The 72,089-nt window shown below is 42.5% G+C and overlaps 1 protein-coding gene and 1 long non-coding RNA gene across 2 annotated transcripts; one reads left to right on the forward strand and one right to left on the reverse strand.

The window, feature by feature from the left end:
* Nucleotides 1–11,921: 11,921 nt before the first annotated feature.
* LY86 (lymphocyte antigen 86) lies at nt 11,922–44,501 on the reverse strand. Its single transcript, XM_048839786.2, has 5 exons — nt 44,333–44,501; nt 23,832–23,918; nt 22,877–23,005; nt 16,440–16,492; nt 11,922–13,447 (listed from the first exon to the last, which is right to left on the reverse strand). The coding sequence occupies exons 1-5, from the start codon at nt 44,499–44,501 to the stop codon at nt 13,364–13,366; spliced, it is 522 nt and encodes a 173-aa protein (XP_048695743.1). The 3' UTR covers nt 11,922–13,363.
* LOC142071083 (uncharacterized) lies at nt 31,902–44,513 on the forward strand. Its single transcript, XR_012667037.1, has 4 exons — nt 31,902–32,194; nt 43,763–43,996; nt 44,160–44,273; nt 44,374–44,513. It is a non-coding gene; the product is annotated as an uncharacterized LOC142071083 (long non-coding RNA).
* The last annotated feature ends 27,576 nt before the right edge of the window (nt 44,514–72,089 follow it).

Here is a 72,089-nt window from a genome sequence, read left to right on the forward strand (position 1 = left end):
CGCTGACGTCGCCTCCTCGCCCGGTATCGCTTTGCCAGGTTCTGGTGCTGCATATACTGCTGGATAATGCGTGTGGTGTTTAATGTGCTCCTAATTGCCAAAGTGAGCTGAGCGGCCTCCATGCTTGCCTTGGTATGGCGTCCGCACAGAAAAAAGGCGCGGAACGATTGTCTGCCGTTGCTCTGACGGAGGGAGGGGCGACTGACGACACGGCTTACAGGGTTGGCTTCAGGGAGCTAAAATCAACAAAGGGGGTGCCTGTACATCAAGGAGTATTTCAGGCAGGACTTCACGGAGGGTTCCAATAAGAAATGGTGCACCTAAGTTACCGTTCTTATTGGAACAAGGAGGTTAGCCTGGCCTCTGATTGATACATGGCTAGATTTACCTCGCTGCACCTTCTCTGTGAGTGACTGCAGTGTGACCTAGAGGAATGAGTCCCCTAGACAGGGGAGGAGGCAAATGAGTACAAAACAAATCTGGTCTATTTCTTGTTTTGACCCACTCCATCTATCTTTTACATCTTTGGCTGGCAGCAGATGGTGCAGAAGGACTGCATGCCATCCACATCTCATGGCTGCTCGGCAGAAGATGGTACAATACGACTACTAGCAATCCTCATCTCTTGCCTGCCTGGCAGAAGATGGTACAGTACGACTGCTAGCAGTCCGTATCGCCTGCCCGCTCACCATAAGACGGTTCAATAGGACTGACTGCAGGACTAAAGAGAATGACCTGATCAAGTCACTCCAAATTTAGTCCCTGCGCCCATGTCTGCCCAGGCGCTCCCAGCCGACGTGGCCAGGAGCACCTCGGACACGACGAGGACGACTACCAGTCGTATTGCACCGTCTGCTGCCAGAAGGCAATGGGTTGCTGCTACTGTGCAGCAAAGCTGTACCGCGTCTGCCAGCACCCAGGAGACATAGGGTGACGGTTACCTGAGCGGGCTCCATGCTTGCCGTGGTATGGCGTCTGCACAGGTAACTCAGGAAAAAAGGCGCGAAATGATTGTCTGCCCTTGCTTTCACGGAGGGAGGGAGGGAACGGGGGCCTGACGATACGTACCCAGAACCACCCGCGACAATGTTTTAGCCCCATCAGAGTGCTCCATTGTGACTGCTCTGGACAGCACTCTCAGATGCCCGATTGTTTGCCGTTGCTCTGACGCCGGGAGGGGCGACTGAGGACACGGCTTACAGGGTTGGCTTCAGGGAGCTAAAATCAACAAAGGGGGTGCCTGTACATCAAGGAGTATTTCAGGCAGGACTTCACGGAGGGTTCCAATAAGAAATGGTGCACCTAAGTTATTGTCCTTATTGGAACAAGAAGGTTAGCCTGGCCTCTGATTGATACATGGCTAGATTTACCTCGCTGCACCTTCTCTGTGAGTGACTGCAGTGTGATCTAGAAGAATGAGTCCCCTAGACAGGAGAGGAGGGGAAGCAAATGAGTACAAAACAAATCTGGTCTATTTCTTGTTTTGATACACTCCATCTATCTTTTACATCTTTGGCTGGCAGCAGACGGTGCAGAAAGACTGCATGCCATCCACATCTCATGGCTGCTCGGCAGAAGATGGTACAGTACGACTGCTGGCAGTCCGTATCGCCTGCCCGCTCACCATAAGACGGTTCAATAGGACTGACTGCAGGACTAAAGAGAATGACCTGGTCAAGTCACTCCAAATTTAGTCCCTGCGCCCATGTCTGCCCAGGCGCTCCCAGCCGACGTGGCCAGGAGCACCTCGGACATGACGATGACGGCTACCAGTCGTACTGTACCGTCTGCTGCCACAAGGCAAGGGGTTGCTGCTACTGTGTAGCAATGCCGTACCGTGTCTGCCAGCACCCAGGAGACATAGGGTGATGGTTACCTGAGCGGGCTCCATGCTTGCAGTGGTATGGCGTCTGCACAGGTAACTCAGGAAAAAAGGCGCGAAACGATTGTCTGCCCTTGCTTTCACGGAGGGAGGGAGGGAACGGGGGCCTGACGATATGTACCCAGAACCACCCGCGACAATGTTTTAGCCCCATCAGGCATTGGGATCTCAACCCAGAATTCCAATGGGCAGCGGAGACTGCGGGAACTGTGGGATAGCTACCCACAGTGCAACGCTCCGGAAGTCGACTCTTGCCTCGGTACTGTGGAAGCGCTCCGCCGAGTTAATGCACTTAATGCACTTAGAGCATTTTCTGTGGGGGGACACACACTCGAATATATAAAACCGATTTCTAAAAAACCGACTTCTATAAATTCGACCTTATTTCGTAGTGTAGACATACCCTGTGGAAGGTAATGGATGTATAGGGATTGTTTCATCCACTCCTGAAGTGCAGTCATTCTAGGGAAGCATACAGCACCCGTTAAACAGTGGACAACACCATGTAACATCAGGTTAGGCCAAGGAGGAAATGTGACTTGGATACAGCTCCTATTGAAGTCAATGAGAGAGTTTTCTATTGATTTCAATGAGCGTTGGATCAGGCCCAAATAGTGTATTGAAATGAAACTGCAGATGGTATTGTAAATAAGCAGAATATAATTACCATCCTTGACTTGGATTTTGGCCAGAACACCAGGGACAACCCCTCTTCTTTACCAGCTTGAAAATGTCTTAATGCTATGTGCATTGCTGAGATTTGAAGTAATTAATGCCTTAATAGTAAATATCTCCCAGCACATTATATTCCTATGAGTCTCTGATAGTCAGGATGATCTTTTAATTGGAACACTTCTGATATCACCAGGGACTGTACTGCACTGGTAAACTACAGCAAGTAGGCTGCAATTCCTCAGACTGGTAGTTTCTGTTGCTGTGGTAGGAAAGAGGACGTCGTGGAGGAAGAGGCCAGGTTTCAGGGAGAGTGACTGACTATGGGGACTTTTAAATAAATACAAGAAAATTTAGGCATTGCAATCTTTGCTGGGATTTGTATAATATCTGGGTCACTGGGTGAAATGGGCAGGCTGACTAATTGCTGAAACATTTACAACATTCCCACTTAACTGAAAAAATTGACACATTAGTGTCATTTGTAGGCTTATGCTCGAATAAATTTGTTAGTCTCTAAGGTGCCACAAGTACTCCTGTTCTTTTTGCAGATAGAGACTAACACGGCTGCTACTCTGAAACCGTTTGTAGAATTGTTCAAGCACTGGAAAACAGAATTAGTGTAGGCAGGGGATTCCCATTCTGTGATCCGGACTGTTGGTTGTCCACAGTGCATTTGCTGGTGGTCTCTCAGGAGAGCTAGCAAGTCACATGGTGCTAGCTCCTTCCTCCCATTGTTTCTAGCTACTAAATTGCGTACACAAGAAGCTAAAAATACATTAAATGTGTTCCCAATATCACTACTTTGTAGCAGCAATAACTACAAGGATACTTTTTATTTGCAAGTGGGATGGGAAGTGATCTGTGCAATTGCAAATGGGAGGTGGTCCCTGGAATGGTGAGCGAGAGAGGAGGTGGTCCACGCAATGCTGAATGGGGGATGATCCCCAGGATGGTGAATGAAATGGGGATTTGGTCCCCGTGATGCTCAGTGGAATGGCAGGGGCATGATTGTGAGTGTGAGAGGAAGTGGTCCACAAGACTGTCTAGTGAGGTTTGGGCTACATTATGAAAATGTAGGTGTAAGGGGATTTCAAGACCACTTTTGCTATTTTTTCACAGCACATTTTTTATACACTGACTCTGTGTGAGTTTGGGATACAGTGAAATAAAAGACCTTTTTGCTCATAAAGCCGGAAACTTGTAACTATGCCATGTTGTCGTGATACCTAATGGAGAATGTAAGATGCTTTGCTACATGGAACATGCAATCACCCTTTCACCAGGCATCCACTTAAGAAGAGAGGACCTTTTATGTATTGTGTTTGGGTGCAGTGAGTATGTGGTTACAAACAGAACGCTGGGAAGGCTGGCTCCAGATATCAAAGGGTTAAAAACAAAACAAAAGTTTTTAGAATCACTTTGGGTCGAGAAATGAGTGTAATAATATATAACATTTAATAAAACATCTCTCATTCTCAATTAGGAAGCCTTTAAAACATTAGTGCAAGAGACAGAGTTTAACACTAAGGCCATGATAAAACCACTGTGCAGTTAAAAACTTCTTATTTCTTATTTGTATTTTTAAAACTGTGAATCCCTTTCAAAATCTCCAAGTCAGGTATCCAGGAAGAATCTTGCAAATCAAAAAATATACATAGTGACTCTTAGGTTAACACTGCCACCTACTGGAATAGTGTATAAGATAAGGACGTAGATGTTACCAGATTGGAATACGAAATGTACATTATTACATAGCATAAGATGTAGAATCCTATAAGTTACTTAAAAGTCTTCCACACCCAGGTACTGGATCTTGAATGGTATGTAGCTGTAAAGAGGAGGAAAAGGTGTCTAGTACTAGTCGGAAGAACAACCAGAAAAAGTCTTTTGTGTACTGAGTTGAGTAGAGCTGGGCAGGAATCAGATTTTCCATTTTGTGGGAAATTCCATGAATTAATTTTTTTTCTGTTCCTGAGTGGAATGGAAACAAAAATTGTGAAATTACCTGCAGAATGAAATTCTGATTTTTGTTCTGGTTAATTGAAACGTTTTGCTAAAATCAAAACATTTTGTTCCAGTTTCAGTATTTTAATTTTTTTAAATTTTAATTATAAAATAAATTTCAAACCAAAAATCATTGAGAAATGAAAAATTGAAACATTCCATTCTGAAAACTCATCAAAATCACACTTGTTTCTGGCAAACTTTGCTCTTGAGGAATCAACATTTTCTGATGAAAAAAACATTGTTAGAAAATTTGTGACCCACTGTAGATGTTAGGTTAGCTAAGTGCTGGGAAAAGTCCAGAGTTCTCTTCTCTCATTATGAGGCCCCCTGCCCTGCTCAGAACAGTTACGGTCACTCACCTTCTCATCCCTTCCTATCCCTGAGTCCCACTGGATAGTGAGGGGACACCTGAGTTCTGGGACTAAGAAGTCTGGTGATTTGTACACCAGAGTGAAAAAAAGGCTCTGTCAGTGGAAGTTAGCAGGATATGGGCCTCATTTTCTTGAGTAAAAAGAAAAGGAGTACTTGTGGCACCTTAGAGACTAACAAATTTATTTGAGCATAAGCTTTGTAGCTCACGAAAGCTTATGCTCAAATAAATTTGTTAGTCTCTAAGGTGCCACAAGTCCTCCTTTTCTTTTTGCGAATACAGACTAACACGGCTGCTATTCTGAAACCTGTCATTTTCTTGAGTGTAGCTATGTGTTAGCTACAGCTGGAGTTCAGAGGGGAAGTTGCACTTCCTTCCTCAAAGGTTCTAGCTGGGGCTGGAAAGAGCTGTTTTGCTAGAGAGGATTCTGCTATAAAAGTATGGTCCTGTCATCTAAACATTACATAAAGTTCTGCTTGAATCCAAGGTAAGCTCCAGTGGTACAAATGGTTGCTTGCCTTGTCTGCACTTGGAGTTTACACCAGTGCAGCTGCTGGTTGCTGGCTATTGAGAGCTGGAATCAGGGCAAATCCACAATATAGACAAGGCTGTATGGCAGCTATGGATAAACAGGAAGACATGACTCTTGGAGATAATGAGATATTGATGTTCCAGAGGAATTTGGCAATATAGGGAATGATCAGGCATTCCACTGCCACATTCCATCATTACTGCACAGAAGTTCCATTTAGGACCTGCAGCAAAGTGGCTAACCACCTTTCTTTTTAAACATTACGTACAAGATACATATTTGTTTTTAAATGGATCTGGATTTATTTTCTCCAGTTCTGCAGTTATATTTATGGGTGTTAACAAAATAATTAGAGATGGAAAAGAAACACCTGTTTGTGATCTGGATCCAAACTTCCCTAAAGTTTAGGGATGATTGAATTGGATGTCCCTTTTCTATTTATTAGAGAACAGCCCAAGCTGTGAAGAAGAAATACAAGCTTCATGACAAGATTTTTTTTCACATTCATAGAATCAGTAATAAAACTTTGGTAGTAATTTATCTGTCCTCTGCAAAGCAATAGAAAATCTATGTTGTAACTAGGGAGCTACTGGCAGCCCCCTCATCTTTCACAACACCCCTATTAATGGGTAAATTGGTTCTGCTTTGATTTTTAATTGGCTACAAACAATAGTGTCTCTAGCTAATTGATTCAAGCCTGAACTTTTTATCCAACATTAAGATCAGTTTGGACGGCTACATTTTTTAATACTTACTTTTTCAGTTGACTTTGCTTTCTGGCTTTCAGAATGGGAAATAGCTGGGGTTTAACTTCAATAAATGGAGATGAAAGAGTATAGGGAACTTGTGTGCACTGTTTCCCAGCCTGAAATAACAAGGACTGCAACAGCCACTGCTGTTTCCATTTCAGGGATGGACAGAGGGAGGAGGGAGGGAGACAGAGGGAGGAAAGTTATTGGCATCATGTGGTTGATGTGGGGACAAAGGACCTGATTCTGCACATATGCACATGCTTAACTTTAAGGATATGAATAGTCCCACTGAAGGCAAAGTTAAGCATTTATGTTTTTGCAGGACTGGGATCTAGCTCAGTAGTGAGAGGACAGAAGAATCCTTAATATGAGTCAGACAGAGCCAGCAGCATTGTGACTAAAGCATATCAAGCATAAAATAATTAAACCCTATATATCGGTGGTTTTCAACCTTTTTTCATTGCAGGCACCTAACAAATTTTGAATGGAGGTGCAGACCCCTTTGGAAATCTTTGACATAGTCTGCGGACCCCCAGGGATCCATGGACCACAGGTTGAAAACCACTGCTATGTGTGGACCATTCCCCACCACTTCTCCTTCCCCCAAAAGATCCCAGAATTCTTCAGGCTGACAGCTCTCAGCATGATAAAGGGAGGGCAAACAAGTGACAATCTAGTCTTGGAAGGGACAGAGAACATTCAATATTAAATACAAATTTTTCAATACTAAATAAGGGAGAAACCATCAGCGCATTGAGAAGCAATAGGCACACCTTGTCACTTTACTAACTCTAGCTGTAAAATTTACTGTAAGAAATCTAGTAAATGGGAGCCATGCAAGCAAACAAAAGACACAGGGTTACTGGTAAATATTTGTTTTGGCTCTCAGCAGTGCCATTCTCATGATCAAACCCTCAGGAAGTTGAGCCCCTTTCTGGTTGTTTCACACTCAGCGTCATGCTGTCCTGTGGTAAGATTGATGGTGGCAAGGCAGAGTGAGGAGAGTGGGAAGAGGAGGAAAAAAGAAAAGCCCATGGGTGGCTACTCAGCGTGTGAGTCAGTGAATTTCTGAAACCAGCCACTACCATCTCACTCTAAAATAGCCTTGGGATTATTATATAACCAGATAGTGGATACATTATGACAATACCAAAGGATGTTTTACCATCTTGTATACTCATGAGTGGCCCACCAAATAGCAGTTGGGCCCTTAGGAACAGAATACCCTCCTTTGAAACAGTGGTGGCATTTGTCTCATGGTGAGCCCATGAAGAGCTCAATTCTTGGGCCCCTACAAGTGTTGACACTCATCACGCTGAGTGGACTTGCATCCTTGTGTTGTCATGCTGGGCTGGGCCTGTGTTTCATTTGTAACTCAGTTGCTATGTCAGGGGGCTGCCTCAGGGCCTCCAATGATTGCATGGGTTGCAGGTGCCTAATGCTGCCACTATACTAGAAATCCATCTAAGCAAGAGCCTGGTCTCTTTTAGTGTGTCTTGTATGTCTGATCTCTTTGTTCAGGCTTTTTGGAGATGTTTGAAATCACCCTGGCAATTTTCTGCTGGCTGATGCTGATTGCTTGTCTCCGATCCTTTCAAGCTAGTTAGTTTTGCGTGTGGGAGGCCCTCAACTGGTGAAAATGTTATTTTCTCTTGATCTCAACAGTTGTCTAGTACCTTGATGACATTTCCTATAAAACCAAATTTTTCCAAAACCTTTTTTTCCCCCTGAATTTCCATTTTGTGGGAAATTTTGTTTTTGGTCTAATTCGGAATGTCAAAATTTTCTGCGAGACAGTAATGCTGAGTGTTGACCAGCTCTGCTTACAAATTAAAGAAGACAAAACAGACAGATGGAGGGTTTGAGGAAATGGAACAAACAATAGCTAAGATGGCCAAGTGGTGATGGTACAATGAGTCACATCTAGATAGTATAAAATCTTGACACAATGTTTCGTTTTTTAAACGATATGTATATAGAGATGGCCCCAAATTGCCCAACAGCCATGCTGTGATATTAATTATAAGCCTCATTGTAGCGCGGGGTCTTCAGGAAGTTGAGACAAATTTGTAACCCTTGCAAAACAATTAATGTGGGCCCCTATCAGCACAACCCAGCACAACAGTGTATAACCTCCTCCAGCCAGCTCGGTCATGCCATACAGGGGAAGGTTTTGCATCTGTAGCATTGGGGGCAAGTAGTATTTAATTATTTATTTTTGCAAAATAGATGAAAATCAACTGTGATGGAAAGGGCACCCCAAGTCCTCTGCACCACTTACTTCCTGCACAGGTAACTGTTGGTGTAGCAGTAGTGGAGCCCTTTACACAAATCCAGTGGCCCCAATACCCTATACAGTTGACACATAGGGGTGGTGACTGCTCTTCCACCCTTTCCCCTACTCCTGTTTCAAATGGCAGTAGGTCAAAGTGCACCAAGGAACTTCTGGTGTGTGGTAGCAGGGTCCACACAGCCAGTTAGTGTGTGAAGGCTAGTACGCTAAAGATATACTCCCCAGTTTGCCATGCACTAACTTGCCATCTAGACAAGCCCTTGGTGTCCTTTAGTCCTTAGCTTTGTCTGCTGGGATATTCTTCGAAGTGCAGACACACTCTCTGAAGTCCTTCTGTTGCTTTGGGGCTCCCGACTGGAATGTGCTTTATAACATTGGAGGCATGGAGATCCCACATCCACATCATCCAGTCATTTTATGCATTTGTAATGTGCCCATCACAGTGTCAGCCAGACCCCAGTCCTGCAGGAGCTCATGTGGTTGGACCTTTGTGTTACATGGAGCCCCTTTCAGTTCAGTGAGGCTCTGCACAGGTACGGGTTTGCTCCCACGGAGTTCCTTAAAAACTGGGGCCTAGGTGCCACATGGATCCTTCATCAGGTATATGGGTGTGCTATTCTGTTGCAATGAGAGCTGGGTGGTGTATAGGACTAGGACAAAGATAACTTCATGTTTTAATTTTCCATTGCCTTGAGTGAGGCAAAGACAAAACGACTGCTGATTCAGACCCTTCTGAGGTCTCCCCCACCTCTGTGTCCCAGAGAACCAATGAAAGCATAAAATGGAGCAGCCAGAGCCTTCTTTAGTGACACACTCAAGAGTCTAAAAAGGATCCTTAAAAATACATGCACTCATTTTGAGAAAAGAATAGCATCTTTGAAGACAACAGAAGACTACACAAATCCCCAAAGTTGTTTCCAACCCACACAGTTCCTTCAGGGAAGTCTTTGAGCACAGAATCTAGCCATCAGTTTCATTTCTGCCTCCTTCTCCTCCTGGCTTCAAGGAGAACTGATGGGAAGTTCACAGGTTCTTGTTTCTGTGAAAGCATCCTTCCTCCTCTCTGGAGCTGTGAATCAGTGGAGAATGTGCTCTCACACTCACACAGCCCAGCTACAATCAGAACTTGTTTGTTGCTATGGTAGCTTTATTTAGCTTTTTAAGGCTATTTTGGAAAGACAAATGCTGTAATTGCTAAATCTGTTCTAATTCAGGCATCACAGTGTGGCTGTGCTCCAAACCTTCTTGGGACATGAAGGGGTTAACACGCTATACTGGGACCAGAGAAGACAAAAATCCCTGTCCTGCAAAAACTGCCCAAACTGCCAAGCCTGGAAGGGCCCAGCTGAGGCTGATTATGAACAGGAAATAAAAGGAGAAGCTGGGTTAAGCCAAGTGGCTTTTCAGGATGAAGGAACTGAGCCACTTTTTAATCTGGAAACAGATGAAGCTATGGACTGCTAAGCTCTGGAGCAGGGGTGGCGAGGGAAGCCACTTAGTTCTTAGGTAACAAATAACTGAGCAAAGGGTTCAAGAACACCCCCAGGAATAAAATGGGTTTCCAGTTTTATTTGGGGAGTAAGGACTTGGGTTTATTTTTAGTCATTTACCTAATTCTCTCTGACAGCAAGAGACAAGCAGTGTTTGTGCTAGGAAACTAAAGACTGTTCAGCTGATCTTCATGTGATGTATGGGCTTAATGTGTGTGTATTTGTGCGAGATCCTCTAGTAGCTGGTCCGTCAAGAGGCTAAGGGTATATATACACAACAATTAAATACCCCCAGCTGGCCCGAGTGGGGCTGTAAAATTGTGGTGTAGACATTTGGCTCGGGCTGGACTTGAACTCTGGAGACTGCAAGGGGGAAGGTCCCAGAGCCCAGGCTCCAGCCGAAGCCTGAACATCTACACTACAACTGTATAGCCCCGCAGCCTGAGCCCTGTGAGCACAAGTCAGCTGACATGGACCAGCCGTGCCTGGTGTTTTATTGCGGTGTAAACATATCCTAAGGGACCTGCTACAGTTAACACCAAAGGGAGATCTACTTCGGCTCAGGCGATAGAAGTCTGATTTCTGGAGATGCAGTTTTGTTGCTCGGTTGTGTAGTTGATTGTCCACAGCACACAGGTAGTACCACACCTTAAGTAAGAGATCACCAATTTATTTATTTCTCTGGTAATGGAAATTTTTGGAGGTATGCTCCTGGATTGAAGAATTTGGTAGACAGGGCAATGTCTAGGTTGTAGGGGACGCCTATTTTAGTTGGAAGTGTTTCAACTAGTGAAGGCCCTTGGGATTATTTTTCGTCTGGTATGGTTGGTTGGTTGGTTGAAGGCAAGTGCATTCAATATGAGTTTAGTAGCAAGGTTTGTCATGGACGCGAGCTGGACATAGGGAACATTTCCGTGTGCTACTAATGCTTCTAGATGCGATTTTGATGGTTTCTTCTCCATGTTGGTTTGTTCTCACTTTTGTAACCATGTAGGAGTCTTGTAGAGAGGGCTTAAATTTAGGGAAAAAATAAATTATAAATTACAACTCTTTCTGTGAGAGACAAGGTGGGTGAGGTAATATCGTTTATTGGACCAACTTCTGGTGGAAGGTACAAACTTTTGAGCTTTTTTTGTATTCATTTTTGTGATACCTTCTTCTGGGCAGGTTAAAAAGAGTTAAAGTGAGTCTCCATGGTGACTTTTCTGCAATATAGTCATTGTGTGCACATCCACACGCACCATGCTGTCTAACTGTTTGTATGTGGGCTGATATCCCATACTTCCTCAGAGGTCTACCCTTTATAGCTTTACTGTCGCTGAACACAGTTGTGACTCATTGAGTTAACTAACATGATGCTGAGTACTGTTTAGCAGGCAACTAGGATAAACTGTGTTCAACATAGCATCAGCTAATTATGTTTAAACCCGGATCAGAGCAAGGTTTAATCACAATTAGCTGTCAGTATGTTGAATGTTGTGTCCGAGTTTACACTTTGCCCGCTAATTTGTGTTGAGCACTGTCAGTTAACATGGTTATTTACAACCATATTCAGTCATGGTAAAACTTCATAGTGTAGATCAAGTTCCTGAAGACTTGAACACAGTTGGTGAAACTGAGTTTAACAGGTCCACTGCATGGATGGGAAATGGAAGACCATCTCAGAACACAATGGCACTGTTCGTTCAGAGATGTATTCTTCTGACGAGATCTGGGGGCAACAGTTGGGGAATGGTCCTTCCTGAGAGTACTGAAGATGGCTTGTCTCTCTTATCCTGATATTTCTCTGCATTGTTAAAGCCAGGGAGGAGAGGATATTCAAGTTTCAAGCAAGAAATTGTAACTTTTTTGATGAGTTGCTTGCTTTACCTTTTGGGTGGACCTCAGGGGCAAAATACCTAAACAGAAAAAAGAACATAAAGGACTCTTTTTTTCATATGACTTTATTGAGAAGCAGATGGACATAATAGCATATAAGCAGGATGGTTCACAAGCCATTAAAAAGGACATAAAAAACAAAAAAGCTGATCCAAAAAATCAAAGAGTGGAGTGCTGTTACTCCAGAGAGCAGATATGACACAAGGATTGCTCAAATAGCAGGTGTAATACTTCTACATTCTTTGGTCTCTTTTTCATGGGTTTATTAGAAAGAGTCTACACAGAAAGTGCTGGGGATGTTCTATCCCCATTGAGGACTACAGGGCTACAGTGAGGTTATGCTGTAGCTTCTATAAAAGTATGTGGATGAATGCTGCAATCAGGATATCTGAAGAGGCCTCCACATCATGTAGGCCTTTCCCCTACTATCCTTATGTCTTCCTGAACATAAATAATTTGGTTTTCTTCACCGTTAATAAATCAGCTGGCATCTGCAGCTTTTTGTAACATTCATATTGTATTGATTGCAAATGATAAGTGTGTAATACTGAATGCATGTTGAGAGTTTAACTGTGGGGTGGGTGCCTTTCTGACCTTGATATTGTAATAGCCAATGTAAGATACTGGAAGCTTAATTTAAAAAAAAAATGGCGCTGTGCTAGGTAAGTACTGAATTTGGAAGGGATAATGTAAGGCACTCCCTCCTCCCCACCAGAGACTGAGTGCAATATAGTGGTTCCCAAGGTGTCAATTTATAAGAGTAAGACCTGGGCAGTGCTTGTGCCCTCCTCTCCTAATGCAGCAACTGCAACTCCTCTCCTCTGCTATAATGTTGGCCTGCCTCTCATTTAGTTAAACTAAGGCTGTTCCAAATCCCATATCATGTGAGACTGAGCAAAATTGAAATCTGGGACAATCTAAGTCTATCATTGGATTCTGCGGATGTAAAATGAGACAGACATTCGTTGCACCAAGTTCAGGTAGGAAAGGGTTCTGTGGTTGGGACTCCCTGCTGAGTGTCAGTCACAAAAGCCATAGCTCTAGCAGGCATGCCCTTGTCCCCTCCTGCCTCCAATAGCCCAGGAAAAAAGGAGGGCAGAGTTCAAGCACCAAGCTCTGATCTCCTCCTGCTAGATAGCTCACTGAGCAATGCCTGTCTCATTCAGTTCTGTAGTTAGTGGACTGGAAGGCTTTTGAGAGTTTAAAACTCTTGCTATTTTAAAGCAGCCATATATTATAGAAACAAAAGCAAATGGAATACAGTGAATGTCATAGGATAAATTACCTCTTGGGGTTCTAGTGACTTCCTAAAAGCAGTGGATTATAAACAAGAATAGCACCCGAACCTCTGAGTGGAATTATTTTCTTCAGTATCACTGTAGAATATAACTAGCTTTCTTAGCTACAAAGCTTGCACTATTTTGGTGACCTACCACTTTAAATGAACTCTTTCTGATCGCTTCTTTGCTTTATATGGGGAAAAATTATTTATTTTTTATGGTAAAATCAGCACAAGCAACAGTGAGATGGTCTCCATTATACAGCTTCACTGAAACTTTGTACTCTCCCTGTGTGAAACAAAAGCAAAACATTAGATTAGCACACAAATAGTACAGAACTGTCTCTCTTCATAGGAGAGAGTCCCCTTTTTCGTTAAAATAGTTATGCCCGTCCTGAAAGCTCTTCCAGTCCAAATATATTTCAATGGTGGTAAAAGGTGTGGCTCATTTTTCTTGCCAAATGTCTCTCTTCGTAGATGTCAAATGTTGGTAGCACAGCAAATTCAAAATTAAAACATGGTGGTAAATGCTTCCACAGGGAAACAAAACTCTTTGATATTTAAAAATTCCTTTCAGGTCCATGTAGCTTTTCTTGCTCTTTCTGAAACAATTGCACCTGGGCTTTTGTTATTAAGGCTTTCTCTTTACTTTGCAGCTGCTGTGTAATCAGAGTGGGAGAAATGTTCTTTTGACTGGGATTCATCCCACGCTAATCTTATTGTTCAAATATTGCACTATTATAACTTCAGATGAATTTTCACAGATGTTAACATATTAATTGGGTATTTTAAAAAAAAGTATCATCTGTAGAAACACATGACACAGACAGAACTTGCTGTATTTTAGTTTCAACAAAAGAGGTAGTAACAATAACGCTTCCTTCTGGGGACAATTTCACATCAGCAGTCTGCCCAATGTAGAAGAGAAACTATGCACGGTCCAAATGTGTAGACCTGGGCTTAGGGGACATCCTAATTTCATAGGTCAAAATATCTCTCTCCTCCTACCAACCAGAGAAGTATTGGGAAAGTCAGGTGGCTAAGCTCACTTAAGAGATTGAGAGGAGGACTTAACACAAAAATTTGTTTTAATTCTGGATTATTGAGCCACATTTGGTCTTCTCTGCAGAATGAAGCGGTAATAGGTCCTTGACTGCTTAATGGGATTGTACACTTTAGTTTTGGTGGCCATGATTCTCTCCACCTGTAAGTTCTTAACCAATGGCTACTTTGATCTAGACCCCTCTGCCCCCTTCCACTGGCTTCATCAACTCTTTGGCAAATGCTCGGTGTCTTTGCCTGGCCGAGCACAGCGCTTAGTTGTGCCTGGGCAGGTAAACAGAGGCTAGGAGGCTTTCAGCGTTTCTGGCACTGTGAGACTGTCTGTTGAAATTCAAGCAGGAGATTGGTTCAGTATGGAGTATGCTACTTCCAAAGACATAATAGATGAGCAGGGAAGGGGAGGGGGTAAAATAGGCCAATGAGAGTAGAAGGGAGGGACTGATGGGAAGGAAAAGAGAGGAGAGAGAGGTTGTCTTCTACTCCAAACTCCTTTCACCTCCTCTCCATTTCTTCCTTTCTCCATTTCTTCCCCTTCCCCACTACCCTCGACTCTCATCTTAAGTCTTCAGCGAGTTTAAGATCCTTGCAGCAACTACTGGTATAGAAAGAATTGCTCCAGTGGTGCTAATGGGCCCTTGCAGAGGTGACCTTCCTCTTAGGAATCACCAGGAGGCGCTGCTTCCCTTGCTACCAATGCAAGAGTCAGGGCAGGGCAGGGCAGGGCAGTGTACTAGAGAGACAAACTACAATCATGGGGGAAACTTACAGTGCTGAATGTCCCCAGCCTCCAGTTACTAGAAGAATGAATATGTTGCTGTACTAGGGACATTCTGGTAGGACCATGTGGTGGTTCTTAAGGACATAAGACTTGTCATACTGAGTCAGACCAGTGGTCCGTCTGTCACTGTATCCTGTTTCCAAGAGTGACCCGTACCAGAGCTTCAGGTGACGTGTACAGAACAGGGCAGTTGAGTCTTTCCTTCCTGGCTTCTGGCAGTCAGAGGTTTAGGGTTGCTCCAAACATGGGGTTGCATGCCTGATCATCTTGGCTAATAGCCATTGATGGACCTATCCTCCATGAATTGACCTAATTCTTTTTTGAACCCAGTTACATTTTTGGCCATCACAACATCTCATGACAATGACCTCAACCAGTTAATTGTGCATTGTATGAAAAAGTACTTCCTCTTGTTTGTATTAAAGCTGCTGATTGTTAATTTCATCTGATGATGCCACATTTGTGTATTGTGGGAAAGGGTAAATAACACTTCTCTATTCACTTTTTCCACACCATTCACAATTTAAGAGACCTCTACCATATCCCCCTTTAGTCGTTGCTCTTCTAAGATGAACAACCCTAATCTTTTTAGTCTTTCCACGTATGGAAGCCATTCCATATCCTTGATCATCTCTGTTGCCCTTCTCTGAACATTTTTCAGTTCCACTATATTCTTTTTGAGATTGGGTGACCAGAACTGGACACAGCATTGCAAGATGTGGCAGCACCTGAATTTATAGAGTGGCATTGTGATATTTTCTGTCTTATTTTCTATCCCTTTCCTAATGGTTGCTAACATTCTGTTAGCCTTCTTGACTGCTGCTATTCACGGAGCTGAAGTTTTCAGAGAGCTATCCACAGTGACTCCAAGATGTCTTTCTAAACGTTACTCTGATTTTCAGCCATGGTGGCATTCTTTTAGTCCTCTTATTGTCTTTTCTGGTTGGGGGTAAACATTTAGTCTGAGCCTCTATTACGGTGTTTTTAAATAGTACCCCATATACTTGCAGGCATTTAACCCTTGTGATAGCTCCTTTTAATTTCCATCTAACAAGCATCCTCACTTTTGTGTAGTTCACCTTTTCAAAGTTAAATGTTACCATGGTAGGTTTTGGGGGGCTTTTATCCCCTTTATGAAAAAGTTACATTTAAGTGCATTATGGTCACTATTACTGATTGGTTCAGGCATAGTCACCTCTTGGCCCAGATTCTGGGCTCCAGTTAGGACTTAATCAAGAATTGCTGCCCCCCTTGTGGGTTCCAGGACTAGCTGCTCCAAGAAACAGTCACTCTTGCTGTCTAGAAATTTTATCTCTGCATCATGCCCTGAGGTGACATTTACCCAGTCGATATGGGGATAGTCGAAATCACCCATTATTATTGCGCTTTTTGCTCTTAGTCAGGTAACTTAGATTTCAGGACATAACCGCAGGGAACTTACTTGAGGGATTTCATGGATTCCCAACGTGACAGGCCCTTCATAGTAGATATGTTCTGAAAAACAAATGGATGATGATTGTGCAATGCACAAAGAAAACAAGCAGCTTATAGTATGCCCTATTTTATAGCAGTACTTTGAAACCGTCAGTGACAAGTGCTCTAGGACTTAAAAATCTTTAGGGACACTAGCTCTCTGAGAGAAGTGTACAGGTATGGACCATCTTCCTAGTGTAGGAGAGACTATGCTGATGAATGTCGTAAGCCTCTGAGGTAAGACCTGTGTGAACAGCAGTTTCTGAGAGCCTAAGGTGAAGCAGTCACTGAGTGCTCATGCAGTTAATAAGCACATTCCATCCGGAGATACCTGACTTCTGAGTTTTTACTGAACAGTATACTAGTGTAGTGGAAGTACACATTTCACAAGTGAGTAAACAGATACACAGAGGTTCAGCGACTTGCCAAAGGTATCAGGTTGGTGTCAGTGCCAGGTATAGAAACCCATCTTCCAGTCTCCAGCCCTCTAACCACTAGGCACACTCACTCCCTTTTCACTGCTTATTATTGAGAGCTTCATGAAAGGAGGGTGATTTCAGCACTAGTGGACACTATGCGTGAGCCATTCTGATTGGGCCAGATTTACAGATATACAGGGTCTGCTCACTTCATTGTCCTCTGCAGCTGCATGTCTGAGCCCTATCCCGTAGATGAGCTGTGAAATTTACTGCCACTTCTGCTTTGACAGGGAGGGGGAAGTAATATTTTATCCTTTTGTGTGAATTTTTCTGTCTTCTCTCTGCCTGGATCCTTTCTCCTGTAACTGATCTCTACAGCTCCCTGACTGCTGTCTGAGCCTGGTCTCTCTTACTACTACCTTATACTTCACATTTTTAAAGTATGGCACAAGCAATAACTGATCCTCATGCACAGCTGCAAGATTCCTATATATTATCTCCCACTTTACTAAAAGAGGAAATTAAGGCAGAGAGAGCAAGTGACTTGCCTAAGGGGCCCAAAATGTTGACATCAACACTAGGATTAGAATTCAGGATATTTTGGCTGCTGACCCTAAATCCAATTCACTAGACTACAGCTGGCTCATGGCCTGGACTCTCCAGCTGCTTCACCTGTGCCATGGGAAGCGTTTTCCTTTTCAAAGAGCTGTTGCCATGGTTGCTCACTTCTGTGCATGAAGCAGGAGCCATAGAGTCTGAGGCTTCTCTCCTGCATCGAGTAATGACTCAAAATTTTAAAAATACAGCAAAACCCTGTTCTGTTTCATTTTGCTAGACCCTAGAAGGGAGTTATAGGCCTGGATTCTGCAGACATTGAAGCACTTGCACAACTTTACTTAGGGCAGTGATTACGCTGGGACTCGGTGTGAATAAAGTTTGTGCAGGGGTTTAAGCAGTTGCAGAAGCAGAGGTGTAGATGGGAGCTGTCCTATTTGTAAAGTGCTGGTGTGGACAGTGCAATGCAGAAAGCAACCCCTTTCTGTAGAATCTCCTGCAGTGGGCCGTGTTTGAGAAGGAAAATGCAGCAAGTAGGACAGGCAGCTCGGAACCAGGATCAAACTGCCCAACAAGTCCTGGATAGCAGCAGAGGACAAAAGTGGAGGAAGTATGGGCTCTGAAACCTTCCCTACCAGTTGGAGATAGAGACTCTTCACAAATCACATGAGTCAATGGAGTCAGCCCTGGAGTATTTCAGAACTGGCAAGGGATTGAAAGTGAAATGGCGGTGTCCTAGCTTTGCAAAACCTATGTTTGAAACTGAATTAGACAAAATCAGACAACACACATGCTTCTGAATGTGTGTGGCTGCTAGTATCTCCCTGGTGAAGGTAGATGCTAATTTTTCTATTACACCATAAAGCAAACTTTGACCATCCTGCCAGGGCTAGATTAAGGCAATCCTGGGCTGTAGATGTACTTCCCTCATTAGGAGACCCTGAGGTCCTGCCCATGTGTTATGGCCACACCCTTGCTTGAGGTGATAGCAGCAGGAGCTATTCTTAGGACTACTGTGTGCTGAGCAGAAACCACCACTACCAGTATTATTCTTTGGGGTGTCTGGTGGAGCTGATCTGGAATTTAGTAGGGGGCTAGGAGCTGTGCACCCCCGAGTTCTATTCCTTTGCGACCTGGATGAATATCAGCTCTATTACACAGATGGGGAAATGGACTCTTCTCCCCTGCACCAGTAAGTGGGCCTCTACTGCGGGGGAAGAGAGCAGCTTTATTCTTCAGCTACTGGAGGCTCCCAGGAGATGTTCTGAATCAATAGGTCTACTGGGTTTTACGACCAAACCTCTAGCTGACCAGGACCTCCCACTTTCATGGCTGTTGTTTAAACCAGGCCCCTGAAACCACTGTGATTGCCTCTCCGTGGACTTTACAGAGCTGGGGCTACAGCAGAAAACAGTGTCTCCCGAGGCTGAATCCAACTGAATGCATGTTTTGCTTTTGGGATTCCAGTTTAACATAGTATTCTTGATACAGTGCATCTTCCTAAACCCTTGCATTTACCTATCAGTGGGGGGCAAATGAGATGAATTAGTTGCAGTAATTATAACTAAGACAAACACTTAGCTTTGTGCATTGAATGCAAAGTATTGCCTCTTTGGAACTTTCCTGTCTGAGTTCACATAGGTTATATAGTGTGAAAGACTGATATTATTTACGGGATCAATTTATAAATTATGGCAAACTTTCCAGTCAAAAAATTCCTCCATCTTCATATGTACAAGATACTAATAAGTCACAGCATCTGTTAGTGCAAAACAGCCAGTGTTCTTGGGACATTATCTTCCATGCTCAACCCTTCTCTTAAGGGCTAACATGACTGAAGAGGTTTTCTGCAGAACATCATAAAAAGGTCTCTAGGTATTGCTGACTTCAGGCTTTCTTTTCTATTTTGTGGGTTCTTTTCACTCTTACTTCCTAACAAAAGTAATGTATTCCTTCTCCCTGCCATCAACAGGTCTCTAGCAATTTACAGAAGGAAGTGGAGTGAGTAAGAATTTCCTGTAAATTACTTCAAGTTACTTGTTCTTGTGAAGCTGCCTCTCATTTCTGACAAAACACCTATAATGAAATTCTGACTCCTCTTTCTCAACTCTTTCTTAGGTTAAAAATCTTTATACAGTATAACAAGTGTAAGAATGTTCAAAGGCCCCAGTACATCTGCACCCACCTCTTCCTTTTCTGGGCTTTTAACCTTTATAGAATTTTTATTTTTTTTCTGTGTGAGTAATAATACAGTAATACTTAGCTCGTCTAGGGCTGGATCCTACATCCATTCAACTCGATGGCACAACTGCCATGAATTCTGTTGGTTCAGAACTGATCTGAACAGTGCTCATCTATAAATATTGGAGCTGGGTGAGTATCATTCACCTCAGTTTCTCCCAACCGTAAAGTGAGTGGAGAGGATGAGTTTCTTGCTCAAGGTCATGTGGCAGATCAGACCAGAACCCAGCTCTGTGGTTTAGCTTCTTGCTGAGAATACATGTCCATTTCCTCACAATTGCACTCAAAAGAAATACCTAACTTCACATCTAATACTCTGCAAGTGTAACACATTATACACACAAGCCATTACATGTGTATGTTAATTTGTAACTAAGGTCCGAGTGAAGGTTTTTTTGGTTGAGTATGATTGCAAGAAATTGGGTGTGTGCTTTGAGCGTCCTGTGTTGGATCTGAAAAAGTGAGTTTGTGCAGCCGCAAAGTCTGTGAGAGTGTTTGGGCATTAATTGGGTAAGGTCTCTGAGTTGTGCTGGATGTTGATCCTAATGTTACCATAATGTGTGGTTTTTCTGGTTTTTGTGACTGTGTAAATGGGAAGTACACTTGAGCAACCCTAACTCTTATGTAACTATTTTCTTGTGTGGGATATGAACGAAGATCAGAAAAATTCCTCCCTAGAGGGAGGAAGCTCATCTCTAAACTTAATACCACAAAGACTTTAGCAACGATTTTTTTCACTACTAAAATTCACTTTTTTGCCTTCTGCGGAACAGAAGAGAGTGTAATGGGTTTAGATCTCAAAGAAACAGACATAAGTTGTTCAGAATCATGTTTGAGAGACCTCGTCAGCTTTGCTAGTCCGGTTATGACCATTATACAATTTGTTTAAATAAAAGTAAAAAGATAGGTAACAAATACTATAATTGAAACGAAGATGTTGGTAAAACATCCATCTATGTTTGTTCTGACAAGACCGTTCCAATCATGAGTCACTGATATAGAAGTAAAAGATAACAGAGGAAGGAAAATGTTCTCTATTTGCCACCTTTGACGCCTCCTCAATTCCTTTCCACTACACCCTCCTCTCTCTCAGCACCAGATATTCCTGGTGCTCTCAAAAAAGAGCCACAAGATCTATAAACAGAACAAACTCTAAAGCCTGTGGCTTTTTTAGGAGGGCGGTAGGAGAAAGCTTTACAGTCTTTGTTCTCACTAAAGTGGCCAATCAAAACCAGCTAGCAACTATATTTAAACCGAGGTCAAATAAAATTTGCTTTACAAATGTTACTCAATGTGCAATGAAGATGGGGCTCTAATTGACAAAATTCAGCTCTAAAAAGAGCACTCTGCCATCTTCACACTTCCTTTACCTCATATTTGACAGCTCAAATTATGGCCCTCTCTACACATGGCAATGGTCAAGTTTAACAAAAATGCAAACAGCTGGGCTACGTCTACACTAGAGACCTTGCAGTGGTACGGCTGTACCACTGCGCCGCTGTAAGGTCTTCTGTGTAGCTGCTCTATGCCAGTGGGAGAGCGCTTTCCTGTTAACATAATTAAATCACCGTCAACGAGCAGTGGTAGATATGTTGGCAAGAGAGCATCTCCCGCTGACATGGCGCTGTCCACACCGGTGCTTTTGTTGGTGTAATTTATGTCACTCAGAGGGTTGTTTTCTCACACTCCTGAGTGACATAAGTTATACTGACAAAAGTGCTAGTGTAGACACAGCCTTCAAATGTGGCTGTGCTGAGCTGCTCTATGTGGGGCTGGAGATCAAACTGCATTACAATACAATGTAAAAACATACACTGACTATCCATTTTGGAGCCCCATCATCTAGCAAACTTAACCGCTTCCCTCTGTGGATTGCATGGGAACAACATGGCTTCTATTAACAACTGTGTGATAAGGTTCTGTTATTAATTGAGGGCAGCTTCTAAATGAAGATACATGGCATTATTTAAACAATCAAGTGTTGTTTTATATCCTGATGTACTTCAATTAGTGAAAACAATCTCCCTGCCAGGTTAAGATTAAGGACCTGCTGCGAACCCCAGAAGGGTTTGGCTATGTGGCTTAATGTGTAAACAGCAGCTTGTGCTGGGCTCAGGATCGACTCTAGGTTTCCTTAATGTGTTTTCTACAGGGTGTTATTGAGCACTTCGTCAGAATAAGACAGTCTTCCAGTAGGGCTGTGGGTATCTTATTTTTTCTTTAATTCAATACACTATTGAGAAAGCTTCTGAATTTAATTTTTCTGTCTGTCTGGCTTGCAGAATTTACATAATTGGTTGCTTGTGCAGTATTTCTCTGCTATTCTTTTTGATATCTCTGTACTGTGTGAAATGTCTTAGCAATTCCCCTGAGGCCATCTTGTCAACAGTACAGTGCATGGTCACCAAACCCACAGCCCTACAGGAAAATGAATTATCATAGTGCTGATGGAGATGCAGGTGACTGGGGAAAAATAGCTTTCAAAGCTAACTTACTAAACTGCCATTCTCTTAACTCCCTGGGAAATTGCCCTCCACCCACCTTTCTTTTCAAATCAGCCCAAAGAGATGAGCATGGAATCAGGAAGAGTAAGGATTTATTATTATCAGAGATCCTTAAATAAAACCAAACACCTTAGATAGTACCAAAATGTATCATGGTCCAAATGCTGCAGTCTTTAATCCTTACTCATGCGCAACTTCTATGAAAGGATTCTGGATCAGTGAACAGGAAACACAACTTTTTAGATAGGAGACATTTCTCAAGTAATCTTGTTCTTTAGCTCAGCCCTTTCTTTTACAAAAATAGGAGACAATCCTGCAATAGTCCTCAGACATGCAAACAGTCTTGTTGAAATAAGACTGCTACTGAACATAAGGGGTGTAGGCCCATGCTACTTATTTACATTATATGTTGAGTTATAGATTATCCTTCTAAATTTCCCTTGAGCTCTGATGTATATAGCACTCAGACCTCTGTGCCATTAAAACACAAGCTAGTGAGCCCGTTATGCAAAAAGAAGACTTTAAAAGTAAAATGACGCTCCTCTACTGTGTTGCTGTCATCCACTAACATTCTGTTGAAGTCCACAGAATGTTAGGAAGTAGCGGTACATTCAGCCGTACAGCAGGTGTGTCCCGCTTGCAGTGTTCAGCACCCATCAAGTGTTTAGTGTGCTAGGTAAAATTACCTCCTTTTCTCTTTCCACAGAAAATAAACCTGCGGTCATTCGGCTCACAAAGTTTCTGTGAGTAGGCTAGGATACTCTTCCCATTTATGATGAGATTAACGTTCAGAGACAGTTCCTTGATGTTGTGTCCTACGCAGAAAACAGAAGAAGAGTTCAGGGAGAGAACTGTTTGGAAATTGAGCTATTATTATTTACTTTATAATTAATGTATTAATTAAATGAATTAAATAATTAGTTTATTATTTGTTTTAAAAAGATCCTATTCTTTTCTTATTTAGGCCCCAACTCCACTGAGGGTTCCTGAATCCATAGAACACTATGCAATACAGAAACTGCCCTGTAATGTCCCTGGTGGTAGATAACAAGACATGTACTGAATGAAGAGTAGCTTCCTTTTGAGGCTACTGGATTCAAACCTTGCAGTCGGGGGTTGTGAACAAGCATGTGCAATGATTGTAATATAACCCTCAAATTTGTCTCGCTTGTGATCCCCGAAAACAGACCTGCCCCCAGAAGTCTTAGTGCTGCACACCAGTGAGCCACAGCAGCTCAAGTGTTATTTCACAGTGTGGTCGCTCTCACTCTCTATCTAGGCTAACTCCGGAGGAGTGAAGACAATACCCAAAGGACAACCCCCTGCCCAAACAAGTTTACAAGTGAACAGGCTGACAGAGGGAGGGAGGGAGGGGAAACAAAGGCACGGGGATGGGGGTGGGGGCAGAGTGAAGTGACTTGCTCAAGGTCACGCAGCAGGTCAGAGACACAGCTGAGAAGAGAATCTATGCCTCCTGAGGCCCAATCTGTGTCTGAGCCCCTGGACCCTCGCATGAGAGCAATAAACCCTCTCATGTTTTATCAAAAGCACTTGATTATTATTCATCAGACCCTCTTTAACACCGACACATGCCCAGTGAAGTATCTTATTTGTAACACTCAAAAACAGCACTTTACTTACTTAAGATCATTGCAGCTCTGATGTCAAAAGTATTCGTTAAGATTTTGGAACAACCATCGATGCTAAGAGCAAAATCTTGCACGGGATCTGTCAAAAGGTAACAGGCAATTGATTTTTACTTTTATTTCCAGTGCATGGGAACTCTACTTCATAAAAAATAATGATAAAAGAATAGAATCCTTATGAAAATCAAGTCATACATATTTTCTTTGAAATTCTCCCAAACATAATCCCCAAACTCCGACATCGTGTGGCAAAAGGATTAGACTGCTCTGTGCCTGTTTCATTGACATCACACTAATCTCAACTACGTTTGCTTTCAGCTGGAATCCTTTCCCCCCCCACCTTCCTCTTTTCTAGCCATTAGGACCTGGCCAGTCCTTAAATTATTTAATACTTTAAGGCTTTGTCAGCATATCCATTTCTGATGCTGGGTGTCGACAACAATTGCAGCTGAGCCAGTGCTGAACCTGGTTTAACTGCAAGCGTAGATCACCGGTTCCCAAACTGTGAGTCAGGACCCCAAAGTGGGTCGTGACTTCTTTTTAATGAGATCACCATTAGACTGGCATTAGACTTGCTGGGGCCAAACCTACACCACCCGGGGCGGAAGCCCTAGGGCTTCAGCCTTGGTGGCAGGGCTCAGGTTACAGGCCCTGTGCCTGGGGCTGAATCCCTTTGGCTTTGGCCCCCCACACCCAGGGCAGTGGGACTCGGGCAGGTTCAGGCTTCGGTCCCCCCTCCTGGGGTTGTATCGTAATTTTTGTTGTCAGAAGGGGGTCACAGTGCAATGAAGTTTGAGAACCCCTGGCACAGACCAAAACAAACCTGTTCAGAACATTTTAGAAACCATGGTTGACTTCAGGGGAAGTTGTCTGGTGAATGAAAATCAGGTCACTTAGTGCCTAGCTAAGAACATAGGAGCCTAACTTTAGGCTCCTATTTTTTGAAAATCTTAGCCCGGGCTTTGCATGTGACATTTTATTGATCTGGAAATGGTGGGATAGGGACAGTTTCACATCTTTGCAATTCTAGCGGGGAGCCATTTCGGGGGGCAAAGTGGGGCGGGAGCGCCTCCTGAGTTTCATACAGGAGGTGTGCGAGCTCCCAGGTGAAGCTACAGCAAAGCATTGGTGTGAAATGTAAGTTCTGCAGAGGAAATGTGCCCCTGGGGCAGGGAGTCAGTATTTTGTTTACAAACAGAGGGGGGGCGATTAAGACAAGAAAGGGCTGGTGATTAAGTTAAGGATCTGGAAGTCTACATGCATCCATCGAAGTGGTATCCACCCACGAAAGCTTATGCTCCAATACGTCTGTTAGTCTATAAGGTGCCACAGGACTCTCTGCTCCTGTAAAACAGGAATCCCTGGGGAAGTGGGTGGGTGGGAGGGAGGAGGTTGTTTTAGAGATAACACAGGGGACTCAGAAATAATACAGCCAAGCCCTCTGGGCCAAGGTTACATTCAGAAAAGGTGGAGATTTGGGGACATACATGAAACGAAGGGGCCAAAACCCAGGGAAGGGCTAGCATTGGTATAGAGAAGTTCCCACTCTCCTGTGGTACTTGTGTGGCCCCATCACCATAGTATCTGAGCGCCTCACGAGGTCTAACCTATTTCTCCTCAGCCCCTTGGTGAGGTAGAGCAGGGGCACTGAGGCACACTCATTCTAAAGGCCAGATTTTCAAAGGTATTTAGGCACCTAGTGGGATTTTCAAAAGTGCCTAGAAGGTTAGGTACTTTGTAAACCCCACTAGATGCCTAGCTGCATCTTTGGGTGCCTAAAAGGTTTTGAAACTCTGTCCTTAACACACTGGCCTGAGATCATGCAGGAAGTCCATGGGGGGGGGGGAGTAGAACCCAGGTCTTTCAGGGCTAACTCCTTATCCAACAGACCAGCCTATCTCTCTGCTGCATGCTACAAAAAAAAGAGGACTCTGATAGATGGGAGCCAAACCAAGGCGGCCAGTTCTCTGAGACTCCAGGAAATGGTCCCAGGAGGTTAGGATGGATGCCATGGTTGACAGCATGAAAAGCAGCACAGAGGTCAGGAAGGATGGAGAATGAGAGTCAGAAGAGAGGAGATCGCTTAACTCCCAAGAGGTGGCAATGCCTGCTGTGCATTTTAACTGAAAACCATTTTGTTTTGTCATTTTTTTGTTCTAAGTTCGAGAAAAGGAAGGAATCAGAAAGTGTCATAAAAGCATCAGATGTGTTTATGCCTCAAATTCTTAGGGTTTCAGCTGTATCCAGGCCAATTCCAGAACAAAGAATAAAAATTGCATCCGCAGAGTCCATAAAGTTGACGATTATTATCATGATTTGTATTATTCACTGGGCACCATCTGTGTGCTTAGCACTGTTCAGAATATACCAGAAAATGTAGTCCCTGAGCCAATGTGTAGCCCTGGATAAGATGGCTGAGATAGTTAAGTATGAAATACATAGTTATTAAGCACATGTTAATATCTAGGAGGAGAGGCACTGATGGCAATAGAAGTTTTACTGGATTAAGGAGTAGAAGAATTGACCCTCCAACTTTCTCTCAAGAGGAAGAGCTGCCCAGAGCTCCTGTGCCTGTTTATTTTCCTTTCCTGCCTGCAGTGGCCCTGATATACCGTAGAAGTCTCAATGTTTTTCTCAACTTTAAAATATGGAATTTTCTTGTTGCTTGGTTTTAAATATTCTCTTGTGAGAACTGCAACTCAATCACTGTAATGTTGTGTTTAAGAGCCTTTTGGAAAGTAACTAGCCTTTAAATAGAAGTTAAAGCAGTATTGCCAACTCTCATAATTTTATCATGAGTCTCATGATAATTGTTTTCCTTAAAGCCCCAGCTCCTGGAGTCAAGTGGATATGTGATGATTTCAGAACACAAGAATGGCCCTACTGGGTCAGACCAAAGATCCATCTAGTCCAGTATCCTGTCTTCTGACAGTGGCTAATGCCAGGTGCCCCAGAGGGAATGAACAGAACAGGTAATCATCAAGTGATACATCCCCTGTCGCCCATTCCCAGCTTCTGGCAAACAGAGGCTATGGACACCATCCCTGTCCATCCTGGCAAATAGCCATTGGTGGACCTATCCTCCATGAACTTATCTAGTTCTTTTTTGAACCCTGTTATACTCTTGGCTTTAACAACATCCTCTGGCAAGGAGTTCCACAGGTTGAGTGTGCGTTGTGTGAAGAAATACTTCCTTTTGTTTTTTTTAAACCTGCTGCCTATTAATTTCATTTGGTGACCCCTAGTTCTTGTGTTATGAGAAGGAGTAAGTAACACTTCCTGATTTGCTTTCTCCACCCTAGTCATGATTTTGTAGACCTCTATCATATCCCCTCTTAGTCATTTCTTTTCCAAGCTGAAAAATCCCAATTTTATTAATCTCTCCTCATATGGCAGCTGTTCCATACGTCTAACCATTTTTGGTTAGACAAAACAGCCCTTTTCTGAACTTTTTCCAATTCCAATATATCTTTTTTGAGATGGGCGACCACATCTGCATGTAGTATTCAAGATGTGGGCGTACCCTGGAGTTATATAGAGGCAATGTGATATTTTCTGTCTTATTATCTATCCCTTTTTCCTAATGATTCCCAAAATTCTGTTGGCTTTTTTGACTGCTGCTACACATTGAGTGAATGTTTTCAGAGAACTATCCGCAGTGACTCCAACAACTCTCTTTGAAATCTCTCTTGAGTGGTAACAGCTAATTTAGACCTCATCATTTTATATGTATAGTTGGGATTATGTTTTCCAATGTGCATTACTTTGCATTTATCAACATTGAATTTCATCTGCCATTTTGTTGCCTAGACACCCAGTTTTGAGAGATCCTTTTGAGCTCTTTGCAGTCTGCCTGGGACTTAACTATCTTGAGCAATTTTATATCATCTGCAAATTTTGCCACCTCACTGTTTACCCCTTTTTCCAGATCTTTATGAATATATTGAATAGGCTTTGGCCCAGTAAGACCCCTGGGGGATGCCACTATTTACCTCTCTCCATTCTGAAATCTGACCATTTATTCCTACCCTTCGTTTCCTATCTTTTAACTAGTTACCAATCCATGAGAGGACCTTCCCTTTTATCCCATGACAGCTTACTTTGCTTAAGAGCCTTTGGTGAGGGACCTTGTGTAAGGCTTTCTGAAAATCTAAGTACACTATATCCATTGGATCACCCTTGTCCACATGATTGTTTACCCCCTCAAAGAATTCTAGTAGATTGGTGAGGCATGATTTCCCTTTACAAAAACCATGTTGACTCTTCCCCAACAAATTATGTTCATCTATGTGTCTGACAATTTTGTTCTTTAGTAAGTCATAACCGGTTTGCCCAGTACTGAAGTCAGGCTTCCTAATTATATTTTTACACTTCATTTGCCAGAGTTTATGCTCCTTTCTATTTTCCTCACTGGGATTTAACTTCCACTTTTTAAAGGATGACTGTTTTGCCTCTCACAGCTTCTTTGCCTCTGTTGTTTAGCCATGGTGGCACTTTTTTGGTTCTCTTACTATGTTTTTTAATTTGGGGTATACATTTAAGTTGAGCCTCTATTATGGTGTCTTTAAAAAGTTTCCATGCAGCTTGCAGGGATTTCACTTTTGGTGCTGTACCTTTTAATTTCTGTTTAACTAACCTCCTCATTTTTGTGTAGTTCCCCTTTCTGAAATTATAGCTTATTACCAGCAGGAGAGTAGGGTGGTGGGGGGGGGAGAGAAAACCTTTTGTAGTGATAAACACCCATTTTTTTCATGGTTTGTGTGTATAAAAACAAACGTCTTCTGTATTTTCCACGGTATGCATCCGATGAAGTAAGCTGTAGCTCACGAAAGCTTACGCTCAAATAAACTGGTTAGTCTCTAAGGTGCCACAAGTACTCCTTTTCTTTTTGCGAATACAGACTAACACGGCTGTTACTCTGAAACTTTTCAATTGTTGTAATCAAGAGTTAGAAACAAAGTAAGAATATACATTAAAATTTTAAACCTAACCAGTGTCCCTTAAGTGACTTGACATAAGATGTGAGAACATGTTAGTATTAGAGCTAAGTGGGTCTAATATTTAATTCTTTTTTTTTATATAGGAATTAGATACAGTGCTCCAATCAGCTAATTTCGAAGTTATTATCTGCAAAAAAAATCCTAGAGTTTTCAGGAGCCTAAGTAGCCCCTGAAATTGTGGTTAAAGTTGCCCCTCTCCCTGCCATCAAAATCTGAAATGGCGCCCCAAGCTGGAGTCAAGATTGTCTTCTGTGAGGCTGGGTTGCTGTGGCAGCAGTGCATTGTGTCCAGTTTGAATGCGGTCTTTACAATGGTCCTCCCCTTCCCACAAGTTTAAACTATACATGTGACTGGAAGGTGGGGCCAGCAGGGATGAAAGCGTGGAGGGAACCTGTAAGCAATGAAGTCCGGTGACTCAAATGCACAAATGGAAAGGAAAAAGCAAGAGGCAATGAAGAGAAGAGGGGCGAATATCGTAAGAGGGGCGAATATCGTAAAAGAAACCCCAAACAACCCTAGACCAGGGAAGCATGTAAGCTCTCCAAAGGACCACCCGAAACTTAATTTCTGTTCTTAAAAATAACTATAAAATAAAGCAGTGAGACAAAAAGGCAATGATATTTGCCCAAGGCTTCATGCCAGTGAGCTGCATTTTATTTTTTCTTTCAATGAACGAGTCCCTTTAGTTGTGTGACGGACTAGAAAAGGATGGTGCCAAGGGAGCTGTTTAACAGTTACACAAGAGTCAGAGGGACCTGATAGCTTGGTTTCTTTTTTCTTTCTGTCACTTCTTGTTTTGCAACTTTGGTTTCAAAAGTCATTACAATGAGGTGAAAAGAGTCATTTCTTGCTCTTGTGGGAAATATGGTTTTAGACTTCTCTTTTCTCTAAAGCATCTAGGGCCTCCTCCCCACTTTTCTCTGTCCCCTCTCGGGTTGGTTTCCTCTTTGCTTCTACAAGTGAATCTCTCACTTCTGTATTTAATGGAAAGTGTGATGATAAAGTGTAGGAAGCAGCTGCTCAGATTTTGGACTAATCAGGAGTCAGTGGCTCAAATGTATCAACCAGCGTTGCTCTAATTGCAGCTGCCACTGCTTTCTGTAATACGTTGAGCTTGCATAAGAGCTACAGATGGTTGAATGGTTAAAAGTCCCAACAGTTAAGTTTTCATCGGGGGACACGGTTACAAAATTATATTGCAACAACTACAGTTTGGTCTTGCTCTTTTAAATGGGATGGGTCTGTTTTTTAACCATCTCACTGAATCACGGCCCGAAGGCTGGTCAAAATTTTTTAGTTAAAACTGTTTTTCAGTGGAAAACTGGGTTTTTGACAAAATGAAGTTCTTCATAAAAGGTGTCTGCTTTTTGTGGAAAAGGTTGACTTTTTGTTGAAAAATTGAACTTATGGGAGTTGCAACTCAGGTGCCTCATGCCCCTGTTCTCCTTTATGGGCTGGGCTCTCCAGCCGGACTACATCTTCCACAATGCGCTTTGGCCATGGGACTCCCCATGAGACACCACAATAGTTCTCCAGGAGTCAAGACTGTGGTGCATCATGCAAGGTGTAGTCTGTCCAGAGACCATGGCTGTAGAGGAGAATGGAGATCTGAGGCACTCAAACGACAGCTCACATGAGAATCTGCCGTGGAATTTCCCAATAGAAATTTTATGGCTTTTGACTTTTTGCTGAAAAGTCAAAACTTTCCACTGGGGGTGGGGACACACATTTCTGACCATCTCTCTATGGTACATCAGTCTAGAACTTTACAATCCAACATGATTGCTCTGTAGTGGAGATGGGACCTCTTGGTAACCATTCTTCCTGAGTAAGGAGAAGGTAGGATGAGCTGCACTGCCAGTGAGAAGCAAGCAGAGTGGGTGCAGCTAAAGGAACCTAGAGAACCCAAAGTAGGCTTTTTTTGTTGTTAAATAAAGATGTCTGCAAATTTTACTGTGCCTGTGTAGCTATGTAGCTGAAAGGAGAGACCATTCTGCTTTTTCTGTACTGGCCCTTTAAATGTGGAGGAATCCCCTGGCTCCTACAGGAGCAGCTGTCATTTCCATTTTCAGATGCACAATGTTCCAAGAGTGAATCAATGTGTTTTGTCTCATGGAGACTTTATACTTGTTCTTTCTTGTTTGCCTCAGTCAGAAGTGACTCATTTAGACTGAAAAAAAAATATTACATGTTATGTCTTTCACATACCCAAAGCAAAAACATTTACCATTTTGACTATAAAATACACGATGATTCCCTTTCCTGCAACACTTCATAGTGCACAGTACTGTATGTTCCCAGATCCCAGTCGTTCCTCCACCCACTCCTTCAATCTGTTATCTCTTCCATAATTAAAGCTAAAAACTCTTCTTCAGGTTTCAGATAGTTTGCTATTCCAGTTCAGCTTTGATATGTTACCAACATTTGAAATGATTATTGAAATTTTGCAAAAACATGTAGCTTTTTGCAAGTAAATGCTTAACGGAAAAATAGGCATTTTTATGTCTTTATATTTTAGCTTGAGATGGGTCTGAGTCCCAGCATTTGGAATTAGATCTGAACTTTCTCAAGGCATTGGGGTGTCTAGATCTGCAATTTTGGGTCAAGCCTATCTCTGGTTCTGAGTACTTTCACGTGACTACTTTCAGGTACAAATACTCAGCTAGATCCTCAGCTGGTCTGAATGATTGACTACAGCTGAAGTTCTGTCCCCTTCTTTGAACATAATAGGACCCACGGATGCTACTGAGGTTTCGATTGTATTCAACATTGAGTTTGCAGCTTTCACGAGGGCCGCACTGCTCTTTGTGAGCTAGAATTTGGAACCCCTTTTGACTCTCTGCTATTCATCAGCCATCAGCTGGAACACTCCTCACTGATCTGACAAATCAGATACAATGGCACTTCTCTCATTTCATTACTTCCTGAATGTTTATCGGGATATTCCTTGCAGTCCATATTTATATATAGATTGCCTGGCACATTGCACGCAGTGGCACCATAGTGCTGGATTTTAATCTCGTTTGACATTTCTTGTAGCCGGTAGGTGAATTCTATTGGATTACTCTGGAAGAGTGAGTAGACCATCTCCAAAATACTGTTGTTGGCGTTTCAAAGAAATTCACTTGCTACAATTAAAAAAAAGATGTATTTTTCTTGCCTTGTTTTCCTGAGCAGGCCTCACATCGGTATGACTACCACAGCATTGCATAGGTGCTGCTGCACCCCCTGGCTTGAAGAGGTTTCCATCATATCCAGGGTTTACAGTTTGGTTCAATGGCTCTCAGCACCTCCACTATACAAATTGCTCCAGCGCTCCTGCAGCATTGCGGAAACTGGACTGCCACAGTGCAAAAAGGTCTGTTCTAATCATTTTGATGGTCTTTTCTAGAATTGTGCCGGTCTTTTCCCCCCCTCTTGTTGACCTTGCTCTGGGTTCAATTTCACCTTGAAGTAATCTGATATTGCCCCAAAATACCACTGCTTCCAAGTCATTATAATAAATGAGTGCAGCAGATTAGAGGCAGCAATCATGTGAGCTTTGTGGTGCTCGTGTGACAGAGTTCACATCTCTGCACATCTCAGAGCATTAGAAAAGCTCGCCAGTGTGATTCTGGTACCTTTCGGCCTTTCAAAAGCACACTTTTGGGAGCTGATAAACAATGCGAGTGTATTGTATGACTTTATTAGGGTCACACAAGGACAGTAAAGTGCTGCAGGAACTGGAAATTGAGCATGAGGGTAAAAATACTAGGCACTTAAACAGCACTTTTCACCTTCAAAGCTCTTAACAAAACTAACCCTCACAGCATCCAAGTGAACAAAGGAGATAAAGAATAATTAACTGCTTTGGATGCCATCATTTATTCATTCCCTCAGCACTTCCCTTTTAATGTCTATTTGAATAAATTAAGCTGAACCCGCAGAGAGAGAGTTGAAACGCAGTGGAACCCACTCATAGCGAACTGAGACGGCCTCTGTTGAAGCAGAATGAAAGTCTCAGATTCTGCACATGTACACTCTATTTGATGAACCTCCACTTAGGACTTGCCTTCACTCCAAAACTGTACCATGCTGGAACATGGTTGTGAAGAACGGAGTTAGCTGACGCAGTGCTGACGGTGACTTTGCGTTCAGTGTAGAGCAGAACAAATTGTATAACTCACGTCCACTAATGGTGATTAAACCCTGGGTAGCTCTGCGGCTGAAAGGGTTTAATCATGATTAGCTGACACCAGGCTGAGCACACTGTGTCCTGGTCTACACTGACCTCAGAGTCATGGTCAACATTGAGTTTGCTAACTTGAATCTTCAAGTGCAGGTTGGCGTTTCACTTAGCTCAGAGATGCACACTGAAACCCAGTGCAGAATTCCTGCTGGGTTTTGTCTCCAAAACCCCACAACATTTGGCTTATGTAGGCATCATAGAGGTGGAGTGGGAGGAATATCACATGTCTTTGGGGCTGCAAAGGACCTGTGCACCCTACTGCAATAGTGCTGCAAACTCGTGTGATATTTATTGCATTACTTAAAGCCCCAGCTCCTGGAGATAAGTGATTATGTGTAAATCTCAGCTATCATTTCTGAAAGAGTAAGTTTCTAGCCCTCATTATGGTGGCAGAGAAAAGCTTGAAAATGTGCAACTGAAAGTCTCAAACCCAGAAGATCCTAAAAAATGTAATAATTTTTTTAAAGCTCATGATATTCAAGCTAATGTCATGATTTTTTTTTTAGTCTGACTCATGAGTATCAAACATTTGGGGTTGGCAATATTGCAAGTAGCAATTACGTACAAAAGGGCTGGATTAAGTGTGGGCACTACATGCTTACGCCTGAGGTCTCAGCTCCCAGAGTCAAGTGATTATATCAGAATTGAAAAAGGGAAAGTTTCTAGACCTCATTGTTGCCAATAAAAGCTTGAAAAACCAGGCTGAGGTTAAGGGTATGTCTACACTAAAAATGCCACAGCAGCAGTGTAGTCGCTTACTACAGTGAAGGAAGGGATTCCTCAGTCACTGTAGTAAATCCACCTCTCTGAGAGATGGTAGCTAGGTTGACGGAAGGATTCTTCTGTTGACCTAGCGCTGTCAACAGTGGCCTGGCTTAGGTTGGCTTAATTTTCCACACCCCTCACTGATGTAGCTAGGTTGACCTATGTTTCAGAAGTTAGACGAGCCCTAACTGATGCACTGTCTGCCTAAGTCCAGATCTGCACCAAGTTAGGTCAACCCATCTACATTGCTGAGGGGTGTGAAAAATCCACCCCCCTGAACAACGTAGTTAAGCCAACCTAACCCCTGGTGTAGACAGTGCTAAGTCAACGAAGTGTGGCAGGAGGAGAAGAATGCAGCAGACTCATCCTATCCACCCACCAATCAGATTTACCAGTGTAGCTGAGATTTGTACTGAAGGCCCCCTATTGCCAGTCCTGGTATGGAAAAAGAGGCCCATGCTGCTGCTGCTGCCTCTGGAGTGGGATGGGTCTATTGTGGGGGGCAGAGAGCAGTATAACACCATGGGTGCAATGACAGTGGGGGTGGGAGGCTGTGGGGCAAAGGAAGGGCTGTGGAGAAGGCTGGGTCTGGTGGTGAGCCTAAGGTATGAGATTGCCTTAATCTGGCCCTGGCACACATTCATAGGTGAATACAAAAATTAGTGGTTGCTGAGCACTCACTGGCGGCCATCAGCCAGCTCCTTCTCTTTTTCCCCCCAGGGCCTACCATGCACCGGCGGCCCTGCTGATCAACTCCTCCCCCTCCCTCCCTCCCAGTGCCTCCTGCCCGCCACAGTCAGCTGTTCCATGGCATGCAGGAGGCACTGGGGCGAGGGGGAGGGGCAGAACTTGGCGGGAAGAGGCGGGGCGGGGATGGAGTGGGGGTGGGAAGAGGTGGGACAGGGTTGGACCTTGGGGTTGGGGCTGGGACCTAGGGTGGAGCAGGGGGTTGAGCACCCGCGGGGCTCAGAGGAAACCAGTGCCTGTGCACACATTTGTTTTGTGTTTCATCAGACCTGAAAAATCAACTGGAGTCTAATCTCTCTTTATTGCTGAATGTGCTCTGGAGTTATCTGCAAATGTTCTGAGGAAACATTTCCAGCACCTTGTTGTTTGTGGATAGTTTTCTTGCTGACATAGTGGTGATTTCGGAACAGAGCACTGACCATGCTTCATGTTAAATGACAGAGATTAGCCTGGGTCTATGACCTTTGAGAAGACAAATCTGAAACATAAGAATAGAGCAAACTCAGATCTGTGTCTGCCTGACCCATCTCTCAGTGGGATGACAGCCATGCAACAGACCTGGGCATGAGCATACAGCACTTAGGAAATTCCAACTAGTTCATAATGCTGTGGCATAACTCCTCAGTGACACAGGCTACAGCAAACACATGAGATGTGTCCTCCACTCACTACATTGGCTTCCCATAGAATTTTGAATGACGTTCAAGGACTCAGTTCTTACTTTCAAAGCTCTCTATGACCTGGGCCCAGAATATTTAAAGATTGTCCAAAGTTCCAGGACAAAGAACTTGGTCAGCAACTATGCTCCTCTGGCACAATGGAACTCTCAACAATAAGAGTAAAGTTCATTGGTGTGGGAGATTGAACCTTCCCTGGGGGGTGGTTTGAGACTGTGGAACAAACTCCCCCCCGGAACTAAGGACCATCACAAACCGCATCACTCACTGTTCCAAGTGCAAGGTCCATTTCTTTGACTTTGCCTTCTCTAACATAAACACGCAGCAAGAGGTGTATTTATTATTAAACAAAAAGCGAAAACCACCCTACCAAAACTATACCCTCCTCTCCCTCTGGGGAGCAGATGAGAGAGCAAATCACACATGTGTAATCATGTTTTTAATGAACACCTGGAAGGTATCACTATATGTCACTGACCATCAATGTTTGCCCTAGTGGTTTGGGAATCAGTCCTGTTTCATGTATGAAATAGAACCAAAGACTCCTACAAAGTATCCTGTGGCTAGATATGTGTATAGCACTCTGGATGTCGGACTTTATTGCTAATTACGCACAACAGTGTCTGACTACATGTAAACATACCAGATGTGTCCCGTTTTCCTGGAATGGGTTGAAATCAGCTGCAGGGGTGGGGTAATAAGTTGGAATCGGCACCGTGTGACCCTAAGGAAACTGCTTTGACTTGCTGCACTACCTGCCATTGAATCATTTCACGGAAGTCTTTCATTTTCCGATGAAAAGAAGGCCCGTATATGGAATTCATTTTGTGGTGATTCTTCAGGTCTCTAATAAGAAGCTCTCTTGACTCCACAAGTAACATCCAGGAGAGGCTGGTGTTTAGTGCTTAGCAGGGTTGGCGTCACTAAAATCTCCTTAAGCAGACTTGATTAGCAGTGTGTTACTCCATTTTTATGCTGCTATAACTCCCACTGAAGTCAGTGAAGTTACACCAGCATGAAACTGGAGTAGCACAGTGGTGAATCACATCCTCCTCCTGGATGAGAAGATATCTGAGCCTAGAGAGGTTTCTTTTCTGGATTATTTTAGATGATTCCTGTAAACTAGGGTTACCATATTTGAACATTCAAAAAAGAGGACACTCCATGGGGGGGGGATTTGCTTGTGCCCCCCGGCCCCGCCCTAACTCCACCCCTTGCCCGCCCCCATTCCAACCCCTTACCCAAAGTCCCCGCCCCAACTCCACCCCCTCCCTGCCCCATTGGACTCCTTCCCCAAATCCCTGCCCCGGCCCTGCCTCCTCCCCTGAGCGCTCCGCGTTCCCCCTTCTCCCCCTCCCTCCCAGCCACACAAAACAGCTGTTTTGCGGTGCAAGCACTGGGAGCTGGGGGAAAAGGGGGGAAATCTCTTGAGAGATCAACGTTCACTTTCTTTCTCGAGTGATCAACAATTCACTCTTTCTTGAATGATCAATTCTTCTTTGGGGAAAAATAATAATGGCAAAAGCCTGGACATTTTTAGATATTTAAAAATTCCTCCCGGACAGCGATTTAAGAACCAAAAAGCTGGACATGTCTGGGAAAATACGGACGTATGGTCACCCTAAACTGATTGTACATCTGCCAGGGGAGCCCACCTCCCATATAGAAAGCCCTGCTCTCATGGTAACTGAAGGCATCTGTGGAAGGTTGAGAGCTTTACTAAAGCCTATATGTGCAACATTCTCTAAATGAGGTAGAATGGAGGTTTCTAGAAGGTGTATCTTGTGGTACAACTAAACAATAAATTTACCATGAGACTGCTCACGAGCCACCATTGTTCAGTTCTTGGTCTTTAACGTTATTATAGGGTGGATACATTTTTTGATGACCTCCACTTTACACAAGAAAGAGAACTAATTTCAAGGTCTTGCTAGATATCTGGTATATCTTTAGCTCACCTATTTAATACCAAACCTGTCCCCCATAAAATATTCCAATTTTGCATATATTAATAATTGACAAAATCACAGGCTCCTTACAGTTCCTTTTGATGCATTGTACTCTGTAAATATAATTTATAATACTATTTTGGCATTGTTTAATTATGTCTGGGTAGTCCCATGCTTTTTCATAGGGGGAACCATATTTTAATATTAATTGTCTTGTGGAATACTTCCCCTACTGTTTGCGATCCCTTAATGTCCCTGTAGCAGCGACAGCAATTGCCTATATGGGAAAGGAGTTAGTTGGAAATACTATCTTTTAATACGATATAGCAACTAGAAATAAAGAGGAAGGGCTGACACCATGTGATCAGTCATCTCTCTGGGGATAATGGACCAGATGGGCATTCAAACTGTCACACCGAGGTATTTTGGATAGAGCAAATGAAAACATTTTCAAGGGAAACTCTAGTTCTTTGATTGCTGTCCATTAGGAATCGATGCTAGAAAAAAACAGTGAGGAGCTGGTTTCATGTGGCTTTGAATAATTCAGGAACAAAAGCAATTGCAGGAGACTGCTTGAGGAAAATAAATAAATAAATAATTATGAAGCATCTGGCTCAATCTAGCTGCCATAAAACAATGAGTAATGGAGAGAGATCCTTCTATCAAGTGCATGATTTAACATTTACCCTGTAGAAGCAGGAAACAAGAGTTTTCTCCACCCACTAACTTCTCCCTAACAGCTAAAGCTCCCAGCAAGCTTATTTTCTTTAATTAAAAAGAGAGTCCATGTACAGATAACATATACACCAAGGGAGAGAGACCAGCAATCTGATTTAACTTGGGGTGATGGGAAAAGCAGAAATTGGTGTTATGTAAAATTAAAGTTGCTGCAAAGATTAATAAAGAAGACAACCTGTTAGCATGGTACTACTGAGTGATCGAAGATAGTCATTCTGCGTTTATAAAATATGATCCCATGTTTTACAGCTCTGCTTCATATCTCACAGCTCATGTTGTTGCTTCTATTAAGTGGAGCTGTAAACACAGTATATTTGGTCCTCAAGAAGCTTTTCAATTCATATGGCAAAGACTTTTGGGGGATGGGAAGAGTAGCTGACCTGGACTCCACTAAGGGCATGTCTACATCAGCAATGCCCCTCTGCCATGTACATTGGTCAAACTGGACAATCTCTACACAAAAGAATAAATGGACACAAATCAGATGTCAAGAATTATAACATTCAAAAACCAGTCGGAGAACACTTCAATCTCTCTAGTCACTCGATTACAGACCTAAAAGTCGCAATATTACAACAAAAAAACTTCAGAAACAGACTCCAACGAGAGACTGCTGAATTGGAATTAATTTGCAAACTGGACACAAACTGGAAGGGAAACTCAGAGGCAGAGTGTGGGGGTACTGCCCAGGGGCAGAACCCCAGAGAAAGGGGCACTGGAGTCTGTGAGGGACATGGGACGCAGAGCTGTGGTGGATTACTGGCCTGCAGAGTGTGCTCCATGCTGGAAAAGAGCTAATTCCCAATGACCAGCAGGAGGCGCCGCAGGGGTTAGTCTGCTCCTTTACAGTATGGTAATACCCATTGTTTCATGTTCTCTGTGTATATAATATCTCCCCACTGTATTTTCCACTCCATGCATCTGATGAAGTGAGCTGTAGCTCACGAAAGCTTATGCTCAAATAAATTGGTCAGTCTCTAAGGTGCCACTAGTACTCCTTTTCTTTTTACGGATACAGACTAAGACAGCTGCTACTCTGAAACCTACAGCAGCAGGTGCCTAGTGTAGTTTCTGAGGAGGGTGTCCTTGGAACACTTGAGAATGCTAATTAACACGAACCTAACCCAATTACAGTTATATAAACACACTAAGCAGCCGCTGGTGGGTGTGTCAGAGTTACACTCCATCAGCTTTGTTTGCATGCACTTTCAGAGTAGGAGCATGACACTTGAATAGCACTGAAATCTGCTCAGGGCACTTAACTACATTACCTTCTCCTCCCCTCCCCCAGAGAATTACCTTTTAAAATGCAAACTGAAGAGATCAAGAGTGTTATTATGGTAGAGGTTACTCTGAAGTACAAAGGGATCAGAGTCAAACTTTTGTGTTGCAGATTCCTTTCATATCTCTGGATAAAACTCTCCTATTATGGTTCCTCTTTTTCACTTAGTCAGCAAAATAGTGTTAACAATGCAAGAATCACTTGACTATATTTGTCTGCCAGGCAGTTTTCTTCTCGGAAGCTTGTGGAGGTGATCCCTTTCTTAAACAAAATATTGTCTAATATCCAGTAATATATGCACAGGGGACCAAGAGTAAAAATGCAATTAATCTTCCAATCACAAGGCAGATACAAATAATAAAAATGGTATTATTGTAGCCCCTACAAGCGGCTGTCATGAACCATGACCTCATTGTGCTAGGTGCTGTACAAACAGAACAGAGAGATAGTCCCTGCCCAAAAGAGGGTGCATTAGTTACTCTAAACTATTTGGAGACTAGACTGATGTTACAGTCATTGGACTAAATTAATCCAAGTCCCTGAAATCTATGAAGTTTTCATCAGGGATGGCCTTAACTCTATCTCTTTGATGTGCCCATCCCCTTGGAATCCGAGAGAGAATTTGGCCTATTCTGTCCAACAAACCACTTGATTAAATGACTGAAGCTTTTAGTCACTTTGTCAAATTGCCATTTCACTCAGGCACTTAGTCAAAGAGTTTAAAATATTATGATGTTTCTAGCCTGATTTTCTTGAAAAGCTGTATAAAACAGGCACTCAGACAGACTACAAAGTAATAAACAAGTGGTTAAACTGGCAATGAAGCTTCACATTTGATAACGTTGAGTTCTTCTTACATGTTTCTTATATAATGAATGATAAAAATTGTGGAAGGGATATTAAACTTCTATGCTTCAGGGTTTAAGCCAGTCTCAAACTATTGGAGAGTGGGATGAGATTTAATGTTGGGAGCAAATTATCCCACATCTGCCTCCTGCAGTGCGCTTATAGCTTCTCCTGAAGGATCTGTTACTGGCCACTGTTGGAGACAGGATACAAAACTAAATGGACCTTGGATCTCGTCCCTGTCTTATGTTTCTGTAGACATTGAATATATATTCCATATGAGAGAGGCATTTGAGCATGTTAAAACATTACATTTTTTCTGAATTCCTTTTGCCTTATTTCATATGTTGCAAGTGAATGCCAAATCACTTGAGATATATGAAAGCTATCCTTTAGACTTAGTAAATCCTGCTGAACACAAGCTGCCATTGTTCCACATTCTAATAAATGCAAAATCAATCTCTCTACACTCCTGGTACATCCATCAGTTTGTCCTCCATATTACTCTTCTCTCTTGATTGCTTTTGGCATTGGAAGAATCTTCAAGAAGATGACCTGTGTTACTTCTGTCTTAATATGTCTTCCAAGGTTTCTTAAGTGATTTGTGGTCATGGTAGATCCTCCTTCACTTTGATCACTTATTCCCTGGTAGACTATATAGTTATCCCTAGTTATCCCACATACTCACAGTACTAGCTGTTACATCTAGGAGACAGTGTAGCAGCCTATTTACTTCTCTGGGCCACCACTTTCTCAGCCTACGTTGCTCACTATGGAGTTACTGATCAGGATTTTTTTTCTTTTTTTGGTGCTTTTCTTGCAGTTCATGGCTCTTTGTCATTCATTAAGCTACTCTTTGCTTCTACCTATCTTCAGTTCTCCATCTAGGTCTTACACTGCAGTCAACATAGTAACATTTGACCTTATTTTGGCTTTAGTCAGTTTTTTGTTGCTGTCTTGGTGAACTGCAAAGCGAAAATGAACATGTAACACCAGATTTATACGCGGAACTAAGCCCTATTAATCAGGCTGTGTAGGGCACTGCGCACAGAAATAAAATTTTGACAAATTTAGTTAAAAATGTCTTTCACTTCCTGAAATCCACTTCGTTTTTCCTCCAGCATTGTCAATATCCCGGGATGTAAAATCATAAATAACCGGGATGAATCCTGGTCCCATTGAATCAATGGGAGTTTTTCCATTGACTTCAGTTGGGCCAGGATCTCATCCTGGAAGCCTTATTGTAACCCCTATCTGATGTCACAGAATGATGCGTTCTGGGATATCTTCAGTGGAAGTACCCTGAGGCTTTCAGACTGGGAGGGAATGAGGGAGAAGAGTTTTACTGAGGTTGGCTAACATTTATTTCTGGGCTGAATATCCCCAGTTGGATTTGTGGGGTTAAAACGAATGTTCAACTTTTGCTTTGCAATTCACCTTTAACGTTTTTCTGCCATTCAGCAGAACATGCCTGTCATGCACAGTAGTACTTGTTATTATTCCCATTCCACCAATGTCCAGGATTCATGGGCTAGGAAGCTCTTAAGCTCTTATTCTGAACTCTTGGACCTCACACTGACACCATGAAAAGCTATCCTTCTGACATGACAAGCAGTCCTGTGGTTTCTGGGCATTGCTGCATTTGAAGTATCTCATAAGTCTATGCAGTGTAATGGGCAAAGTTGCCTGGCTTGAAAGATATTCTAGACCTAGCACCAGAAGGTCCATTGGGAAAGCAATTTATCAACACAGATGAAAGATGGCATTGCTATTTCCTCTGAGATGAGAATAGCTGAAGGGGCTTTTGAGACAGTGGGAGTAGCTTGGGGGGCAAAGGGCGGGAGCTCACCAGTTTATGCACTTTGTAAGTATCCCTGCATGGGCCAAGTTGGGAGACAGTTGATTAGGAGTGAACTAAGAAGGGGATTCATCTCATCAGCTGGGACCTGTTAAATGGGAGGTATGAACGGAAAGGGGAGGGCTGGAAGGAAGGGCAAAGAAGTCCAGAATCTCAGAGTGGTGAGACCTGTCTTCCCACCCTTTCATCCCATGAGAAACGTTGGGAAAAACTTTATGGTGATGCAACATGGAGGTGCATAAAATGTTGTAAATAAAGTACGCTATGGTAAGAGTACGTGAGGGCTGCTTGTGAAAAGAAATTCAGGGTGAGGGAGCCCCGACTCCCATGACTCGGCCGCATGTAGAAAAGTGAGGTTACCTCTTGCATTGCCAGTAGTATATCACTGGAGTAGTATATTGTTGGAAACCGCAAAACTTTCAACTAAAATGAAAAATCTTAGTCAAATCCATTTTTTGTCCAAAAAAGTTTATATATATATTTAATCAGCTCTAGTCAGTGGAGACACAAATCCCAAATCTCCTTTCACCAATGCCAGTCTCTTATATCGGAGTAATGTCATTACTTTTGTTGGAGTTAGTCCTGGTTTGCCCCAGTGTCAGTGAGAGGAAAATCAGGCCCATGCATGTTGGCTCTGACGTAGGGTATATCTACACTTTGAGCTGTCAATGTAAATTCCAACATCAGGAGACATTGGATTGAGCTAGCTCACTAAGAACAGAGTGTAGCCATGGTGGTGCGACCAGTGGGAGGGGCAAGCCGCTCTGAGTGTGCCCCTATCTGAGACCCTAAGCAAGTACTTGGGGTAGCTTGCTCCTCCTGCCATCCATGCCACTGCAGGGACATTCTATTTTGAGTGTGCTCACTCTATGAGAGTTCGCACGGGTATGTCTCCTTGAGCTGGGAATCACACCCCCAGCTCGAAGTCTAGATGTGCCCTTAGCTCTCATGTTGGTTTTACACCTGTTATACTCCACTGCCTTCTAAAGCTATGCCTGATTCTTGTGGATGTGAGAGCAGAATGGGGCTTTCTCATGGGGACCTTTTAATTAAGTTCTTTCTTGTTTGTTGTTCTCAATATAAACAATTATTCTGGCTGAAAGTATCTTTGTATGGGGAAACAGCAGTTGAGGTGTATGCTCTAAATCAAACATTTTGGCTCATAATCTGAGATGGGGGGGGGAATCCTTAACTGACATACACCCAGCAAGCAATTCTTCTCACGATTTAAAGCAACTTGAAATTTAGCCCACTGCCTCTGTAAAGTCTGCTACTTGTTAATGGAGACATGTTAGGAGGAGGTGGGGGAATTAATTCACACAAGGAATTATTGTTAAAATAAAGGTAATGGGGGCAAAGCTTCCATCCAATATCTAATTAAATTTTTCCTAAAACAGTAGATCCATTTATAATATGTGAAGCCTGATTTTGTTCTCATAGGAATGGGCTTTTATTTTATTTATCCTTATAAAATAAGGATTTTATTACACATATTTATTTACTCCTATTGCCACTTGCTGGTTTTATATTTAATGGATGTGCAAAGCTGCAGGAGAGCTGCAGGGGAGAAAAAGCCTCATGGGGAACCCTTTGTGTCTGGATGAATTGGAAAAACAAACTCTAGGGTGTTCATTTGCCATGAATCACTTTTCACATCACGTGTGTAATATGAATGAGGCGTCTGTGAATCTAATTCCCTTTGTCCCAGTAGTAAAGCAGATCAGTACGATAGACGAGGCGCAAGGCCAGCAAAGCAACCAACTTGAAAAGGCAGCACCGTTCAGTGAATTCATTTTCAGCTATTTCAGTGCCATTTGCTCCTTTTCTTTTCAACAGATTTAAAGAACAAACCTACAGTCCACAGGAAATGCCTCTGTTAAGCATGTCTGCTGCAGTCTAGCTAAGCATGGTAGCAGCTTTCGACAGCCTGATTCCTTCCTACTGTCACACGGGGTCTCTTGTAACTCTAAGTGGGAGAAGAGAAAACATGCATCTCCACAGCCAAACTTTACCGTAGGAAAACAGTAGATCAATGCCATGACAGCCTGCTGCCTTGATTTCACAAGAGGGGTAAGGAGGATGAAGATTAAAGGGTTTTGTCTAACTTCAAGATAAAAATCCCAGTTGCGCAACCTTTCTGTGCTAAATTACCTCTATTTTTGGCAGTTATTTATTAATCTTTGGAGAATGTACATGATTTGTTTCCTCTCCCTGTTATCTTTGATCTCAGCAGGAGGTTTTAATGAAGCAAAAACCATGCACGACTAAGCCAATTCCAACTAGAAAATCAGGGCTTGCTCAGAAACTTAACGCTTTCATTCATCACCTGGAATAGGAACTTTCCCTGGTATGCAATAACAACTTTATTGTCCTTGTAAATATAAAATGGAATTTTAAAGATCTCACCACAACTTTTGTAATATATTTCCAAATTCTTCTCCTTGCAGACTGTGTGCGTAGGCCACGCTGTGCTGAGACTGGGATAAAACAGGACTAAAATGAGAATGGCAGCATTAAGCATCTTCATGGTGGTGATGGTGCGGTAGTCTCCGTAATTATTTTTCTCTCTTGTCATGAAGGCGAGGAGGGTAGTTTTCCACTTCCTCTCTCCAAGGACTGTGACAACTGTAAGAGGTTACTATATTAACCGCCTGCACAAGGATTAAATGATTCAATACAGGCTCACAGCTTGAAACAACGTAGTGTAAGCAAGTGGCTAATCAGAATTCTGAGTGTGTTAGTTCCATATGTTCAGACTTCTGCTTTCTGTTTCATGTTAGTTTAAGCTAATGACGAATGATCTACTGACACCGACTCATTGGAAAAGCTCCAGTCCGCAGCCTTAATTCTTTGTTGAACTAGATAAATAGTTATTTATCTAATTCCCCCCGCCCCCCGTTCCATTCTCATGCTGTAGTTGGGCACTTGGGGCTCAGAGTGTAAGACAAGCTTAACTTGGCATTTCAGGCTGCAAAACACTGTAGGCAACATTCATAGAATTGTAGGACTGGAAGGGAGCTCAAGAGGTCTTCTAGTCCAATCCCCTGCACTCAGGGCAGGACTAGGTATTCTATTCTCCCACCCTTACTCACAGCGAGTAGTACCTTGCTGTATGAGTTGCCAGTTTGCTTTCAATTAGATTGTTTGCAAAGGAAGGTACTACTCAAGGTGAGTAAGGGTTGCTGGCTTTGTGTGACACCTGGAGGTAGAAAATGCCCTAATCTGGCACGCCTCTCCCCTGAGTTTAAATTCCACTTGGACGTAAGCTCCACTTTCTGAATTTTATTGTCACTACATTTATTTTAGCAGTGAGTTTCTTTGCTAAAGAGAACAGAGCTTTGTTGTTCAGTAGACTCGATTCCCCTGCAGCTGGAGCCTTAGGAACACAGCTTCAGGAAGCATTCCGTTACTTTTGGCTGTGCTGAAAATTATTTCTGGTGTGCAATGATGACTCACCTTTCAAGTCCTGATTTAATTATTTTTGGCATTGCATTGATTAACATTCCTCCTTTGCCTCTCTTTTAAGCCAGAGCTCTGGATTTTTCCGCATGTGTACTGACTGCATACATGCACACTATTGAAGTTGTAAATTTGTAATGCAGGCTAATTGTTTCATACAACGTGGCATGTGTAAACTGGCAATTGCTGAAGACAGTAAGGAATACACAGTGTAGAAGCAAGGGCTGCTTTAGCTCCAGCAAACATCTGTTGGGTTTGAGAATCAAGATTTTCAATTGGCTTTCAAAATTCAGTTGCTAAAGCAGGAATTTTTTGGACTGAAGCATAACTGGGAAAAAACTTCAGGCCAAACTCAGCCCTGCAGCAGGTAGGTGCAAGTCTATGGAGTTGAACCAAGGCTGAACTTGGCCCTGTGGTTTGATGGGCTTGGTAAAATATTAGGCTGGTTCACTGCATCTTCCCTATTTCAAATCCTGGAAGGTGGCATGTATATTCGATTAATGAGCCATGCCTTTAGAAAAGTGGTGCTCTGCTTTGTCTGTCACTCTGCTATTGAATAGAGTTGCCGGGGGAACAAAAAAGAAGCACATATATGGTTGAGAAAACAAAAATGCATGCAACAAGTTTATTAGGAAGTAATACTTAACAATGGGAGCCCTTCGGTTCAGCAACTCCTGGGGGTGAAATCTTGGCCCCACTAAGGTCAAGAGGAGTTTTCCCATTGACTTCAATCAGTCCAGGATTTGAACCTTGATGTCTTTTTTTAAAAGCTGACATTTCAATTACCAAAGCTGGCCAGTAAGATCTGCAAGGTCCAGTGTTATGCCACCCTCTGCCTGCCCTAATTTTTTGGGGATTAGTCACAGCTTTTTTTCTTTAAAGGAAGTTTCCAGTCCTGTTCACTGTGGACAGACTCTTTAAAATATACACTCATGTTAACTTTCACCCTTACTAGTATGTTAACTGGCACTGTCCTTTGTTAAAAACTTGTGTGTGTTATGGCTCCCCATACAGCCCATGCAAGCCAGATAAATAGGTTAACCAGACCTGCTGGCCTCCGGGAAGGTAGCAGGGGACCTGCTGGCCTCCGAGAAGGTAGCAGGGAAGAACAGGTTAACCAGACCTGCTGGCCTCCGAGAAGGTAGCAGGGAGAAATAGGTTAACCAGACCTGCTGCCTCCGGGAAGGTAGCAGGGGACCTGCTGGCCTCTGGGAAGGTAGCAGGGAAAAAACGCATAGATTAAGCTATGATTTCAGAATCTAGGCTGTGTCACTTGCTAAGTAATAACAGCAGTGACAAAGAGATTGAAATATCCATGTTAAGATGTTTAAAAGAAAACAGGGTATGCCAGTACCAGAGGGAGGAATGGAGTCAGAAGGAACTCCAACCTCACCTTTTGTTAAAGAAATTACACCTTTTAAACAAATCCTTCAAAAATTTGGGCAGAGTCCTTGGACTAAACAAGCCCTAGCTGATGTCTGCACTATTTCGGACCTAGAGGATAGATTGGCTCAGTATATCCTCATATACAAACCTTCTAGTGCTGCCAAAAGAGATGCAGCAGCAATTTGGTTGTTGTGGGAGGCATGTAAGGATTCTTCCCTCCGCTTGTCTTCATGTAAAGAGGAAAAGGCACAAACGGAAAAGGGAGCAGACAATTGGAAGGTGCTGGCTACAAATACCCAAAGCCAGCTGAAAATAGTGAAAGAGGCACTCCAGGAATACAAAAAGAGTGAAAAAGTTAACTCTGCAGAGGCTGGAGGGAGGCAGGTAAAGAGGGAGAAGGTCCTATGTACGGCACCCCCAGGCATAATTACAAAGAGAAAAGAGAGTAAAAAAAAAAGTTAACTCTGCAGAGGCTGGAGGGAATTAAGCAGTTAAACTTTGTGAAAATGTTAAAAAGGAAAAGTGTTAGAGAAAGAGCATTCTTGGTTTCTTTGCAGCCATTCTGAAAGAAAAATGGGCCTTTTCCAAAGGAATGTCTGTAAATTAGCCAATTATTAAAAATAAACTATCTGATTAAAATCATTTGTCTGGACAATTTAGTCAAATTTGCTAAAAGAACATAAGAGGGTTCTATTGGAACTTAACTGCCTCAAATGTATAAAGGGAATGTAAGATGTAAAAAACAGAGCAGTGTGGAAGGGATGTTAAGGAAAAGAAAATGTGTATGTATATATGTAAAGTTCTAAGGACCAATTCGTTTTGTTTTTGTTTTAAATAATGCCACTAAAAATCCATTTGACTCTTTAATTCAAAGTTGCAAAACTGACAGAACTTTTTGCTAGGCACAGGTAATTAGTGTTGTTTGGCTTTGGGATTTGGCATTTAACCCTTAAAAGGTAACTCAATGCTTTACAAAATTTAAAATGTTAAGTTGTGGCTGCAGCAAGGCAGTCAAAATCAGGAGAATAGAAAAAAAATTCTGGATTCTTTTTGTTTGTTTGTTTGTTTGTTTGTTTTCTGTAACAAAATAGCAGATGAGAGTTGTAGTAAAAATAAAAAAATTAAAAAAGACAGTGGCTCTCTGAAGCAACAGCAGGGGTGAGGTGCATAAAACAAAAAGAAGCAATGTTAGAAACACTGAGTCTTAAAATGGCTTTGAGTAATCAGATTGTCACTTTGATAAAGGTACATGAAAACTCTGTAAGCAAAAAAAAAAAAGAAATAGTTACACCTTATGTAAAAATTGATATGGATAATGTTATAAAAGTTAAACTATGGAAGGAATGTGCATTTGCCCCAGAACATGTGCAGGGTATATTGTAGAAGGGGCAAAAGAAATGCAAACATACCATGCTACTTAATTAACATGCTATTAGGGCTCCAAAGGGAGCCACAATAGGTTGGGTTTTCTTTTTCAGATTGTTGTGTGTTTTGGAAGCAGAAGTTAAAAGTAATCAAAACTCTGGTGAAAGTTGATTGTGTCCCTTTTAAGATAGAGTCTCTGAACGGCTGATGGCTTTAAATCCAAAAGCAGGAAGCGTCTGCGAAAATGCAAATTACCTAAATGATAAAGGAAGGAAAGAACTAGCAGCACAAAGGAGCTGAAGATAAAGGACATACCTGGTCAGCAAACAAATTGTCTAAATAAAAGGCATGGGTTAACAAGATAATTTTAATAAATTTAATGATAATAAGTACCCCTGTAACACCATATAGTGTGTATGATTTTTGGAAAAATCCTTTAAGGTCATATGGTAATGATGCTTCTCAGCTATTACCTGTAAATAAACTTAAAGCTTAACACAGCAGGAAAAACATTATAAACTTGGTCTGCTGTATAAGAAGGGAAACTGAGGTACCCCACCTCAGGGATTTAATGACTAAACAGTGGGATAATTTCCCCATAACCGTTAAAAGATAGAAACCATTGAAACCTGATCTGCCTATAGAACAAAAACAGGAAAATGTGGGGGCCAATTCCTCTGTTTTGCCTGCAATCAGCAAGGGTATTTGTGAAAGAAATATTTTAAGCAATAATCTGCCACCCCAAAAGGGGTAGAAACATGTTCTTTTTGTCTTTCAGAAAATCAGGAAAAGCTGATGCCAGCTGAAAAGCAACCCAATACCATGAATCTACTGTCACAATAGAAATTGTGTTTTGTGTTCTATGTTTTGTCTTGTGTTTTGTCTTGTTGCTAGCACTGTTGTATGTTTAAAAAAAATACTAAAGACCTGCAGGTAATTAAAAATAAATTAAGCTCTCTGTCCCAGCTACAGGACAGCCTGATACAAAAACAAGTACATGCCAATGTAGACTTGGTCCAAATTGGTTTGGGTAACCTAAAAGCCCGATGGAATCTTTGGCAATGGCTTAATACTACCACATGGCTTATGCATAAGAAAAAAAAATTAGAAATAGGAAACTACACAGCCATAGCTATGGGATGCACTGAAATGCAGATATTTGCCCTAGCAACTTTGGAACACAAAATGTTCTGGGTCATATTGGGAAATATTAAGGGTTTGGTGCATTTGTTAAAACAAAGAAAGAGATCATTTTGTTTGACACTTATCAAAATGAATGGATGCAATACGTTTCCAGTATTGTAAAACCAGACTTGTTAATGGGAGAAATTGTTGTCAAAATTGCACACCAACAGTCCCTGGAGGCAAAGGTATTGAAGGTTGGCCCACTCCCCATATTACACATGGGATCCTTCTGGCTACCCTGGACCTTGAGCCAATGGGCTGGGGAGGGAGGGAGGGAAGCTATTGGACACTAGAGGTTGTACCGAATGGACTCCTCAAAAGTGGGTGTGCCTCACCTTGCCTGTTGCCCCAGAACCTTGTAGTAAAGATACATCACTAGGATCATGTATGTGGCATGAATTGGAATCACAAACTCAAATTGCCGCACAGTACTTTCTCTTGAATAGGCTACATAGAAAGTGACACTGACGATTATAAATCTTAGTGTCAAAAGGGGGATTATGTTGGATCATATTAAAGAAGTTCTGTATTAAAATCACAAATGAGTTTGATTCCCCATAGTTTCAATTCCAGGGTATTACTAATTAAGAGGTCTCTTGGTTTTTGGTACTGTTTCTCTCCTCTATGTGTGAAACTTGCAAGCTGCTAATTGCGTTAGTACATTCTAAGACAGAGTCTGTTCTCAAAGCAATTCACAGAGAGAGAGACTCAAAGCAATACTCTAACAACAGAAACAGCACCCAGAGACTCCCCACCCTTTTGTTGTATTAACAATTGTGATTAAAATAGAGATAGAGGATGTATGTGGATGGATGCTTGGTGTGGATAATAACTGAATGATCAGGGAGGTGCCAGCCTAAGAATCCAGTGTCCATTGGCTGAAGAAGACGTCAAGTGGAAATAACCAGAGGACCCCCGGAGGGCAGACTGGAATCCACCCAACAGCCTCAAGAATGGGAGAACCAAAGAACAAGATAACATCCAACAGCACAGAGCCATCAGGAATGTGCCATCTGCTGATTGATTCAGCAACAGCATGATGAAGCAATTCCCATAGACTGAGATAGGAAGAAATTCCTATAAAAATAGACTCTAAAAAGTGAGAACTTTGGGGTCCGATTCTGCAAACCAACTTCCAGGAGCATCAGATGAGCATCTGACAAGGCCCTGCTCCCTCCTCATGTCCAGGCCACCTGGCCAGTGGCTTGGCATGAGCAACTCTAAGGCTGGTAACTATGATAACAACCTTGCAGAACCTGTGTGTGTGTGTGTGTGTTTGTATGAATGAATGTGTGAATAAATATGAGATTGAATGGAATGTTATAGCTATAACTAACTGCTTACTATGATTCTGTCTGTATTCACAATAAATGTGGTATTTTGCCTTTTCCCCTTTAATAATCCTGCCGGTTTTATTTTATTGGTACAACAGTTCAGGCCCACATCTAGTTTTGCGTTCTTTAGGCACTAGTATAATAGTAAAGCATGTACTCTGCGGCCAGGTTCAGAACCCAGGCAATTGTGCTTAGTGCAGAACATGCACACTGGCCAAGGGCGGGGTTGCTATAGGTCTGTTCGGTTTGATCCAACAATTAATCAAACACACCCAATAGCAATGTCTGATTAAAGCAAAAGAAATTACACAGGGAACGTGATAGGGAAACTGTGTCTGGAATTAGTGGTGTACAGGCTTTGGTTAATGTTGATTGTAACACAATCAGTGTGAACCATTCCAAATAAAATGCTGTTCCCACTGAGAACTACGTACAGGTGAAACTTGGGAGTGTTCCTCTATATTCAGTGTTGCTGCAATTTGCGAAGTGTCATGGATAGAAGCCGTTAAAGCACAACCATGACTTCTCAAGCCAAACATTATGAATGATCATAATGGTGCTGGTCCTGAATTTCATTCTTTAATTCAGGATGCTTGTGTTCTTGCTTGTGTTCCAAAAAGGATCAAAGTGCTAACTGGTCAAAAATGGTTTTCCCATCCTGTGAAAATTTTCGAAATTAAAAAATATTCCCCATTCCACAGACTTTCTGGATTTTTTGTGTGAAAAAATTAGAATGAGAAAGATCCCGCACCCCAGTGGTCAGGGCACTCACCTGGTATGTGGTAGGGAACAGGAGAGAGACCCCAGGATAGTCAATAGCCCAAGTGGTCAGGCACTCAATGAATCAGGTGGACCAGGGAGTTGAACCTGTGCATCTCACATCTCAGTTGCAGGCTATTTCTGGGGTGGGGGAAATCTCTTTCTGTCTCTGACTCAAATTTTCTGTCCCAGGTTAAGAAACCTTTCTAGTGAAATTTTATCAAAACTGATATGTTTCGACAACATTTTTTGTTTTTGATGAATCAGCATTTTCCGATCAAAAACTATTTCATCAAACAATTCCCAACCGGCTCTAGTCAGAGGGCTTATTCTTTAGTCTTGGGGGGGGGGGGGGTTGTGATTATAGGATTCATTGCCATAGTGGGATATGCAATAATTATTCTTGTTCATGGCAGTGCTGTAATGCAATAGGTGCTTTTCAGACATGCAAGGATGGATGGTCCCCCCACTGAGGAGCTCACAGTCCACAGATCAACAGACTTAGGGGAAGCAGAGCAACAAGCAGAGATTTTGCTGGTACAAGTCATCCTGCTTCACTGAAGGCAGGATGACAAGTGGTTCTTCCAGAGACTTAAATGTGGCCGGAATAGGACAGGGGCCTTGCGGATGAGCTCAGGAAACTCAGACCATGCACAGGGGACCATGTGGCAAAACGGTCCCTCTCTCTCTAGATGAAGCAAAATCACCCTTTTCTGACACTGTCCTGTCACTGGCTCTAACAGTTACATCTGAAAATCATTTGTAGGTGCCTTTGGAATGTACCAGGTTGTACCAAATAACAAGTATTTTATAGACAAACATCCTGGAAGGGACACACTGACCCTCCTAGAAAGGGTTTTATTACCAATCCTATCTCCTCTGTGGACTACTCCTTCAAACATGAACATCCCTCCCAGACTTCTATGACTTGTTGGATGAGAAGCTGTGTTTGATCAAACAAGCAAGTATGTACCCAGGAGTTTCTGTGGGCTTGTGCAGATGCTGCTGAAACCAGCTCCACAGCGTCTTCACTTCTATTTTTAGTGAGTATAGCTAGCCTGACTACGCAAGCTGTCATTCGCACCCCCAGCTGCAATGTGGATGTACCCTTGGTTTCCATCTGAGAGCCCTGCAGAGCCAACACTGCTAACAGGAGTAAAGAGTAGTAAACTTACACTTGTTGTTACTCTGTTCTATGTAGATTCTTGTACCAGTCACTCATTACTGTAGTATGGAGCATCTGCCAGCAGCTTATTAAGTGACATGACTAACATTTCTCATTTTGGTTTGCTCTCTCTCTCTCTCTCTCTCTCTCTCTCTCTCATCCTCTCCCCAGCATGAGAATTGTGTGTGCAGGGCAGTGTTTTGTTTTGTTTTGTATTTTTACATGGGCATGCAGCTATGTGGTTAGATTAGAGATGACAACAACAAAAAAGTGCATCTTGTACTTGGAGCACGTTTGTGATGTGACTAAAATGAGCAGAGATAACTATATATTCAAGGAACTGAGACGTTAAGAAGGTGCCATTTTGAATTAGTGTCTTCAGACACGTCCTTTTTTTGCTGGTATCTTGCCCCTTCAACCTTGTGCCCTTGTGAATAAAGGAAGAGGCTGGCAGGGAAACTGAGACTTACTGTTGCTCAGTGCAGAGACTATACCAAATGCATAAATTTAAGTTGTGCTCACCGGTTGTCAGCTCTGCTTGCTCACAGTGCAAAGATTCACAAGTTCAAGGCCAGAATGAAATTTTGACCTTTGAGTTATGCAGGCTTTCAAGATCTCCTAGAGCTGAAAGTAACAGCTTACAGCTAATGGTGCAAATAGAAAAAAACATTCTCCTGATCTGAATTTTGTATCCCAGTGGAGAGATTTTGCTGGCCTCTCTGGAGCACTCTTACCAACTGGAAGGAGTCATTACAATATTTGTCAGATCTTCCACTGTGGCTGCATTGCCCCTTGCAACACTCAGTGGTTTGACTTGCTGTGTATGTTGGTGGTAGTGATGTGGTGTGAAATTATTCTGGTAAGCAATTTTTAATTAGCTAAGAAAACAGCCTCTGGCTTACAATGCACTCTGTGGGCTTCATTATGTCAGGAGTCGGTTTCTTCTGCAACGACTTCATCACCATGTGCTCATGAGCTAGAGTAACTGTTTGCAATCCACTGTGTTTAAACTGGTATTGGAATCAAAACCACCGTGGATCAATGCCTGTGTTAAAACCCATTCACCCTACCAGGTGGACTATATTTTTTTGCCAACACTGCAGCAATGATGTGCAACTTTGGATCAATGTGAATCAGCAGTGCTTAGACTGTAAGAAATGACTGCTTCCCACAGCAGTGACAGATGAACTAAGGCATATTGTTTTGTGTTTCTTTGTAGTCTGCTGCTTCTCCAGGTGAAATCAATGGGAGTCTGGCTCCATTTTAGTTAGTTGAACTTTCTGTATGTTCAGGGGGAAATGGCTGCCTCCATGGAGTAAATTCAGCACCACTCACTGCCTAATAAATACATATACAAGCATACAGGTATCTCTTTTATAATACTTACTGGGACATTCTGACAGAAATGGAGCAGAGTCAATAGTACCCTAGTAGTTTTCTGTTGTGAGGAATGTCAATTCTGTTCTGGATCAAATTTTCTTTATAGCTGACTTGGAGAAAGAGGGGCAGGTGGTGGGAAAAATCAGGGTTGTGTCCAAATAATGTAACTAGCTTGGGTAAAGTAGCAGTGAAGCTGCTCAAGTAATTACCTAGCATTTTGGACGGGTTTGTACAGTCCACACTGAATTCTGTGTTGCCACAGCTTCACTATTACTGGTACCTGAGAGCTAGCTACATTAAAGCTAGCTCAGGGATGTCTGCACGAGCTGCGCTCACGCACCATGATTGCAGAGTAGACATACCCTAAGTATAATCACATGAAATTCTATCCAGTCAGTCACACAGTTACTGGAGGGGACCCTTGCAAGGTTTGGGTTTGGTTTGGATAAGCATCCACAAGGAAGGAAAACTGTCTAAAATGGCTGTTTTGTCTGTGTAAATGAGTTACGTTCTTGATGCTGATAGTTCCATTCTTCAAGTGGTCATGCAGCTGCTCAAGGAGGTCATGAGGTGACCCTGTGTTAATTATGGCCAATCTGGGCTTTCAACCTAAACCACCAATTTTAAAAATTGAGGATCTAAAGGTAGACACCTAAATCAATACTTTATATATAAAGCCTGATTCTCAGGGGTGAAATTACAGGTGCTCAGAACTATGGAAGAACAGGCTACTTAGGTATCTAAATTCATATTTAGGTATCTAAGGCCTGGTCTACACTGGAGTAGGGGGTGGCGAGCTAAGTCTGTCTAAATTACACAACTTCAGCTACGAAAATAGCGCAGCTGAAGTCAATGTACTTAGAGCTGCTTACTGCGGTCTCTTCATTGCGGTAGATGGACTGCTGATGCTCCCCATCGACTCCGCCTACACTTCTCACTCCAGTGGAGTACCGGAGTTGACAGGAGAGCGCTCAGCAGTCAATTTATCGTGTCTTCACTAGACGTGATAAATTGAGCCCCGCTGGATCGATCGCTCTGGAGGTAAGTGTAGACATGCCCTAACTTTGGACATCCAAAGCTGAAACTTTTAGCCTAGGTGTCTTGTAATACATCTGAGTAAAAAAAACCAAAACCAAAATAAATGCTTGTGGAGGAGTTTTCCCTTAAATTTATTAAAGCTATGTTAATAACTGATTTTTCAGTTTGTTTATAGTATTGAATTTTTTTATTATTTTTTTTAAAGGTTAGTTTTGGTCAACCTGGAACAATTTTAAAAAATCTTCAGCAAAACAAAAAGTTAAAAAAAAAGTTGGGGTTTTTTTATATGTTTAAAAATTTTCTATAAAATTGAGGTGAATTTCAAAAAGTCATTTTTAATAAAAAAAAACTGAAATATTTTGTTTTGAAAACTTCAGAATGAAACATTTCATTTTTTGTTTTGGGGTTGGTTTTTTACCAAAATAGTTTGACGACATCAACACAAATTGTTTCAGTCAACTCGAATCTGCATTTTTCACAGAAAACGAGTTTCCATAAAAAATGTTTGGCTAGCTCTACTTCTGAACACAATAAAATATTTTTTCTTACTAGATTTTACAACTTGTGGCATGAGACAAGCTTTTTAAAAACATCTAACATACGATTCCCTTGTGTGGAAGATGCTCTTTAAAGGTCCCCTTTCAATGTCTTTCTAAAATCCTTTATAAGGAAATCAACTGCGATGTCTACACTGTGGGGATTATAGTGGCACAGTGCTGCTATGTGCCATAGCTATGCTGGCATAACCCTGTAGTGTAGATGTAGTTTACAGTGAGGGAAGGATGTTCCATTGCTGTTGGAACTCCACCTCCGCAAGTGACAGTCGTGAGATCAATGGAAACAGTCCTCTGTCAGTCTAGTTTCATCTAGACTGGGGATTAGGTTGGCATAGCTACGGTGCTGAGGGATCTGCATTTTTCACACCCCTGAGCATTGTAGCTAAATTTTAAAAGTAAAACAGGCCTAATATTAACTGGCCAGGATTGTTCCTTGGGATCAAGTATAATTGTCATGGAACAGCCCACCAACTATATCAAATAGTACAGTACTGCAGGAGTAACTTTAGAACTATAACACAATACTTTGTGTTTCTTCATTGCCTTCCATCCAAGGATCTCAGTGCTTTACAAAGGTAGGTGAGTTATTACCAATCATTTTACGGTTGAAAAAACTGAGGCAGTGAGGTGGTGATGGTGTGAGGCTGGTATGCTGTTGCAAAAGCGCCCCCTTTGGCCAAGTGAAGTGTTACACCAGCGTTTGCTCTGGCCAGGCAATCAGTCAGTTTGCCTTGCCTGAGTCCCGCTGGGGTATGTGAGTTTTCTCCTTATTCTTGGCAGAGTCAGCTGGTCCTGGTGTCCGGGGGGCCTGGAAACCCCCTCAGTTCTTAAGTCCCTCTGGGGTTGGTAGGGGAACCCAGGCCCACCCGCTCCATTGGGTTCCATTTCAGGGCCCTTAACCCAGCCAGGCAGAATTGGGGCTCAACAGCTCCCACTGTGCCCTGAGCTCCTTCCTATCTCCTCTGGTTTCTGTAGGCTTTTCAGCCTGATGGTCCAGATGTCCCTTCTCAGCATACTGTCTCTGAGCGGCTTCTCAGCAGCTTGCTGGCAGGAGTTCCCTTCTTCAGCCTGCTTGCTCCTCTGGCATCCGCCCTGTCCCTCTGCTTCCGAGCTCTTTTAATCTTCCCAGCTGCTGTGAGTCTGCCAATCAGCCTTGGCTGGTAGTACCTGCATTAGCCCCTTAGTTGCTGGGACAGGATGGAGTATATACACCCCATGATACATGGCCAAGGTGGTCACAAAGCCAGGAATAGAACACCCACGTTCCCAATTCCTTGTTCTAACTATTGGACACTGCTGCCTCAGTATCTACTGTACATGTAATTGAGCACATTGGAAATGTTTGGTGCTATGTCTACCAATGGATCACGACTGCACTGTGGGAACAATCTTGTGTTCCGCAGATCAAAGCTGTGTACATCAAGAGAAGGTAACCGGGAGTCTAAAAGGAGTCAAGTCATTTCAGAGCCTGTCTTTAGTCAAACAGCACCTAATTGTGGTGTCCCTCTCCTTTTCTCACCTCCTTAAATAAACAGTGGAAGATAAACTCCAGCAATGCCTCCTCGATCTTTAGACACTGGGAAGTCTCCCAAGCCCCTCATCCTTAAATCCTAGATTACAAACCCCAGTGACAAGCAGTTTGGATTGGGATCAATATTGGCGGTCTGTTCAGACTGCTTTTTCTTCCCCTTTGGCATTTCTACTGTTAAAGTGGATGGTGTGTAGCTGGATGGGCTGCAATGTACAGTAACATTAAATATAAATTAAGGTTGTTACTAGAATATACAATAGCATTAGATATAAATATTTAAGGTTGTTACTAGTGTTTAAAAAAAAAAAAACAATCCGGAAGAAAAGCTATTTCTAGATCAACCGCCAGGTGGTACTATGAGTTTAAATTCTGAATGGTAGTTGTACAGTGTATCTTGCTATAATACAGAGTTATTGACCTGAATGTAAATCTTACCTAGCACAACACATTTAATTAAAAAAAAAGAAGGTCTGTGTCTCCAGTCTGGCTCAGGGTATAGTGTCTCACCTTTCTGCAAAGCCTAGGGCAAGCAAGCAAAGGTTATTTAAAGTTTGATTTTGAGAACCTACATGAAAAAAGACAAGGGGGAAGCCAAGCCCTGATGCCTCTGCGTATTGTGGAGTGTTGAGACCACTTGGCAGGTTTTCCTAATTTACCTTGTATTTGCCTCACAATTTCCAAGGTGGAGCTTTTGAGTACAAGCACTAACTGTCACTGGCGATGCAGTGCAAAGCTGGACACCTCCTTGGAAATCTCACATCCTGATTACTAATGGGAACTTAAATGGCGATAGTGGATCCACCCCCCGCCTCCCGCAACTCCCCAAACGATCAGTGTGCATGAAGACAGTTGATGAAGAACAATACCAGTGTAAAATCCACTTTCTCACAACGCACATCCCTAAGCACCCCCCTGTATCAGTGTTCTTTCAGAAGCACCCAATGCATGGACAGAGGTACGTAGGCAGATGTCCATGATAGTTATGGGTCTGATACGTCCAAGGAGCATGTAGAAGAAGAGTGAGCTTCCAAAATGCAAAGGGAAGGAATGCAAACTATGGCTCTGATCCTGAAAGGAGCTGAGCACATACTGCAAATTGCTGAGCCACCCTGATTCCTATTAACTTCGGTGGGAGCCGACTGCATTTGTCAACTCACAAGATCACACCCTGTATTTGGAAGTCACTGATCTGTGGTCTCTGCGTGCATGAGGTGTGTCACGCACTGGTGTTAATAAGATCGACCAATGAATGTGTAGAGAGGAGAACAGACTAAAGAATGCTCCCTCACTGCTGTGTTAATTTTCTGATGTTGAGGGAAGGCTGGAAATAAAACCTGGACACGACTGAACACATGAGTCCAGGTAGCCACATTCATGGCTGCTGTAGACAGCGCTGCCAGTGGGTCTCTTTGAAATAAACAGGCTCTCTCCTCATTTGTTTCTCACTGTCAATATGATGATTCCAACTAGATTTCCTTCTGTTTGTGTTTGCTGCTTGTCCATGCTGACAAAACACGTGTAGTTTGTAGCTCCCTTGTTTCAGCTGGCTGCTATTCCATTTTAATGCGGGCACTTCATCGGAGGTCATTTAGTCAGTATGTTGCTGAGCCATTTACAAATATGAGCTGATGAATATTTCATCGCCGTTCACCAGGAATTCTGTTGAAGCGAAGCTTCATGGCAATGAGTCAGTAAGTGATGCGTTCAACCTGAAGCTGTTTCCTTCCTGCTTCTCTCATCAGATGTACTAATTACGGACTCTGGGAGAAATCTTTTTTTAATGTAGGAAAACCTTTTATTTTCAGGTTTCAGAGTAGCAGCCGTGTTAGTCTGTATTCACAAAAGGAAAGGGAGGATTTGTGGCACCTTAGAGACTAACCAATTTATTTGAGCATAAGCTTTCATGAGCTACAGCTCACTTCATCGGATGCATCCAGCACTCATCCACTGCATGCATCCGATGAAGTGAGCTGTAGCTCACGAAAGCTTATGCTCAAATAAATTGGTTAGTCTCTAAGGTGCCACAAGTCCTCCTTTTCTTTTATTTTCACTTTCTCCCAGGTTTGAGTCTAGCTATATATCCCTTGAGTATGCACCACTCAAGGGAAGAGTCTCTTTAAATTGGCTGGATAAAACGAACAGACATTCTGCTTTCTAAGGTCTAGTCTCAATTCTGATTTTGTTCCTACATCTCTGTGCACATTGGCGAGAGATAATGCTGGACTCTAAAACTAAGCCCTGGTCTACACTACAAAATGACTTCAGTATGACTACACTGCCCAAGGGTGTGAATAATTCACACCCCTGAGTGACACAGTTATACCAGCCTAAGCCCTGGTGTTGACAGTGCTATGTTGGCAGGAGAGCTTCTCCTGCCGATGTAGCTAGCGCCTCTTGTGGAGGTGGAGTTATTAAACCGAGGGGTGAGCTCTCTCCCATTGGCTCAGAGCGTCTTCACCAGATGCGCTACAGCAGCGCAGCTGCATTGGTGCAGCTGTGCCAATGTAAATTTCTAGGGTAGACCTGCCCTATGTCTCTCTCCACTGCCGAAAAGGTGTGTTTTTCTTATCAAGATAGCTAATGGAAGTTACTTATCTTGCTGTAAAATCCTAGTGGAGATACGGTACAGGCAGTTTTTATCCTGATGTAGCTAGGCGAGGTCAGTGGGGTGGTGGAGTGAGTCTGCTTGAGTTTGAACAGAGCCTACAATAGTTCTGGGGAGTGTGAACTGCCCTGTTCATCTCAAAGGGTGTAAACTTGGATGCCCAGTGATGATGATTTAAATGCCAATACTGTTGATCAAATGGAAGAAAGGAGAGGGTGGGTGATATTATCAAGGGCTACGCTATCTACTCTGAGGGACGTCTCATTTTGACATTACCGGTGGGTTGGCTTGTCTACACTTCCAATGCGACAGCAGCACAGTCCACAGTGCTGCAGCTGCATTGCTGGAGCGCTTCGGCGTAGACGCCACCTCTGTGGACAGAAGGGGTTCTCCCATTGGCACAGGTAATCCACCTCCTTGAGAGGCAGTACCTAGGTGAATGGAAGAATTTTTCGGTTGACTTCGAGCTGTCTACACCTGGGGTTACCTATCTTGCCCAGTGGTGGGGATTTTTCACACCCCTTTTTAGTGTAGCCCAGGACTTGTATTTCTCCAGTCAAAAAGGAGCCAAGCCAAAGGAATCCAGTAGGATAGTCTAGGGCTGGTCTACACTGAAAAGTTATGTTGGCATAGCTATGTCTCTCGTGGGTTTGAATCTGGGAGACATAGTTAAGTTGAGCTAACCCCCAGTGTGGACAGTTCTAGGTCAACAGAAGAATTCTTCCATCGACCTAGCTACTGCCTCTCGGGGAAGTAGAATAGCTACAGTGATGGGAGAACACCTCCTGTCACTGTAGTAAGTGTCTACTCTGAAGCCATACAGCATCACAGCTGCTGTGGTGCCGCTTTAGTGTTTTAAGTGTAGACATAGTCCGAGCCCTACCAACAGGGATGTGCTGAGCAGGAGCCAAGCCTATGGAGCACAGCACAAAGGATCACACTTTGAACATTTGTATAATCTGTGGCAATCAAGTATGGACTTTCGAGTTAGAACTCCTGGGTTTTAATCCTAGCTCTACCAGTGACTTCCTGTATGACTCTGGGCAAGTCATGTAGCCTCCCTCTGTCTCATCGTACCCTGTGTGTAATGTTGTGAGACTTGCCTAATTAATGTTTGTAGAGCACTTCACGAGTCTTGGGTAGAAGGTGCTGTTATAAGTGCAAAGTATTGTTAATTATTACATTCCTCAAGGCATGTGCCAGCTTCTATGAGGAAGAATATCACCATTATAGCACTTAAACCGCTGAGCATGGTATGCCAATATTTACAATTAAAATACAATAAAATCAGGCAATGTGGAAAAATGGGAGAGATCCTCGAAGGGCCCTTTGTGGTTTTTACTGGCCTTCTTAAAAGACCTTTTTCTTTCATGATGACGAGTGAAATAAAAATCTAATTAGTGTGTGCAGAGGAAAGGGAAACAGACTATTTGTCTAATCTGTTCTTAAAAATCTCCAGTGATGGAGATTCCACAAAAAGAGCAGAGAAACACCTGTCAAGGATGGTCTAGTTCAGGGATCGGCAACCTTTGGCACACGGCCTGTCAGGGTAAGCCCCCTGGTGGGCCGGGCCAGTTTGTTTACCTGCCACGTCCACAGGTTCAGCCTATCGCAGCTCCCACTGGCCACGGTTCGCCGCTCCAGGCCAATGGGGGCTGCGGGAAGCGGTGTGGGGCCAAGGGATGTGCTGGCCACAGCTTCCCACAGCAAATTAAGGGCCATATTTTGCTACCCTCGTCACCCTTGAAATAAATGGGACACCTCACAGAGCAAGATACTACTCAGTGTGTGTATGGATCACCAGACCTGAAGAAGGAATTAAAATAGTAATTTCTATGGATAATTTATTCGATTCCTAAATTGATAAATACAGCTGTTTAAAAACAAAGCTACAATCTTATTCTATAGAAACCTTCCTGGGGTCAATTCAAGTAGCAATAGCTTTTGAGGCAATGCGTCTAATGGTTAGAGCACAAGACTGTGAGCAGCCAAAGTTCTAATTTGCTATATGATCTTGAGCAAGTCACCAAAGTGTCCTTCAGCTTCCCCATCTGTAAGATAAGTGTCATAACTTCAAAGCTGCTACAACCGCTTTATCATTATTAAGATTACAACTGAGCTGCATTATAAACTTAGGTTTCAGAGTAGCAGCCGTGTTAGTCTGTATCCAAAAAAAAGAAAAGGAGTACTTGTGGCACCTTAGAAACCAACCAATTTATTTGAGCATAAGCTTTCATGAGGTACAGCTCACTATAAACTTAATTTCCCTCCCCTCCTTTCTTTCTTCCTCCCTCAATCCCAACCCTCTTCTCCTCCCCCCTGCCCTCCAAAAAAGTCATGTTGGCCTCCACATTGGTATGTTAATTCTCAGTGGTACCCTAGATATATGGGTGTTTGCCGGAGTTAAAATAAAAAGGTCCTAATTACTGGACTCTTCTCTCTCAGATCTAGAACACAGGCCCAAAGATTTGTTGGCTTTAAAATCTATATCACAAGCTATTGTCTTAGGAGTTAGTAACATTGCCGTGGCATCTCAGCTCAACAGTGAGCTGTCACAAGGTATTGAGCTAGATGCAGGAATCCCTGGGTGAAGTTTTATGGCCTCAGTTAGGCAGAAAGTCAGAGAGTAGATGGCTTTGGATAAGCAAGACATGTAAGCATATGCCTAACTTCTAAACAGTTTCTCCTTTAAAGTCAAAGGGACTATTCAGAAATGTAAAGATAAGTGCTTTGCTGGATCAGGGCCCAATGGCTCCCTCCCGCTTCATGGGTGGAGGGGACCCTGATTAGATGACCATCTCCCAGAAGCGTGAAAGGGTGATAGTGTTGCTTGGATACCTATGCCTAAAAGTTAATAAAAACTGATTGAAACAGCTTTTTAAATGTACACCGCAAAGTACTTTACACCAGCCTGGAGAGCTGGCAAAGCTTTAGCTTTTTGATGAGCTAAGAAGAGTTTCTTGACAATGCTTGGCATAGACCTTTTTGTCATCTCTGTTCTTTGCCCCTGCCTCTCTTCCTACCCTCTGAAACTTGATGATGCCGCCCTTTTTCAGGCCAGCTTGAGGAGGATGACGTTTTGGCATCTATCTTGATGCACATGGCCAGAAAAATCAATATTTAATTGTTTCCTCCCAACACATCCTTTCCCCCTGCCACTTGTCAACCTTGAATATTTTGCCTATGGCCATTCAAAGGTATGGAAATAGTTGTATTGTACACTGCAATACCACGACGAAGCCAGCAGATTCCATTCAAGGGTTTGACATTATAGTAAATCGTCACAATCACAGGTACTCAAGTGACTCCCTTGTTAACAGCCCAAGTGCAGGAAATTGGTCTTTTCAAATAATCGCACACTTAAATTTGCAAAATATTTGGGTGCTGATGGATATCTCTTTTGGGTAATAATTTGTTCCATCAATCTGCTTGCACTATTAATGAAAGTTAAATTTCTGCTTCCCCTGACTGTGAAACAGACTTTATTATACATGCCTGTCTGTGGGCTCAGTCATGGTGTTTTACTCTGCTTCATCCATTGTCTTTTTTTTCTTTTGGAAACTGATCTTCCTCTTGCTGTTTATATTCTGATAGTATCTATATTGGGGCCTCCTGCTAGGTACTGTATAAACATATAAAACATGGGCCCAGATCCTCAAAGATACTTAGAGTATTTCTACATAGTGATAAAAGCCCTGAGCACAGCCACGGCTGGCTCAGGTCAGCTGACTTGGGCTCACAGGGCTTGGGCTATGGGGTAAAAATTGCTATGTAGGCATTCAGGCTTGGGCTGGAACCTGAGTTCTCACACCCGCCATCCTCGCGAGGTCCCAGAGCTTAGGCTCCAGCCCAAGCCCGAATAGCTACATGGCAATTTTTCAGCCCTGGAGCTTGCGTGCCCCAGCCCCCAGTCTGAGTCAGCTGATCCAGCCCAGCCCTGCTTTTTTAATCCCATGTAAACATACCCTTAGGTGCCTAACTCTCATTGATTTCATGGTCCTTTCTCTGAAGTTTACAATTCAAGTTAACACAAAGAGTGAAAAATTTTCAAAAGCACGTAAGTGACTTAAGAGCCTGAGTGCCATTTTCAAAAGTGATTTAGGCCCTTAGGAGCCCACATCTCCCTGAAAGCCAATAGGAATTAGGCTCACAGTTGCCTGACTCACTTTTGAAAATGGGATGCAGGCTCCTAAGTCTCTTAAGCGCTTTTGAAAATTTTACCCAAGATGCAGTAAGTGTGTTTTAAACACAGTGTTATTTAGACATGCTCAGCTCTGCTCACACCAAGGCTGAACACTATTTTCAGCAGTGGGTTCCATTTCCTAGGATAGGCCAGGATTTCAGCTGAATTTCTCCAAGTTTCTCTTTTTAATGCGCTTGGGTATGTATCCCTTATGTCTCTGTAGCTTCGTTTTTCTCAGAGGTTCCAGCTGGTGACAGGGTCAGTTGGGAAGAGACCCATCTGTGGAACTTGTTACTCTGAAGACATTGACTGGGCTGCCCACTGCAAAGGCTTTTGTAATCAGATTGGTACATGTGTGACCTTATTTTTGTCTCCCTTTCCAGACCAGGTCTTCCTTTTCTTTTGTTCTCATGTTGTAGGGTTTTTGTCCAATTTACATGGCTATTTGTACCTGGGCTGGCCCAAATTGTGGCATAATTTTGTTTTGTTTTATTTTTTGTCAGGCATTCCCGTTAATCTGTTGGAAGATGGACACTTGACAATAAACAAAACAAACCCATTCGTACCCTTGCACAGCCAAAAGTCCATATTTATGCTTTTACATGTGGTGTAGGTTGTGTATGCATGCACCACACAAAAAAGTTGATGGTTCTCAACCTTTTCCATACCCTCATCCTATGTTAAAACCCAAAAAAGTTTTGGGGCCTATACCTTTGCCCTCTAGCCATTAAGATGGTGATTGTATCTCCTCTGGACCTGTCTGAGACCTCATGCCTTAAATATGCTGGGGAACAAGATAAAAACAATATTACAAAGCATGGGTGATCAGTTATTGCCTTCAGTTTTTCTCATTTACATATTCCTTTCTGAGTGGTAGCCGTGTTAGTCTGTATCAGCAGAAAGAACGAGGAGTTCTTGTGGCATCTTAGAGACTAACACATTTATTTGAGCATAAGCTTTTGTGGGCTAAAGCCCGCTTCATCAGATGCATGCAGTGGAAAATACAATAGGAAGATATACACACAGCGAACATGAAAAAATGGGGGTTGCCACACCAACTCTTAACGAGACCAATCGATTAAGGTGGGCTATTATTAGCAGAAGGAAAAAAAAAAGCTTTTGTAGTGATAATCAGGATGGCCCATTTCAAACAGTTGACAAGAAGGTGTGAGTAACAGTAGGGGGGAAATTAGCATGGGGAAATAGTTTTTAGTTAGTGTAATGACTCATCCACTCCCAGTCTTTATTCAAGCCTAATTTAATGGTGTCCAGTTTGCAGATTAATTCCAGTTCTGCTGTTTCTCGTTGGAGTCTGGTTTTGAAGTTTTTTTGTTGAAGAATTGCCACTTTTAGGTCTGTAATTGAGTATCCAGGGAGGTTGAAGTGTTCTCCAACTGGTTTTTGAATGTTATAATTCTTAACGTCTGATTTGTGTCCATTTATTCTTTTGCGTAGAGACTGTCCTGTTTGGCCAATGTACATGGCAGAGGAGCATTGCTGTCATATATCATATTGGTAGATGTGCAGCTGAATGAGCCTCTGATAGCGTGGCTGATGTGATTAGGTCCTATGATGGTGTCCCTTGAACAGATATGTGGACAGAGTTGGCAACGGGCTTTGTTGCAAGGACAGGTTCCTGGGCTAGTGTTTTTGTTGTGTGGTGTGTGGTTGCTGGTGAATATTTGCTTCAGGTTGGGGGGCTGTCTGTAAGCAAGGACTGGCCTGTCTCCCAAGATCTGTGAGAGTGAGGGATCATCCTTCAGGATAGGTTGTAGATCCTTGATGATGCGCTGGAGAGGTTTTAGTTGGGGGCTGAAGGTGATGGCTAGTGGCATTCTGTTACTTTCTTGGTTGGGCCTGTCCTGGAGTAGGTGACTTCTAGGTATTCTTCTGGCTCTGTCAATCTGTTTCTTCATTTCAGCAGGTGGGTATTGTAGTTTAAAGAACACTTGATAGAGATCTTGTAGGTGTTTGTCTCTGTCTGAGGGGTTGGAGCAAATGCGGTTGTATCTTAGAGCTTGACTGTAGACAATGGATTGTGTGGTGTGGTCTGGATGAAAGCTGGAGGCATGTAGGTAATTATAGCGGTCAGTAGGTTTCCGGTATAGGGTGGTATTTATGTGACCATCGCTTATTAGCACTGTAGTGTCTCTCCTCAGGCCCTACGCTACCAGCACTCCTAGCTATCTTCGAGACACCACTGACTTCCTGAGAAAACTACAGTCCATTGGTGATCTTCCAGAAAACACCATCCTGGCCACTATTGATATACAAGCCCTCTACACCAACATTCCGCACTAAGATGGACTACAAGCCATCAGGAACATTATTCCCGATAATGTCACGGCAAACCTGGTGGCTGAACTTTGTGACTTTGTCCTCCCCCACAACTATTTCATTTTTGGGGACAATGTATACCTTCAAGTCAGCGGAACTGCTATGGGTACCCGCATGGCCCCACAGTATGCCAACATTTTTATGGCTGACTTAGAACAACGCTTTCTCAGCTCTTGTCCCCTAATGCCCCTACTCTACTTGCGCTACATTGATGACATCATCATCATCTGGACTCATGGAAAAGAAGCCCTTGAGGAATTCCACCATGATTTCAACAATTTCCATCTCACCATCAACCTCAGCCTGGACCATTCCACACAAGAGATCCACTTCCTGGACACTACAGTGCTAATAAGCGATGGTCACATAAACATCACCCTATACCAGAAACCTACTGCCCGCTATATTGCATGCATCTGATGAAGTGGGCTTTAGCCCATGGAAGCTTATGCTCAAATAAATTTCTTAGTCTCTAAGGTGCCACAAGTACTCCTTGTTCTTTCTACATTCCTTTCTGTGGCGTGGAGAGTGGGCATACATACTCTGTTAATCTTTCTTGAACAATGAGATATTTATTCCAGGAAAAACTCTGTTTCTTTGTTTTAAATTTAAAGACTACACATAACTTTCCCTTATTTGCCAAGCCACTGGAGGTTGATCTGGGTTGTTTTCAGTTCCTTCTTAGTAATTACAAAATTCACTGTCCAATCTCTCTTTCTAATCACTTTAAAATGAAAACAAGCAAAAGTTAAAGCTCAAGAGTCATGTTTCATTTCTGAAGTTTCTTCATTATATCTGTTCTTGTTTCTTCAATAAAATAGAGTTTTTGCTCATTAGAATCATCCTATTGTCAGTGGATTCTCTGCCATTACCAATATCTCAGCAAAATAATAAAATAAAATACATCTACCACCATCCCAAGTTAACATGCCATTGCCAGCTGTTAATGTAATGAAATAGCTGTTGTAAGCTGATCTGTGGATCCAGCGACACCAGTGCCCCAGAATTTGTGGTTAATGTGTGTACATTACAGTAGGGGACTCCTAAGCAGCTTTTGTGTCCATCACCAAAAAGTACCCTTCAATTAATGAGCATAATTGCACATTCCTGTAGGGGGCGCCAAACCAGCCACTCAGATGAATAGCTCATCATCAGCCAAAAAGAGTACCAGCGGCATATTAAAAATGCCCTTATATAATGAGCACATGCAGTGCTAAGGCAAGTTGGAATGTCTCACCTAATATACTGGTCCCTATATGACCTCTTGAAATAGTGAGCAAGCACGCCTCAGCCAGTGGAGGATACTTACGTTCTGAGTGACCATGACCTTTCCTTCCTGACTCTTCATCCCTGTGTTTTAAAAATGGCACTTGGTAGAATGGGAGCTACTTTTCAAGATCACAAGGTCCTGTACAAAGTCACTTACCTAGGTTGGAAATAAAATGGGATTCAGCCTGGGAAATGGAAGCTTCTATGGGAATATCTCTCTGAAATATACTGGGATAACCGTCTATTGGGAAAAGCCTTATGTTTGCAGATGATAGGTTAGATCCAGTGCCTATAATACATTCAAATGTTGTGTAGGCAATTGCCTCTAAAATGTTCTTAGATTCATTGATTCTGAGGCCAAGAAGGGACAATTGTGATCTTCTAGTGTGACCTTCTGTATCGCACAGGCCACAGAATTTCCCCCCAAATAATTCCTAGAGTAGATCTTTTAGAAAAATATCCAATCCTGATTTAAATATTGCCAGTGATGGCGAATCTACCACAACCCCTGCTAAGTTGTTCCAATGAGTGATTGATTAATTAATTAACTCTCACTGTTAAAAACTTACATATTATTTCCAGTCTGAATTTGTCTAGCTTCAATTTCCAGCCATTGGATCTTATTATACCTGCTTATTATATTCTCCTAGATTGAAGAGCCCATTATCAAATATTTGTTCCCTGTGTAGGTACTCATAGACTGCGATCAAGTCACTCAGCCTTCTCTGTGTTAAGCTAAATAGATTGAGCTCCTTAAGTCTATCACTATAAGGTATATTTTCTAATCCTTTAATCATTCCTGTGGCTCTTCTCTAAATCTTCTCCAATTTATCAACATCCTTTTTGAATTGTGGATACCGGAACGGGGTACAGTATTCCAGAGGTAATATAACCTACCTGCTCATTCTTGAGATTCCCCTATTTATACAGCCAAGGATCACATTTGTCCTTTTGGCCACAATGTTGCACTGAGAGCTCATGTTCAGCTGATAACCCACCATGACCCCCAAGTCTTTTTCAGAGTCACTGCTTCCCAGGATAGAGTCCCCCATCCTGTAAGTATGGCCTACATTCTTTGTTCCTAGTTGTATGACTTTACATTTGACTGTATTAAAACACATATTGTTTAAGTTCTATCTGACATACGTTTTTTTATTTTAATTATTGTGCAATGATTCTTCTCTTCATGCCCCATCCCTGCTAGCCATTTGATGACTGGTTACCAATGGACTGAAATCCGTGCACCACTTCATACTCCTGTGTTGTCATCCAAAGTTTTATGCTGCCGAAATGTATAGTTCTTGTTGGAATACTGGGTTTGGAGTCAGCAGCCTATTTTGGTTGATTAAATGTAAATGTTTCAAGGTTAGTTCAATTGTGTCCAACAGAATATTAATCATACTGCACTATGACTCCCAATAGCTGGTCTGTGGGTAATGTAAATGAGAAAAGTCTCCGGGCCAGGAGTTTGGCGATAGCTCAAAGTCTAGTGTGATTTACAAATAAAAGACCTGACCCTGATTTTGCTTATGCTGGTGTAAATTAGGAATAATAATATTTAAGATTATAGAGTTTTTGTAATGTTTCTGGTTTTATATCTGCGAGAGGCAGTAACTCAGCATAGATCAGGAAGTTTCAAAAAAATATCTTCTTTGCTTTTCACTCAGATCATTCTGCATGCCCTACTCCTGGATCCAGCTGGTTTCACTTCCTGGTGTGAACTACTTCAGGTTTCCTAAAGTCACAGTCCACAATGGAGTGACACCAGTGAAACCTGATGTGGGTGGGATAAAAATCAGGCTCAGAACATACAGAAGTATGAACTACTATAAGTCTGCTCTTTACTTTTTAGTTGATTACCAAATAGTAGCTGTCTGCAGTGGTGGCAATAGGCCAAAAATTTAGGTAGGTCACTGCAACTCACTGTAGCATCACATGCTCACTAGCTAAAGCCTCATTAATTAAGGGCATATTGAAAGCACCCCTCAATGCCCTACTGTGGTTGCCAAGCTGTTCTGATTATAGAACCTCTCCTGCTGTTTGGAACCTCTCCCCACTGGGATGTGCACCAAACAGTCTGGGGGCACAGAAGCAGCTGCTACTGCACAGATACTTCATTCAGAGATGTCCTGACAATATCTGAAGAAGGGGCTTCTGCAATTCTCTCCTTCCCCCTCACTGGTTAATGTGTGTACAATGAATACTTTTGCTTGCAGAGAAGAGGGGGACCCTGGAGACTTAATCATTTGTCTTCTCATTTAAACAAAAGTGCTCCTTCACAAGCATAGCAAAGAAGAGAGGAAACATCACTTGGCAAATAAACTTCTCTTAAGTGCAGTTGCAGGAGATATTTATACTGATTATAGTATCTTGATCGATTAGTATGGTGCTCAACCTGATTAATCTCAGGTATGGTGGGGCTGGTGAGGCAATAACAGAGTGCAACTTTGACCTGTAAATATTTGCAGTTTGTGGACAATCAGCAGGACAAGAATTGTTCCTTGAAGAAACTGACAAAGAATTTTGCAAGCTGTTCATGATCAGAAAAAGGCAAAAATATGTTGAATAAATCTGCTTAGGAATTAGTATTCAGTGTGAGGAAGGAGGAAGGATGCAGTGCGTTGAGACTCGATGGATATGGGTTCAATTTCTGGCTCTGTCACAGACTTCCTGTGGGACTCAGTGACTTAATCTCTCTGTGCCCCAGTTTCCCATCTGTAAAGGAAAACATAACAGTGCTTTCCTTCTTTTCGGGCATGCTGTGAAGATCAATACTTTGCGTTTGGGAGGCCCTCAGACATTACAGTTATGAGGGGGCCATATAAGCATCTAGATAGTTCTAAGGTACTTTAATAGAATTGTGAGCTGTGAAATGAAGCTTAATGGAAATCAAGATGTAAAGGAAACTGCAATTTAATATATGAGCATTACTGGCTGTTGCAGTTGGTGCCTATCATGAATGGCCTTCTGTGCAGATATGGTCAGAAAAGTGACTATGCAATAATACATTCTTACTCAACCAGTCTGCTTACTGCAGGGCAATTCCTGCCCCTGTCCTGTTTCCACACTGGCATGTACATCTCATTAGGGGCAAGAGCAGGTTTGGGGCTGTCTCCTTAGGAGTTGCAGAGAGCTGTGTTCTAAGGGCTACCTGTGCTCCACCAAACAGAGGAGTTTTTGGGATTGGGTCTGAAGGTGGATTTGAGACGCTGTGGATCTTTTGGCTGAAACACCCCAAGGAGTGCAGGGTAACAGCCATAGAATGGCTCTTGTGCTTCTCCATGGTTTGGGGCAGGGAAGGGGATTCCATATGCCAAGTCTATTCAGTTGGGCTTGGTGCAGGTTAGAGGATCTGGCCCAGTGTATCTTTGTATCAAATTTATTTACATTATTGTTAAAGAGTTCTTGCTCTTGCTAGTGCAGCAGATCAACACGGCTATTGGTGAATGAGCCGGATTCTATTCTGGATCGCAACAAAACCGATAACTAAATTCCAGTGGTGGACTCTCCATTACCGGAGATTAAGAGGCAGAAAGAGCCACAGTTTGACTTGTGGGTCCCAAGTGGAGTTTCCAGGACTGGCAATTTAAAAAAAAATTGTTTTTGACTTGTGAACAGCAAATTTGACATTGAGTCTTTAAGAAAAAATTTAATATAGAACCCCCAATTCCATTTTTCTAGTCACTTTCCAGAATACTGTAAAACCACCCTTTACATGTTTCTATGTTTCTCACTTACTTTTTCTGTGCCCTTCTTTACTCCCTGCACACTAACTTCAAGCCCTATTCTAGTGCTTTAAGTCCCTGTTTTCTAAATCTTACAATTTTAAGTAACAGGACAGTTGTGTGACAATTTACGAGACCAAAATCATTGAGTCAGCCCCTCATAAACTTCACAGCTGTAAAGATCCCCATATGACTAATCTCTAATTCCCAGCAGGCTCCTGCAGATAAAATTGTATATTGAACTGTGCTGTTCTAATATAGCAAATATAGCTCCCACATGACTCCTGGTTCTGCTCAGTGCTTGGTTAAACTCATGCCATGGCGAAGTTTATACATATCACAGACTGCATTAAATAAAATCTCCACATAAATGTTCCTATGAGATTATACCAAGTGGTAATCTATTTAAAGAGACAGGGTGCCTGCCCTCAAAATAAATGGTATTTATGAAGATTTATTAAGCCACGATGGTACTTCTAAATGTATCTCTCCAATCCTTCACAATAAAATTCCAAGACTATTTTTTTTAAAAGCTCTTTTCCTATGCTGATCTCCTGATGCATATTTTCAAGTTTGCATTCAAATGGTGTTTTGGGAGCAACTTGCTTTTTTTTAATGCACAAATTTCTGGGCCCAAGATAAGTCATATGCTCTAATAACATTTCTACTAATTGCTTAAAGATGTTATAGGAGAATGATTGAGTTTAATTTGCACTCTGTCACAGTTTCTAAATAGGCCCTCAAAGCCAGTGGATGATCTTTCAGTAAGAGATATGCTAACAGATGGCTTGGCTCAAACTTGTGCATTAAAATAATAATAACAACAACAACAATAACAATAATTAATAAAAAGGAAGTGAGCAGCTTGCTTATTTTCAATACCAA

The sequence above is a fragment of the Caretta caretta genome, chromosome 2, assembly GCF_965140235.1.
Source record: "Caretta caretta isolate rCarCar2 chromosome 2, rCarCar1.hap1, whole genome shotgun sequence".
In the NCBI taxonomy this organism is placed as follows: domain Eukaryota; kingdom Metazoa; phylum Chordata; order Testudines; family Cheloniidae; genus Caretta; species Caretta caretta.

Coding starts and splice junctions, on each gene's coding strand:
- LY86 (XM_048839786.2), bottom strand. CDS start 44,501: ATGACAAGAGAGAAAAATAATTACGGAGACTACCGCACCATCACCACC. Junction 23,006..23,831: donor CAGAGCTGCAATGATCTTAA/GTAAGTAAAGTG, acceptor TTTTCTGCGTAG/GACACAACATCAAGGAACTG. Junction 13,448..16,439: donor GAATCCATGAAATCCCTCAA/GTAAGTTCCCTG, acceptor TGTTTCACACAG/GGAGAGTACAAAGTTTCAGT.